General features: G+C 41.2%; 4 protein-coding genes across 7 annotated transcripts; 3 read left to right on the forward strand and 1 right to left on the reverse strand.

Moving 5' to 3' along the window:
* Window positions 1–7,188: 7,188 nt before the first annotated feature.
* On the reverse strand, window positions 7,189–13,802 carry slc25a28 (solute carrier family 25 member 28). The gene is made up of 4 exons (XM_035663182.1): window positions 13,250–13,802; window positions 10,647–10,875; window positions 9,714–9,770; window positions 7,189–9,255 (listed from the first exon to the last, which is right to left on the reverse strand). Exons 1-4 carry the CDS (start codon window positions 13,592–13,594, stop codon window positions 8,690–8,692), a joined length of 1,197 nt encoding a protein of 398 aa, XP_035519075.1. The 5' UTR covers window positions 13,595–13,802; the 3' UTR covers window positions 7,189–8,689.
* Window positions 13,803–16,649: 2,847 nt separating this feature from the next.
* Window positions 16,650–23,469, forward strand: pyroxd2 (pyridine nucleotide-disulphide oxidoreductase domain 2). Its single transcript, XM_035664060.1, has 16 exons — window positions 16,650–16,813; window positions 17,207–17,226; window positions 17,480–17,573; window positions 17,907–17,980; window positions 18,089–18,244; window positions 18,440–18,593; window positions 18,750–18,811; window positions 18,896–18,993; window positions 19,112–19,253; window positions 19,367–19,501; window positions 19,583–19,655; window positions 20,432–20,585; window positions 21,243–21,394; window positions 21,968–22,074; window positions 22,455–22,575; window positions 22,826–23,469. Exons 1-16 carry the CDS (start codon window positions 16,690–16,692, stop codon window positions 22,894–22,896), a joined length of 1,737 nt encoding a protein of 578 aa, XP_035519953.1. The 5' UTR covers window positions 16,650–16,689; the 3' UTR covers window positions 22,897–23,469.
* An 892-nt stretch (window positions 23,470–24,361) lies between these two features.
* zgc:123010 (uncharacterized protein LOC641500 homolog) lies at window positions 24,362–32,138 on the forward strand. 4 transcript variants are annotated; one of them, XM_035663755.1, is made up of 16 exons: window positions 24,362–24,559; window positions 27,372–27,454; window positions 27,550–27,630; window positions 27,771–27,827; window positions 27,909–28,124; window positions 28,318–28,431; window positions 28,941–28,986; window positions 29,185–29,278; window positions 29,380–29,521; window positions 29,642–29,746; window positions 29,930–30,023; window positions 30,179–30,212; window positions 31,040–31,117; window positions 31,267–31,369; window positions 31,479–31,600; window positions 31,744–32,138. In XM_035663755.1, the coding sequence occupies exons 1-16, from the start codon at window positions 24,502–24,504 to the stop codon at window positions 31,877–31,879; spliced, it is 1,563 nt and encodes a 520-aa protein (XP_035519648.1). In that variant the 5' UTR covers window positions 24,362–24,501; the 3' UTR covers window positions 31,880–32,138. The 4 variants fall into 4 exon arrangements, with proteins under 4 accessions (XP_035519648.1, XP_035519651.1, XP_035519650.1 ...); XM_035663758.1 differs by having other exon boundaries at window positions 31,043–31,117; XM_035663757.1 differs by having other exon boundaries at window positions 29,188–29,278.
* A 6,273-nt stretch (window positions 32,139–38,411) lies between these two features.
* Window positions 38,412–61,665, forward strand: loxl4 (lysyl oxidase-like 4). The gene is given in 15 exon segments (XM_035662959.1): window positions 38,412–38,458; window positions 38,460–38,734; window positions 39,868–40,166; window positions 40,253–40,467; window positions 47,724–47,762; window positions 48,093–48,306; window positions 48,392–48,569; window positions 53,214–53,368; window positions 53,456–53,623; window positions 54,069–54,231; window positions 54,317–54,560; window positions 55,586–55,701; window positions 56,022–56,158; window positions 58,583–58,694; window positions 58,790–61,665. Coding segments are annotated over 15 exon segments (2,433 nt in total). The 3' UTR covers window positions 58,861–61,665.
* The last annotated feature ends 9,923 nt before the right edge of the window (window positions 61,666–71,588 follow it).

The raw sequence follows: 71,588 nt of genomic DNA on the forward strand, positions 1-71,588 counted from the left end.
CTTGGATTTATCGAGAAGCTTTCTATTCATGGCAAGTCTTGCATGTTATTCTTTTATTGCACAAGAATTGAAAAGGATCCTGTTTCATTCCAACACTCACGCTATAGCCACATGCTACATTTCCATGTTGTCCTGCGTCCTCTGCAGGCTTCAGATAACATAATCAGAATCAAAACAGCTGTTTTTCTCTTCTGTTGCAGCTTTTTCCCACAGAGGGATTGCTGTGTGCATAAGCGTGTGTATGTTTTTGTGTGTTTGTTAATGATCATCTTGTATCCTTGGTGGTGGTAGGAAGAATTTCTCCTCCCCAACTTGTTCTTTTAAGTGATGACAGGAGTCATATCTCCCCCGCATCCTAATTCTCCACAGCACAGCACTATGGGAGACATTCAAGCCACAACTGGCACAGTAGGTTAATAATCTTTCTGTTATTTGGATTGACCCTCATCTGGAATTCACATTTTGCTACGCTTCATAAGTCAGAGTTAACGATGAATAAACAGACCATAAAATCGAGCCAGGAATCATTTTTCACTTGTCTATAAATTTGAAAACACACCTTTTTGAGAAGATCCATGAAGTGTGTATGAGTAGACAGTGCGTCAAAGCTGGATTACTGAATAGGCAAAATGGGCAACTGCCCCAGGACCTGGTTGCACCAGGAAGTTCAGTGCGTTAATCCCCACTCAGTAAAGTGCAAATATACACAGCCCTAAATTAAAACTGTCAGAAAATTGTGAAAATGTTGTTTCCAGGAAACACAAGGGCGATACCAAATTCTTTTTTGTCCCACAACCGAAGATATTCAGCTGTACTGGTCATAGAGGACTGTAAAAACCAGGAAATTATTTTGACATTTTTTCTTACAAAAAGACAGAAAATGATACGAATAGATTATCAAAATAGTTGCCGATAACTAATTGACTAATCGACTTATGCAGCTCTAAAATATTAACATCCAGTAACTGCCAGATATAACTGTTGGATATGTAGCTAACTGAACCAACTGACTAAGCTAAGGTTAGCTTGTTAACATGTGACCTCTTTAAAATGAAGAGTAAAAGACACAATCAAATAAGCTTTGACATAACACTTAACACTGAGTAAATAGACAATGTTTGCATAATCAGATATTTCTGAATCATGTTAAACTGCATGGCTTCTAATAACGTAAACACATAGTTTTCTATGTATGAATACACCAATAAAACAAAGTAACACCTGCATTTACAAAGGGTTGGCAGTTAAGTTTAATATAGTCTATGTTTAGCCCTGTAAAACTGCTATTTTGGGCAGTTTGAGAACTTGTCATGCAACTGAAACCTCCTGTTTAGTCGATTGCTTTTGTTGAACAGCCCTCCAGATGTTTCAGCAACAGATTTACTCACAACAAAAGTCCTATTTCCTAATATCTAATGGTAAATAGTAAATCACTGCTTTGAAACTAGCTAGTCATTACTAAGAACTTACACAAACGTAGCAATAATATAGATTTAAGAATAGATGCAGCAACCTAAGCTGTCAACCATGGGACAATTAGTTTATGATAATATGATTCATGTCTTATTAACCTTCATTTTGGGTCCCTATATTATTTAGCTTTAGTAGGCCTTCTTTGAATATTCCAGTTGATATTATGTATACACAGTGCATATTCGTAAATACATTTGTGTTTAATTAAATTATAGCCAAAATAAGTAGGGGAACCTGGGATGTCAGGCGCCTACAACCCATTTTAACCCAGAGGCCCCCTAGTGGGTTAATCCGGCCCTGAGGAAGGGCGTGGCTCCAAGATAAAATTTCAGCATCACTTCAGCTAAAGAAAAGCCCATTTTCTCAGAATGAAAATGTATATCAGATTTCATAAATCCAATTAGACACTACGCTCGTGGTCAATAATGGAAACATGAAACATGATGAAAATCAGAGATAACATCTCAATTATGTTTATCTTGTCTGCAGATTGTTGCATGGGATCAAGTTTTACAGGATGCCAGTAAAGAACTAAATCTAAACAAATTACACCAGCTAGAAATGTGTATCACATGTTCTTTTATTCGCTAAATTTATGCACCAATTTATGCTTTTTTAGCGTCTACTGGCTCTCTAGCTCACAACCTCCTTGCTTTCCTGGTCTTTTCCTCTTTGTCCTTGGTTTCTGCCTCGTGTCCCCTGCTGAAACTCGCTCCGTATCTGGCCGGAGAGGGGAGAGACTCCAGCCAAAGGAGACCAACAACAGTCCTTTTGCCAGCAGCACCGCCCAAGGAGGTGAGGATCACAACCTGGTATGTGTGTGTGGGATGCCCAGTTGATTGATGAAGAGGGCCTGCGATTCACACCTCAAGTGTAAGCTGCTTGCGCAAGGGATGAATAAATGTGGACAGTTATGGGGCGGTAGATCCTGTATTCACGTCTGTTAATTCATGTCTGAGTGCGTCCTAATTTTGGCTGGGTAGATATATGGGAGAGAGATCTGGACAAAAGAAGGCAGACAAAAGAAGCCATAAATATGTAGAGCTAAGAAAAGGGAAGGACTGGAAGGGAAGAGCTCTGTTCTTAGAGGACCTGGGAGTCCTTCAGGCGTTCACATTCCTAAGTACCCTTGGAGTTGTGTGTTTGTAGCCTGTGTGTGTTGTGTGTGTGTGTTGTGTGTGTGTGTGTGTGTGTGTGTGTTGTGGTTGTGATGTGTGTGTGAAATACACCCTTCCACAGGTGCTTGCTGTAAGGGGCTTGGACCGGAGGCTTGAGTTTCCAAAACATGGGCTTACAGCAATACACAAGGGAGTGTATGCATGTGTGTCTGCCAGCCCTTCATCAACGAGTAAGGGTCTTTTCCAACAGAAAAGATGTATGCAGTGTGTCTGTGTGTGTGTGTGTGTGTGTGTGTGTGCATGCATGTGTATGTCCAAATAAAGTCAGAGAAGATTGCCTTGAAGTAGCGATAATATTCAGTTGAGAAGAGAAAGTGTTCCAGGTTTGTTTAGAGGGCATGCAGCCACCGATCTACATGAGTGTAGATTGGTGGCTGCACCCACTGGATAAACACATGGTAATTATGACTGACAAAGTGTGTCACTCGGAGAGCAATGACGTCTCTTTCATGCATGTCAAAATGAATAAATGAAGGTTAAAGGGTGTAATTGCTGTGACAAGATCATACTCATTGTTGTAATGGTACACGATGTTATCACAATGGCAGACCTCTATTAAAAGTCATGAGGGTTTGAAGTGGTTTAATGTTTGATGTTTATCAATCATCAAACCAGTAATTTGAGTCAGAGTTATGTATTCACTGTACATACAGTAAGACTTTAAAGAGAAATTAGGAAAACAGAAGTACGTAGTGACAACATAAGTAACATAAAATAAATTATCAACACTTATTCACAAAACAACAGTGCATTCTTTATATCTTAAAGTCACCTGCCACCATGAACTTTAAAAACGCTTGCAGGAAACAACGAGCCCAAGATAGATCTTCAATGCAGACAGCTGAGTTAATTGATAGAATAGTAAAATGTACAGTAACATGGGCAAAGTATAAGAGGAATAATCGTCTGTTTACCAGGAAATATTTTGATTGTCCACCCCTCTTTCTCTCTCTTTTTCTAAAGAAAATGATCTTTTTAAAGACATATTTTGTTCTGCTATTGTTCTGTATCTGTGGATTTTAGTAATAGGATTGAATATGTTGCTTTATGGAGGTTATTTGCTTGATTGATGATTGATGATTTGTCTATGCATCCACGGAGTAGGCAGAAAATAACATGCCCTGTGAAAGAATGAATAGGGCCTATGTGTTTTGTTTTGTCTACATTTTCCAAGATCATCCTGCTATCCCAAGGTCATACCAAAAAAAAAAAAACTTTTTCCTGGCACTAACATGCCCTTGTCAGGCATAATTTTGATAAGCTCTCAGAGTAAACAAGGACAGCTGAGATTTGCACACAACAAACTACAAACTAAAAAAGGAACAAAACACACCATCAAGCAGTTTAGAATCTCACATGTGCTCCTACAAGCAGAAAGCTGAAAGGCTCAAAACGCAAAGGCAACACAACAATCTCAAGACCTGAGTGCACCTAGTATGATTAATTGCCATTCAAAGGCCATGGCAGGAATAAAAGAAGCGTTTAATCTTACCATGGGTGGTGGGGGGGTGGGGGGAATCTCAAGGTGCAGGCGAGGTGTCTTACAGTTGAATATAATTTCAGTCCAATGAATGTGCCGGCTCAGAAAGTCTCTCCACACAGGAAGATGTGATTGGAGGTCTGGCTTCCTATATTTATTTTGACATATTTATTCTATAACGTAATAGCAGCCATTTGTTTTCTTTAACGCGAACTTCATAGCTGCGACCACACAGTGCAAACAAACATTTTCACTGTCAAAGGTCAAACCCCGCCCACATTGATATTCCAGACTTTTAATTGGCTCAAACATAGCCGTGACATCTCCAGAACACAAACCATCTTCACAATCGTTAAACAAATTTAAAAATACCCTTATAGCTATAGGCCTGTGGTCAGTTTACCAACCCCTGGCTACATACCTGCAATGCTAAACTTGATAATAATAATTGTTAAAAAAACTGCATTAAAATCATTGGCAGTATGATCCAAGCAGAACACATGAGACATTTTGACTTCCATTAGCAGGACAAGCACAGGCGTTACTAATAACATCAATGATGGCTCAGTTACAATGAGTCCCAGCCCACTTATATCAGCACTCTTGAATTGGCACACTTAAATGGAAAGCGGCCTTTATTAGTGTTATTAATTATAGTGCTTTTCCTGCTATGACATGTTAAAACATCTATGGGACTCCAAGAACTAATGACAGCAGAAACAAAACATGTGTTGACATCCACAGAAACTCAGGCAACACCTGCCAAGGGGAAGTACTTCTGTCTGTGTGACAGAAAGGAGAGGCACAGTTAACTACTGGAGTTGTGCCTCGACACCTCTTATATCAATACAAAGGGAATTTTTACAAACAAACTAAGAGAACAGGTATGTTCGATTGTCCTGACAATGGCTCTACCCTACCACATACCTGGTAGATGACACTATCAACAAAGAGCACCATAGGATCGAAAGTTTGACGCAACACAGGAACAATATCAACCACAGTGTACGCCGTAACATCTCAATTTGAACGTAAAAACCAGTACGCCTCCTACACAGAGCAGAGTGTCTAATCAATGAAGACGGGGACAGAGAGAGGGCTGTGCAGCGGGTCCAGATGAGCGAGAAGCTATTATTATCTTCATTCATAGAAGAGGAGAGAAAGTCTGACCTCAAACTATGAGATGTGTCTCGACACTGCTTGCCTCTGCATATTATTCAGCCTACACACACATAATCTTACACAAACAGAGTGAGAAAGAAAGGAGCAAATGACTAGACTAAACAGTTTACTCCTTTCAGACTGCTGCTGACAGACACACACACAAACAGACACACAAATCAATAGCAGAAACATCAGGGCACAAGAAATTCACCTTTGAAAGACATCCAGTTTCTACTGGTTAATTTCCCTCTGTATTTTCACCACAGTATTTCTAAACACGTGCCAATTCAATCCATAACCTTCTTACTTGTGTAAAGTCTGTCAGTCTCTCATGAGATTCATCACAGCGGGCAAGCTCTAGCTGGCTGAGCAGCAGCAGAGGAAAGAGCAGAACAGCATGAAGTATGATAGGCCACACATATTGTATACATGTATGCAGAGATAGTGGGAGAGAGAGCGGCAGAGACGGTTCATTAACACTCCCTGTTTGAACAGGTGTCTGCCTGACAAGCATGGGTGTGTGTGTGTGTCTGTGTCTGATTCTGTGGTAGCTGTCACTCCTCACCACGACCTGTAAAAATGTTAAACCTGCTTCTCTGAAACTGATGTGTCCACAGATTCTAACTCAAGGATTTTAGTGTTTGTGTAGACTGTTTCATATTTCCCCCGGACAGAGCGATGATGTGAGCGTGCCAAATGACATGATGTCAAAAGACTGGCCACCACTATTCCAACCCACAGGAATACTTTAAGGGATGGTAACCCTTTTTTATTATTTAAAAACTCATTTTCCATGCCCAAAAATGTATCAGTTCATTGATTCACAACCTCTGCAGTTGATTTGCAGACATTATTGCAGGAGTCCTGTTAATGCAATAACATGTTGTACACAAAATATTAATTAAATCATTGATTGCTTTTGATATACTTGTATCTGTAAGATTTTCTGCCACATTATAAATTAAAATATCGTGTTGTGGACTCACTACAGTGACTGGTGATGGAAGGAAATTCAGAAAACGTAAGTAACTTACACATACATCGTCTGATCATTATATTCCTGTGTACACACATACTATGACCTATCAAACTCTCTTATAACTGTTGCCTCTGATGCTGCTCTAATCACACAGATCTCTCACACTTAATTGGGAATTTATGTTTCTGGGATCTTTTGTAGAACTGGCTCTTCTTTCTAATGGAAAAAGAGGTTCTCCTGTAATTTTGACCAAAGATATTATCACAAGTGCTACATGCATAGAGACCTGCTAGATCCAGATGTCATGGTAGAATGAGGTCTTTGTTTGAATTGTAGTTTCCAAGTTACACATAGCTCTACATTTGTGCTGATAAGTTTATGTTATTGACCTGCTATGGTTTCATCTTTTTAGGCACTAATGGTTTGTTCAACATTACAATCTAAATCTTTGTTCCACACCAACTGGCAATTTTTCTTTCTAATGTTATCAAAGTTTACTTTATCATGCATCATTTGCTGAATACCAAAAGCTTCACTCCAGCTGTTTGTACGCAGGCTACGAGTCTCCAAGTTCAAATTGTGTTTTCAGTCTTGAGGGTCAAAGTTGAAATGTGCACCTGTGTTCAAGGCTAAACAACTGTACCTGCCTCAAACTAAAAATACCTGAAAGCACACACACAAACTCTCCATGTGTTTCTGGCAGTACAGATGTGGCTTAGGGCATTGCCTCCTTTTCATTCATCCTATTGTTTGGTTTCTATTCACAGAGAAACAAAAACTTAAAATCTTTTATACACACCCAGATTAAAATGGCAACATGGACTTGTTGTTTTTACAATTACCGCTGAATAGGCAAGAACCTTCTTTTAAGTCATCTGCATTCAGAAGCCTTTTTAAAGAAATCAAAACAGGGCTCCCATCATTTATGAGCAGTGAGTAGATTCCCACCGCTCAGTCTTTATTCAACGAGTGCAATTCAGTGTCGGAAACAATCAGACATCAATCAGTAAGAATGACAGCTTCCATTTAGGTGTACTCAATGGGGGAACAGACACATATCTTGTAGGATACTGAACTCCTTGGTAAGTTAAATTCTTCTTTTGGGCACAGTATATTGTACACAACCTTTACTGTTGATCACAGATATTGAAACTAAGTTCACAAGCTGAAAACAGGCTGATGGCTACAGTTAACGCACAGAAATGGCAATCTTACACTGCCCTGGTCTGCTCTGTCAATCTACACAAGGCATTAATGGTGAGTATTTGGAGGATCTGAGGGTTGGTTTAACACATAAATGGGGGAAAAGTTCAAAAGGGAACGTTTAAAGTAATATATTTGCTGGAAATAAAATACAATTTAAGGAATCAAAATTATTAAAAATAAATTTAAACACCACTTCAGATACCTCAGAGCTCCCGTAAATTGGTATTTTTCTGTCCAATCGCCTGACTGGACAGACATTTGAAAAAGGGGGGGGAAATATTTGACCCATCATATTTATACTGTTAACAGTCAATAGCAAAACATAAAGGGATCCCCAAACCTGATTTATGGTCTTTTTTGTTGACCGGTGAAATCACCAAATACTATTGGACTACATTTCAAAAGACACAGTTCAATTAATCAAGATATAAAAGTTGGTCTCGACTAATTGAACTACCACGTTGGAAGGGTAAGGTATCAGAGTACTGATCCATGCCAGGAAATGAACGTGGGTAAGGTTAACAACAAAATGTTGTCAGAAAGGGTCATTTGCTTTTGATCATGAATGGCCAAAATACTTTTAAATTAGATCAAATTCATATATTTTATGGTTAAGGACTGAATGCCTGTGCGTACTACTACTGTGAGAATAGTCCGTTATGAGATTAAAAAAAAGTTTTATTCATAAATCCAGAAAGGGGTCCGAATCAGGAGTCAGTTAAAAGTTTTTTTTTCAAACTCAAGATCTGGATGGGTGAAAATATAAATCTGGTCCTAGGACAGCGAAGCTTATGAAACTACAAGAAAGTTAACAAAGTAACACTACTGCCCTCTGCTGACTAACTTCCCACCTCCAAACTTGTGCGTTTTTCACATTTATCCTCATCTTGGACAAACATAGTGGTCACTAGAATGGCTTTAAAAAAAAACCCAGATTTACTAGTTCTATAATACTGTGTAAATGTTTTCTCCTAGAAGAGAGAAACAACATAACTCAAACCATAACTAGTCTTGAAATAGTGTAGCTGAAATGTAACTACCGTACTTGAACTGTCTTCGAAGATGTCTTTCTTGTTTGCTATGTCTGAAAGGGATGGGACCATTAAGGGGGATTTTAAACCAGATTCTATGTGCGTATTGACTTAATCTTCTCCTCACAGGGAGGGCAGAGCAATATTAGAGGAGATTAAACCAAGGAGACATCTACATCTAAGCCTCCATGTGCTGTGCTCTCCTCTTGTTGTGCTGGTGCTTGGTGAGTCCATACTTGAAGAACTCATAGACCGACCAGCTGATGGCTGTGGAGGGCATCTGGTAGATGACCCTCGCCTGGGCTCCCTTGAAGAAGCCCTGCAGGCCGCCCAGCCTGTAAACTGTCCGGAAGGCATGGGCCAGGCCTGATATTTGTCTGTGGGCTTGACCTTGGCCCTTGCCGGGGCCTTGGCAGGAAGACAGGGAGCCGAGGGTTAGAGACTCCTGGGTGTTGAGCAGGGTCTTGCAGACGTCCAGAGGTGTGGTGGCCGCAGCCGCAATGGCTCCAGCCAAAGCTCCGGACAACATGTGGGATGATGGATTGTACTGTCTGTGGGGGTTGAGCAGCTCCTGAAGGTACTCGTAGGTCATGAAGTGCAGCGCCTGGAAGGGCACGTTCATGGTGAGCTGGGTGGTGTAGCTGCGGTAGAACGCAGCAGGGCCCTCTTTCTGCCACACGGCGCGTACACAGTCCAACACGCCGCGGTAGGGTGAATTATACATCTGCATGCGCTGCTTCACAACTAGGAAGACGTGGGTGGATGTATTGATGGAGGAGAAGGCCAAATGTGTCCAGGGTTGGCAGTGCAAAGGGGACAAAGATTGAAAAGAAGAAAAAAAGTGAGCTATTACCTGCAGTAGAGCGGACATTTATTTTTAATAAACACACATAAAGATGTAGTGCGTCATGTTAACAGCATTTGCTCAGGCAGCTGCACCCCATCTAACAGCTGCACACGAGGACTCTGACCAGTGTCCTTCTACTGACAAGTTTGGGCAGGTGGACTAGAGGCAGCTGTGAAAGCCAATATGTGAGAGTGCAGGCTTAAGGCCAACATGTGAAGATGGCTGGCCCAGGCATGGCACCTGTAAGTTTCTTCACTGAAATGTCTGTATGGCAAACCTTTGTTATGAGCGACAAAAGATCTTGACACCCAACTCTGTGGTCAAATTGCATTTTACTGTAAAATGTTGCCCTTACCTTCAGCTGGGTTCATGACTGCATCATGAAGCAGAGTGGCCACACACCCAGCCGTTCCTGAAACAAACACACCTCAGAGATCATTTACACATTGACATGAATCATGAAGATAACACAAGGAAAATAGAAGAGATGAAGAGATTGCAGCAAAGAGGGATATAATGAGAAGGTAAAAAGCCTTTTCACTTGCAGCAGTAAAGTTTTCTTAAAAGCTGCACATGTCCAATGCTCAAAACAATATATCATAGCAGAATTGGCGCATATTCAGCAAATTGCACAGGTGTAACCCAGAGAGCACACTGGCCAAATTCAGGAGGCCAAACCTGAGCAAAGACAGACACCTAGTGGACAAGGCGGTTCACTGCGCCTTTCAAAGGACATTCAAACCAAACCATTAACTTGAAAAGACAGGACCAACAGAGGAGAGAGCAGAGAAGATGGGAGAAAGAGGACTTACCTAGCCTCCCACTAAACTGGAAAAGAAGGAGGAGAGAGAGTAGGGAGAACAAGGAATAAGGAAATGGTTGACATTCAGAGCAAGGTTTTTAAAATGAATCTCTTTTCTATTCTGTCGACGAGGTGACTTTGCTGAACCCAAATAAGACAAACTGTTTAACTGTCTGACAAACCAGCAAAAGATCGACAACTGACCCTGACACTCCCTTACAGTGTGTGACTGTAGCTATGAAAATCCAATTTGATGGCCTACCATTTTAGGACTGGTCAGGGCTTGTCTACTCTATACCCGGGTGAGGCTGAGTCAGCAGCTTCATAGAAATCCCCCTGATGTAGCTCGGCATTAGGGTCGGAGTTGGACGAGTCCTACATATGAACCTATATTATGGCGATCTCAAAGTCAAGGTAGCCATAGACGATCTGCACATTTACGGTATATGTCACTGTTAATTTGTGTATATGTATGTTTTATGGTACCATTAGCCAAATGACTGTTAGCCCCTGGGTGAATGACATCACTTAGAGTCTTTTTGAGTTTCTCATAGCAGGCAAAATAGAGGGCATGGGCAGGTCCCGCCCCAACTGCTGTTGCATTCAGCCCTCTCATTGGCCGCCAGACTCCCTCTGTGGCTACGATCCGGCGAAGAGCATCCATCACGTTCCTGTAGCGGGCTGCGGGGTCGGGCTGGAGGCTCTGCATTCGCGTCTGGAAAAGAGGAAGAAGTGCAAAGTTCAAAGTCAACAGTGTTCCTTTCTCACCCACCAGGGCTAGGTATTAAGTTTACAAATGTATTCAATGTATTTGGCCTGAATTTGATATAAACACAGAATGTAATGCATAATTTAAATCTCACCATATGTCTGCCTAATACAGTAAAGAATAGCACAGCAGCGAAGAGAGCCCTGAATAGACTGGAGTGTGAATAAGGGGTCAAATAGGGGAAATGAGGTGTTTGACATTGTATGTGGGGTGTGTTGGTCTACATGCATAGTTGAATAGAAGGAAGTATGGAGTTACAAGCACCAAGGTCACAAGGGGACATAAGCTGACTTCCTGTAAGCCTCTTTTCCCAGTGACCCTGAAGCACACCTTTCTCTTCCTCTCAACACACACACACACGCACACTGAGATAAATGATAGATTATATAAACAATATCTAAAAAGGACAAGTGCAGAGAATGGAGCCTTCAGTCCCCTGCTATTGGGTATTAGAGAGGGTTGCCTGGGGACGGACTGCGTGAGCGGGTCTGCCGCTGAGGAACTAACATCCACATAATCCCTGAATACCAAACTTCCAGCTGAATGGACAAACTTACACCCCACTGTGTGTATGTGCATGCAGTGCTCCAGCAAAGCCTAAACATGGCCGGATGTCAGTCTATACTGCAGCTGTGGAACCCAGGGCTCCGAAAAAGCCAGCTAACATACGAGTATATGTGTCAAATTACTTCACACCTGGCACGCACACCAACTGCACAGCTCTTGGCATGAAAGTGAAAGAGAGCGTAATCTGAATACTGGTTTCCTCGTTCATTGATGCCCCCGTACGGACGCATGCATGGACGTGTTGCATGTAACAGCTATGTGTCTGGTGCGTTTATCTATCGTTTGTTTGCACACCTCAAAAGGCAGTGACCTTTGTACTTAATGCAATCACTAAACAGACCACAGCACTAACATGGTTTCTTTCTTCTATGACAAATTCCGTTCGTGTGGGCCGTGCAGCATCTGACAGACTTCCAAATGCAACACGCTTTTTTTAAATCCACAACCAATTACTGGGATTTGGGATACATTACGGGCGAACGGCAGCCTCCTACACTATAATTACTCTACAATCTCTTAAGTGAGGAGCTTATCGTACAGGAGGAAAAGTCTTTATTTAGCGAGAGAGGGAAACCTCTCAACAAAAAAAGGACACATGTTGGACGCGTCTCTTTTTTCTGTTTATGAATATCCATTTATCTGCATGAACGTGTGGCTTTTTCTCTGTAGCAGACACTTGTAGACATTATGCTGAGTCACGATGACCCAAATCTCCTGCGGCTTGTTCAGAAAGACGTTGACATCCAATAGCGGTGTGGTGGTGTCACACACGAGGAGGCTCTGTAAACACTGGTCCTGTCGAGGTTCAGGGATGGACAGGCTGCACCAGAGTTAGACTACAGGTGGAGGAGACATGGATGAAGCACGGGCCTATGAACAGTTTTTCTGACACGGACAGCTGACTATACTAAGCTCATTGTCCCTCGCCCCATCTCTCTAACCCTGCGCCTGTGTTACACAATGATCACAACTGCAGGACCACAACTAGCTGACCTCCTGGAGCAATAGGTCGTGCAGCTATGATCGAGTTAAAGAAACACAATAAAACCTACGCAACAAAAGAAGACATGAGAAGAGCTGGCCCTGTGAAGTTGCATGACTCAACATGTGATCAAAAGACCTTTGCAAACAGTCACTTAACGGTGTGTGAAGCTGCAGGCCTGCTGTCAGATTGTATGAAGCTGTGTGCTGCAAAAGTAACAGATGCCCTACCGTGGCCCGGAAGGGACAAATTACCTCAAAACAACAGTGCAGTGAATTGATATGTGCCTCATGTGCTACTAGAAACAACACCACTCAACCAACCCGTTGTTGGCTTTGCAGCTTTGACACCACTAACTCGTCCCCTACCTAACACACATAAACCGTACACATTACCTAACATCACACCCCCCCCAGGCTCTGACAGCACACTGGATTTAATGATGTTTGAACAAATGTTTGAGCAAATGGACTCCCTGTGTGTGTCCCTGCCTAAAGGTTGTCATAACAACTAGCCAGCAGCCAACGTTAGCCGCGCTTAACTCCTACTAGCAGGCTGCAGCTAGCGGCGGTGTGAAGCCGCAGCAGCTCGCCGAGCCGACTGACCTTGTCCTCTCCCAGCCCCGCAGCGTGCGGAGCTAACAGGGCTAGGCTAACAAACACGTTGACTACCGTGATAATAAATGCCCGCTGTGTAAAAAGCAAGAGGCGCCAAAACGTTCAGGGGATAAAGGTGGCGGCGTTCAGCTGGTTAGCCGCTGAGCTACGCTACCTTGACACAGTCGATGGGGAACATGAGGCAGTGCTCCATGATCCCGGCCACGGCTCCAGCCAACATGTGGGTGCTGGTGGAGGCTCCCTGTGGCAAACCCTCATAGTCTGGTTCAGAGTCCTCTGTCTGCGCATCCTGTGCACTGCGGATGCATTCAACAGTCTGTAGCTCCGTTTCCCCTCCGATCCGGGGCGTCAGGCTCCCCACGATAGTTTCCGAAACTCCCCAGAATCTGCCCCCCAGCCATCGAACTTCTGCCCCGGCAGATGCGCCAGCAACTCCGGGATCATTGCCTGTAGTCTCCGCTGTCATCCGACGCCTCCTTACAAATCCATCTGCTTCCATGAGAAACCAGGTAGCGTTGGGAAACGCGGACACGGCGTCTTGTAGGTGTCTTCAGTCTGTTTAAGTTCTCACATTCCCCTGGGGTACTTCCACAGCCTCTTGCCTGCTACACCATCCCCTCCCCGCCGCTATGCTTCCCAGGCAGAGCCAAGCACGGGAGGCCATGGCGGACAAATAACACAGCGAGCCCCCACCACAGGGCCGCGACCAGGAAGTGGTCTCTGATTGGTCACCGGAGCCAAGTCCTTCTCACGCCATTGGTCCATGGACGTGTCACTCATTGTTGCATTTTGGTGAAGACCTCAAACCCTGTCATGTGGCACTTGACATGGAGTATCGCTACACGTTAAGTGCAGCTGTAAAAGCTAAAAGATAGATCACTGTAGGTCTTAAAGACACTGCTTAAGAGCGTATTGATCTTGTCTGCATACTGTATGTGTTCAGTTTAATTTGTTGAGCTACAAGCTAATAAATTAATCCATCAGCTAATTAATGTGTAGTCAGCTATGGGTGAAATCAGGCTTATGTATGTTCAGTGTTGAATAACAACAACTGTGTTGCTGAAGTTTATGGAAATGTCCACCTGTGATTCAGCCCACTGATTTTCCTACCAATGGTCTCTTTAAGTGGTTGGCTTATTTGCTTATCTTGGCACCACAGAACTTAAAATGTGCTGTAGTATTCTATGTGCATTTGATTTAAAAAGAAGTCTTGCAGATCCCATAAACTTGGTACAATTGACCATTTCAAACCAGAATTTTAAATTATAACTAGTGACGTGCCAAAGCAGGTTAAAATAAATTAGATTAAACATTTGATATTAATAGGCAAACAGCACATCATGTTTGCACTATCAATTACACTTTAAAGAGTTTAGTCTATGAAATCTAAGAAGGAAGAAGAAAGAAAATGTTCCAAAATTTCCCTTCACAATATCCAGAAAACATGTTTTTTATGTCGATCAAGTAAAAGGTTTAGTTGTTTGAGTACTAGATTGCTCTTCACACTCCTTAAACAGACATTTCTCCACACAGTGTTTAGGCTCTTTCTTGTGCTGCAGGCATTCAAATACATTCATCTGTCCATTCATTAATCCACACAGGCTACAAGTATAACACATTACACCTCAAATTTTTTCTATTTCTCTTTTTTTTTCACTGAACTTTTTATTCAAGAAACTTGACTCAGTCATTTCAATTCTTCAAAGTCTGTACGTGTCTCTCTATTCATTTTGTTTCCCCGTTCAGCCAAATGACACCTCCCTTTGAATAACAATGTACTTACTCATCATGGGTAAACGTTCAGTAGAAAGTAAAGTAAACCTCTTAAGACGCTCACAAATGTTTTTTCTTTTCTTCACTGTGACACCTTTTTTGATCTGCTAAGACAGTAGCTTATATTTCATAATTATGAATGCTTGGAGCTGTCAGAAACGTCTCCAGGCCTATCATCTACACCAGTGAACCTCTCTGCCTTAGAGGAAAAGGAGCACATTTTTTCCTCCAGAAAATGAGGTAATCGTGTTTTGGTGCGGCACTGTTATAACATAATTGAATTTGATCCTTTATTGCCTGGGAGAGCCTTCAAGGGCCGCAGTGTTGAATTTCTGCCGACAAAGGGGAATGAAGTGTTAATTTCTGCTTACAAGAACAAAATCTCCTATTCTGATCTAGTTATGGTTGATTGGCTGTTGTCCGCAGACGTTCCTTAAAGGAAAACCAAGCAGACAGCAAATAAGGATCATTTCTCTTCCCTGAAACTAATGCTACTCTAATACACCGAGGGAGAGGCATGTTAGGTCTAACGGGAAACTCTAGATCGCCATAGCACCTCATTTCATTCCCTCTGCCCAGAGAGTGCACAATCTATATAAGCCTCAGGAATTATTTTACACTGTCTAAGCAAAACATAGTCAAAAATCCGCATTATACAGACAAGATGAGAAGATAACTTGGTTATTTTCTGCTGTGTTTGGTTGTTTTTATACCAATTAACACCCTTCCTTCCTTAGATCCCAATAGACAATCTCCTTCTCTGGCTTTGTCTACTCTCTGGACTGCTGCTTAGGACCACATATGATCTATGGCCTCTTATCTTATTAATGCATGGTAAGTGAACCACTAGGCCAATATGACATCTTCAACAGCAGCACTAAGAAACAATTCTGTGTTAAGAGCTCATCTTAAAACTCTTAAGGTGGGCCCTTACTGCGAAATGACGTAAGCACAAACCCCCAAACCAACTAAGAGAGGATGCCTTGAACTGCCTTTTTTTGATAATTATATTTTTTCATAGATTTTGTGTGAAAACGCCCTTACAAACAAGCCATATGTGCCCTGTGGGGTGAATGTATTTCAAACACAAACATTTTGGTCACATTGTATTGTGACATCTCAAGATCTGGTCAGAGTCTGTGTCAGAAACTCTGTAATTAATACAGTCAGTGAAGGAATTTATTTATAAACTGGTTGGCGCCATCTCTGAGCCTGCAATATCAAAAACATTTGACACTACACACCCACACACACACACACTGCTGCCACATACTGATGCGTGAAATGGGCTAAAATCAGTTTTGACTGACCTCACTGTTTATGATGCAACTTTGAAGTTGTTATGAACAGTTTGTGGAAAACCATGCCAGTGATTGCAACTAGATTAAATGGAACAACTGCGCCACCCAGTGGACATCTGGAAAACGACAGACTGATAGATAGATAGATAGACTAACTAGATAGATAGACTAGATCAGATAGATAGATAGATGATAGTAAAAAGTTGATAGACTAGGCTATTTTTTCCTACCATTAAAGAATGCCATGAGCTAGGTTGTAAAGTTTTTCATTCCACCAAAGGAAGCATTCAGACTAAAGGAAGAAACAATAGAATTAGCAGCAATAAAAAAGAATTTTTGCTTGATACAAGTTGTCTGTACTAACAAAAAGCAGAAAACATTGGCACTACAACAATAGCAGAATTGTATTATAATGGTGTTATTGCAGTCCTTGATCTCACGGGAAGCCCGGATCTACCTTAGGCGGTTCTAGGGGAGAGAGGGGAGGGACTGATGTGGGCTCCTGCCTCAAACTCCTGCCATGGCTGCAGCGACGTGGACTGATCGAGGACGGAGGGCTGTGACTATTCTGGGGACAGTGACTAGATCCACATCCAGTCACTCCGCGTTAAAATCCCAGTATGACGCACTGGTCATCGGTGGAGGTGAGATCTGTGGAGTGTCGGCGCAAAAAAGTGCAGAAAAACACAGGAGCTGTGTACAGCAACCCGCGCCATTCTTGCAACATTGAAACAATGTTTTAAAAAAAAAAAGTATGCATAAGTCATTAGTGAGAATTTCTTGCACTCACTCACTTTGTTAAGACTCCTGGGAGAAATGATTCGAGTCTTTCTCTTTGCTGTGTGTGCAGTTGTTTTGCAGGAGAGAGTTTACACTTTAATCCTAACTGTTTAACTTTGGACTCAAACTTTGGCTGCGAAAATACTAGAGAGCAGGACTTGTTACCGTGAAGCTGAATTTTAGAATTTAAGGCCCTTTCTATGAGGAATTTACATTTTTAGGGCAACTATCTGACATTGTTTTATTTGTCATTGCAGGACACAATGGACTGGTGGCAGTAAGTTCATGCATTTGTTTCCCAACACCTACATACAGTGTATACATTATATGGTTCAGCAGGGCCTTCTATGCAACATATTGGACTCATGAACTGATAACACTTTAACATCATTGAACTATGCATTTTATGGGTGTTTTTGCACTTTGGCACTGGTCACGCTATTTGCTTGACTTATTGTTTTTGCAATTTTGTATTGTGACACTCAACAGGGTGAAGGTGATGTAAGGTGTTGTGTGTTTGGTGTGTGTAGGCTGCCTATCTTCAGAAGGGAGGACTTAAGACAGCAGTGCTGGAGCGCAGACATGTGCTGGGAGGAGCAGCTGTTTCAGAGGAAATCTTTCCAGGTAGGGTGGCCTCTGGCTGGGGATACAATCCTGGCTCAACCCAGGTCATAAAGGATTGGACCACCAAAGTTTCACTGCAAAAAAACAAACAGAATCTTGCTTACCCCTTGCAGTATCTCAGTGTACGGACACTGGTAAACTTCAATCATTGTCTAACTAACAAATAGAAAACTATTAAAACTGCAGAACACAACAGAAAAATCTGAATGACTTGATAAATTTTTTCTGCAATCTGGGTAATAAATGAATGCTTAATTAACACAATCAGAAAGAAATGTACTTCACATGTTGTCCCTGTTGGAGTAACAATACCCAATACAATACTGTGTGCAGGTTTCCACTTCTCCAGGTGTTCCTACTTGCTCAGTTTATTAAGACCCCACATATGTGCAGACTTGGAGCTCAAGGTAAACATAGCAAAGTAGTAAAATAAATGAATTCAGCTCATTTTGATAAGCCTTAAGGCGACTGCTCCTGTTTGCCGCTTGTCTTTTTTATTGTGCATATATCTTCAGAAACATGGGCTGAAGGTGTACATGAGGGACCCCCATGCTTTCACCCCCATGTTGGAGGAGGGGGTAAAAGGTGCCCCACCGAGGTCTCTCACCCTGGGCTCAGATCTGGCCATGAACCTGAAGGAGATCGGCAAGTTCTCACAGAAGGATGCTAAGGTGATTTTAGCATTATGATAGACACAGTAAATTGTGCATTTACACTCGAGTACAAGTATGAAATGAAAAAACTCTTCACCAACTCTTTAGACCTTTATTTCTCCACCTATGTTAAGTTATTCTGTCCTCTTTCTTATACAGTCCCACATCTCTACACTCATCCTCACACTCACCCATTTTTTGACATGTACCCAGGCTTTTCCGGATTTTGTTGCACACCTTGAGAAGCTAGCAGGAGCTATCCACCCTCTCCTGGATGCTCCTCCTGTAGACATTCCAGGTGTTACAACTGGATCACTGAGGAAGAGGCTGGCTGCAGCTAAAACCCTGATGCCTATTGTCAAATGTGGTCCGTTTGGTATTTGGCTGCATGCTTGAATAATAAACTTTTTATACTTTCGATGTCTGAATAACAAATATTCTATATAATTCTATATTAAAAATGCAATTTCCATTTTGTTTTCAGCAATAACTTGAGTGATGAGTTATGTTTTTGAATTCCAAGGTCTGAAACTGGGCAAAAACATTCCAGACTTTTACGAGATCATAACTGCACCAATAATGAAGGTTTGTCATAGCTAACACAAAGTTTGGCATTAATTGCTGTTTTCTGTTGACTGCGTCGTGACCAACTCGCGTTTTATGTCGTAGATCCTCAATCGGTGGTTTGAGTCGGAGCCACTGAGAGCAACACTGGCTACTGATGCTGTGATAGGAGCCATGACCAGTCCAAGTAACCCTGGTAGTGGGTGAGAGACATATTTTAGAGCACCCTATGGCACACAGACACTCATAACTACAGGTTTAATTGCAATGAATGATACACTGACCTCTCAAAAACACTGATTTTATGGTCTTCCCTTGAAGGTATGTGCTCTTGCATCATGTGATGGGAGAGTTGGAGAAGGAGAAGGGAGCATGGGGTTATGTAGAGGGAGGCATGGGAGGCGTGTCTAAGGCTATTGCTAGTTCTGCGCGATCGTATGGTGTAGACATTTTCACTGAGAAGGTAATGTGGTTTTGATTCATTATGTTGATGCAGTTTATTTGGAAGTTTGATAGCAACTCTATTCTAGGATCTGTGTTTTGCTCTTTTGCAAACACAATGTGTATCCTTGGCAGGATGTGGAACAGGTCTTGGTTGGTTCAGATGGGGCTGCCAAGGGAGTGGTGCTAAAGGATGGCACAGAGATCCACAGTAAAGTTGTTTTATCAAACGCCACCCCATATGTTACCTTCAAGAAACTCACGCCACAGGTAATAAAGAAAAAATGAACACCACATGTAACCATGTCACTATACAATATGATTTATTCTGGCTTCCTGTTTTCATTGAAGGCTGCGCTTTCTCCAGAGTTCATCAAGGCCGTAGATCAGATTGACTACACCTCACCTGTTACCAAGATCAATGGTAAATCTGTTGTGTTTCTGTCATGATAAACCACAAATCATGATCTTTCATTAGCTGTTTTTTTTGTTGTGTTTTGACTGCTAAAGATAAGGGATGCTTTTATTAATTGTATTAAGAACTAAAAAATAATATAAAATGTTTCCACTCCTCAGATACAGTGGAGACCCTTTTCTCCTAAAAAGCTGCCTTGGAGAATAATAATTTTGTAGTAGTGTCACAGTAAGCCTCACATATTACTAGTCACAGGACTTGTTTCAGTGTGAGCCTTGTTTCTCCAACCGTATATTTAAGATGTTTAGAAACCCTGCATTCTGTTGTTATACTTAGACTATTGGTCATACTTAGACGGTCTAATTATGACTAAACAATTACTTACACACTTTGCACACACTGCAAAGAAGTGGGAAGATGACAACAGAGACTTGGCATTAAGACATAAACAGATGTAGCGTATCAGGAGGGATCAGCTCTTACAGTGTAAGATTATGTCACTGCCTAAGTTGTTTGTACTCTAAACACAAGTTTCAATGTTTGGGGTATTATAAAACTATGTAATGCAACTAAAAAGATGTTTAGAGTTATTCAGCTTCCTGTGCGGTGCAGCTTGTAGCTCCTGCTTGTTAATTACAGTAGAGTCTGAGCTGTAGTGCTTTATTACTCAGGAATGGTTCCTCCCAAATGATCCTTTAAAGTGCATTGCTTCTTAGATTGAATTTACTCTGTTTTGTGTCCTAATTGAAATATTCAGTAAACTGAAACTGACATTGTTTTTACAGTGGCTGTGGACAAGCTACCAAACTTCCTAGCATCTCCCACACCAGACGATAAACCTGGACCCCACCACCAGTGCTCCATTCACCTCAACTGTGAAAGCGTGGAGGTACTGGAGACTGCATACAAAGAGGCCATGAATGGACGTCCCTCAGCAAAGTACATACATTTTCACACTCCTGAGACACGCATAACGCTTTCTCTTAATTCCTCATATACAGTAAGATTCAACAATTTGCACTAAGCAACTAATATTAAAAGTATATAAGAGCTAGTCATACAGTGCATTCCTCACTGTAGAGAATACAGGACAACGTGGACAGTATGCCAGATTAAGATAAACCTTGCAGCTGCAAAAAGTAGTATTTAGTATATGGGGGTTCCTCATATACACCTTCAACCCACTTGTATGCGTATTATTATAACGTATATGTTTTAAAACTATAATACAATGTGCCTTTTAGTAAATGTTTTCTCCACACATTTATGTCAATATAATGCTCAAACAGACTGGGTTAGGATGTCCACATATTCTTATCTTGTAGATAACACTTGGCCTTGAATGAATGGAATTCTAAATATCAGTTAAAGTTTATTTGCTTGACCACTGTCCATGTAACCTTTAACCAAATTAAATATCAGAAATCACTTGTATACAATTACGAATATTCAACGGTTGTTTCCTCAACCCCCCAAAATGTCTCCTTAAAAGAAAAAGGTTTATTCTTACATACTTTTATCTCCAGTTTTCCTCAACAACTCACCCACCCTTCACTCTCCACCATTTTGTCTCATCATGCCTGTGCATTCCTGTAGACCCATGTTGGAGATGACCATCCCATCTGTGTTGGATCCTACTCTAGCTCCCCCTGGCTGTCATGTGGTGTCACTGTTCACTCAATTCACCCCCTACCACATAGAAGGCAGGGAGTGGACTGACCAGGACAGAGAGGCCTTCGCAGACAATGGTAACACACAATGATCCAGGACTTCTTATAGTTAAATGTGCATGGCTGCTACATTTATTACTCAAGCACAAAAGTTCCAGCAAAATGTTACTAACAGGAATTTTAATTTGTCCTTTTTAATATATGATATATCTATTCTGGAACTCAACTAGATCTTTGTGTGATTTACTGTTCAAAAACATCCTTATGTGTAGCCCGTCAGTTCATGTCTCCTGTCTTTTTAAGGCCCCCCTCCAACTTTCTTCTGATTGGCCAACTTTTGCACACATTTACCTCATTATTTGAAACTTGGGCCACATTTAATATAAACATCCAACATTGTAATGTTACATAGATGACGTAAAATAAGGAAAATAGTTAACAATTTTTTTTATTTTTTATTTAATGTTTATTTTCTTATCTATTGTGCTGTGCTGTATCTTGAGCTAACAAGTGAATTTGGGATCAATAAAGTCTATCTTATCTTTTAAATGTCCATAAATGGATAAACAGTGTTTGAAGAAATGCCACCCTTTAAATGTATGCTGATAAACCTTTTTCAGTGATAAAGCATGCATTTCTGTGTCTTTTTAGCATTTGACTGGGTGGAACAATACGCCCCTGGTTTCAAAAAGTCGGTGGTGGGCAGAGACATCCTGACACCGCCTGACTTGGAGAGGATCTTTGGGCTCACTGGAGGGGTATATACTGCACACTGTAGGCACTGTAGAGCTGAGCAGCAATTTGACTATTGATACACATCTGATTTGCTTGACACAATCAACTTTTCACTGAATGAGGAAGTAATTTGCGTCTGCTTCAGTGTTCTGTTGTTCACTTTTCACAGGGACATACTTGTTATACAAGCAGTTAATGGTTACAGACAGTTTTACCACAACCCATAAGTCAGAATCAAAGTTCACATTAACTGTGTAAAGTGACACCAACTCATACTGTACTACTCATATGTTTCTGCATAGGACTTTAAAAAGGAGTCCCTAAACAGGCAGGCAACTTTTCACATAATAACACAATTCTATCAAGAAACAAAAAGTAAACATTTTGTTCTCGTTTTTTACAGAATATCTTCCACGGATCAATGTCACTGGACCAGCTCTACCTGGCACGACCTTTGCCCTCGCTCTCAGACTACCGCTCACCAATTAAAGGGCTATATCTGTGTGGCAGTGGCTGTCATCCAGGTTTGCTTTTACTGCTGAACATTCAGCTGAATATTGAATTGCTCAGCTGGATATTGAATTACAAATGTGGCGTGGCGGCTTGTTGTGTAAAGTGTGTAAAGTAGAATCATTATGTTACGTTGTCTAGTTTTAGAAAAGCACAGTCAATAAAACTTTGGACCTTTGAATGAATTATTATCCTCGCTGCTGATGATAAGAACAAACTGACACATTATCTACCGTTTTTATATTTTTAATGTTTGTTTTTTAGGTGGTGGGGTGATGGGTTCTCCTGGCTGGAACGCAGCGCTCACTGTCAAGGCTGACCTGAAACGTCACTGAAACTTCTGACAGCAACAGCGTGTGGTCTCTTTTGTCTGATTTATGTGAATTTAACTGATTTGAGCCATAACACTAAACTCACTCCAACTATATGTTTGATCAGCTGTCTCTCCTCTATATTATGTTGGGCATTCTGTTTGTTCTGAAAAAGATCTGAAAAGGAAAAAAAGGGGGCTTCATTTTAATAATACAGTTGACATTTGATGTAAGAGACAAGGAGAGACTCAATAAAAGAGGTCTGCCGTTCAGCGTCCATGTCAAAAGCCCACCAGTGGAAAAACTGGATATCACTCCGGATTTTAAACACTAGTGCAATACGGCCACAAAAAAACCTGTTGTGACCCCACTTTTAAAGTCACAACACGACATTAACATTGTAAACAAATGCATTTTTATAATAACTGAAAATCACCAAGTATATGAAATTAGGTTTCAAAAATTTGAAAAAAATGAACATTGTTCTCTGCTCTGAAACATTGGGTCTGCTGGAGGCAGAAATGAACTCAAACTGTAATGATGGAAATGACGCAGAGTGGTACTTTTTACAACTTTGTATGAATAAATTCAAATGAATTTAAATGGTTGTGTTTTATTTTGTTCAAACTGATTATTGATGTGTTTTATGTTGGTGTGGGATTGATGTGACATTTTAGGGACAGGCTCTGTTTGATTCAAGTGTCCCAGTTAGTATCAGGACCCTGAAACAAAAGCACCTACATAGAATCCAGTCATTCATTTTATTATTTACACCTGTCCTTTTCTTACTGTGACATATTACTGTGACCTATTTATCCACAGGACACTTTTGACTATTCAGTGTAAATTACTGTTAGAATGAAGTTAATGTTAAATGACTGTAGCTTAATGGGTTTTCTACAAGATCAGTACTTTGATAGACAACCATTACTTTAATATCTATTTTATTGGGAAGGCCAGTTCAAAGACTAATATAATTGTGCATCTATCTAGCATGACAGAAAATACCTTACAAACCAAAAAGACTCAAAAAATTAGCTTTATTGGTGACCTTGTTTATAATATTTTTTAAATTTAGATTTGACTGAATGCTCCAGAAGAAATCTAGTTAGTGGATCTTGATGCACAAATTGTAGAAAGTGTACCTTGTCATGTTCAAGTGTGTGGAATTCCTATATTCTTGTGTTTTGTATTAATTGTAATAAATACTTAAACATCATAAAGGGTGTATTAAGTATAGGCTAGTAAATGGAATTTCCCCATTGGATTAAAAATGATCTATCTTACATTATACATATAATATGACAATAAAATCTATATAAACAGAATTAATCGTGTTAAATAATGAATTACCAGCTATAAGACGCATACACAGAGGTCACTCTTTGATTGGTACTCCCTCGATGTGATAAGATCTGAACCCAATAATCGATCATAACGGTGTCCTGTGCCTTTAAGACGACGCTCAGGGAGGACCCTGCGTCGGCGTTTGACGCTCAGGAAGTGGACTAACCACCAAAAGATTCCCGCAGATTCGATATCGATTGTCCCAATGTTACAAACGTGTTCACACTGACCTAAACCTTTGATTCAATATTTTTGGTGGGATATCCGAGACGATAATGCTGGATGGTTGCGCTCATGAAATTCACCAGAGATATATGCAGGCTGTTGGGACTCGGGAGCGGTAAGAAACACTCCCGGTTTTCAAAACTTTCTTAAAAAAAAAAAAAAAAAAAAAAAAAAAATAAAAAAAAAAACCTCCAACCACAACTTCAACAGATCCCGTAAACGACAACGAAACGCGTGTGACAGCGAAATCGTGGATTATATGTCGACACGTGGTTTGTTAGTTTGTTTCGTACGCTGTGTTTTGTGTCCTATTTCGCTCGTTGTCTTCGTCGTGAAGTTGTTGCTGAGTTCTTGGCTGAACAATGAAAGTTCCCCTCTCTGCCAGTTCCACCCTTGCTTGCACCACTTCCAAGTGTTCTGCTCTTTCGTTGCCAAGGCGGTTGTTATAACGATAAATATCTACAACACACTTTAACAGACTTGTATTTTACATCCGCGAAAAGCCCGCAATAACACAATTTTACACGCCTTGGTTTGCCTTTTTTTTTTTTTTTATATATATAGCAGGAGATGTAGATAAAAAAGGCTCAAAGTAACACGGGTTAGGAGTTCATTTCCTGCTGCGTGTTGGTATGGTAACAATGCCTTCAAATGGGCTGGTAAAGAGCCGTGTAGTGCAGTAACATGCTGTGTGGTACAAGGCATGTGTGTTTAAAACATGTCATGTGCCCTCACTTTGTTCCTCTTCTCGCTTCTCCATGTGTGTTTGGCGTGTTTGTAGAGCAGGTTGGTTTACTTGCTGTTCAAAACCTACATCAGAGGCGGATGAGAAGCATCCAGGAATGCCTCATTTAATCCCCTCTGATCAGAAAGTAGATAATAATAATAATGATCTCCTGTTGTGCTTTTGTTTTTATATATATATGTCCCACTTTGAGACACATTAATGTGGCAGGGCTAACTCAGAGCTGCGCATGTTTCTTCTGTTTTGTGGCTCTTTGATTAAGAGCTGTCATGTCACAAATTGTCCATGTTAACGTTGTAAGGACTCAAGGACTGTTGTACCTTGCAACCATGCACTTTGTGGAAGAAAGACTGATGATTCACTGTGAGTGTGTTACTATTTTTATTGCTGTGTACACACCCCTGTCCTAGTCAGGTTCCAAAATCACCTCACGCCACTGGTGCTTAATAACTAGATTGTTTATCATTATTATTATTAATAATAAATTCTCTCTGTAATGCCATGTTGAAGATCAGTAAAGAAAAAGAGTGGATTTCCTGGTTAAAGCTCCGGTCCACGATGATACAGTTATTTTGCATTCCTGTGGAAAGAGCTCACCTTTCAACTCGACACAAATTTAGACAGTCTCCTTGACGGGGAGAAACAGAGAGTCTTTTGTTGCTTTTGTCTGCGGATCTTGGATCATTTATTTGTTGGGAGGGCATTCCATTATAGTTAAGATTTAACAAAAAGCCTGATTCAGCTAATGGGATGGAGCTGTGCTTTGGCAGTGGTTGTTTCTTGACATTTGAGTAGCGAGCCAGACACGGACAGCTGAAATTCCTTCCACTTTCTTAACTCCTTGCGATGGTATAATTGTAGAGTCTTTACTGTACCAAAGCCAATGAGGCAAAAAAATCCTGCTTGAATGTACACGGATGGATGGGTTAGGCAACTAAATTAGATAGTGACTTATGTTCCACTTTCTAATCATATATTTCTCAGCACTGCCCAAAATGTTGCTCAGAGCCCCTGTGCCCTGTAGCATATACATACAGAGAGAATGAGGAAGCCCAGTGGCAGCTTGTCTTCCTTTTTTTTCTCCCCCACAAGTAATGTAGTATGCAACACATAGATTGCACTAATGGAGCAAAGCAAGTTACGCTCGCATCTATTCCTCACAAGTCACAGCATGAGTCACAGGCCGAGTATGAATTTGTCACTACTCTGGAGATCTTTGCTGAACAAATGGAAATCTAAAACCGCACAGATTCCTGCATGGGTCTGGTGTTTAGCTTCCTTTTGTCTTTCCATTTGTCTGCTGCCCAAATCAGTGGCAGGGTTCGGTTTTGATCCGATCTGCGCCCCCTGGTACACACACATCAGCACACACACACACACACATCAACACACACACACACGTTCGCATTCAGGGCCTGTAAATTGTTTTTCTCTATGTCATGATTTTTACCCTAGTTACTGAAGAAAAGGATGCCGTGTTCTCAAACAGCAGTGCCCGATGCAGCTGTGTGTTCCATGTTGGGCGCATGGCAGTGGAAAAGTCGGAGTAAACACATTTCTCATAAAACCGTAAAGCAACAACGTGAATCAATTTCACTGAGCAGTTTTCTGTTATGTGTACATGTTGGCTTTTTTTAAAACAACAATGCTCATCTTTCCTGTCCCCACCCAATGTTACTGAGATTTTTTTGTTATCTAAGGTCATAGCGGTTAGACTTGAATGTGAATGAGGAAGGAGGAGTGTTTTTAATTGCAATGCAGTCAACCAATGTTGTTGTTCGGTGTCATTGTTTATTATAGAGCCAAACTGGAAAACATTTTGTGCCTTCACCTTTCTTTCCAATGGATGCTTACTCCTTATGTGTAGTCTGTATAGCTGATGGCATGTGAAACATTCTGACATAGCTATACATTATCATCTGATAGAACATAATGCGCATAAATAATTCACAAGCTTTGTTGGGATTGTTGTGGGAGAAATTGCCTGATGTCACATGTGTTTTCACATATGTTGCTATATGGGTTTTTTTTTTAATGAAATTGCAAGAGAAAGGGAACATGTTCTCATTTAGAGCTGTTTCAACTGACAACATATCTGGTTCCCAAACAATGACAAGAATGAAGACAGCAGAACAGTGTGTTAACAAGACCTAGAGCTGATGTGCTGTGTGTTTCCCAACAGGCCCCGCTGTCCAGCAGCAGGAGGAGCAGATGGACTGTGGTGCCGCAAACTCTGACCCAAGCAATGATGCCACTTTGTCACAGGTAAACAAATGGTGTCAGGCTGACAGGGCATTGTCGGGATGGCAAAGAGGTGAAGATACAATGGGTAATGTTCAACTCTGTGTGTGTGTGTTTAGGATGCATTAAATGGAGAAGAGGATTTGAGTGAGGAGGAGAAGGTCAGACGGAGGGCAGAGCGACGTAAAGCCAAGAGAAAGGTGAGCACGCCAACCCTTAAACCCTTAAAGATCCTTCTTGATGCAGTTCAAATAAATATAATATAATATAGTCTGTTAGACTATGAATGATGGGTAAAGTCATGCATTTTCTGATGTGCCAAGTACTGAATCTGTTTCAGCGCCGTCGAAAACGTAAGAAGCAGGAGCAGGTTAAGCAAAATGAGAGTGCTGAACGGGTAATGATCACATTATTCCCTCTAGGAATGCACTCTACATTTGCCTTTTACTGTGAATAACTGTGTGGTCCTGCACATTAGGATGATGAAGACGAGGATGGAGGTGCAGAGTCTGACCTGGACGACAGCGAGTCAGAAGCAGAAGTTGATGCTGAAGAGGAGAAACCGAGAGTGCAAAAAGAGGAGGAGGAGGAGGAGGAGGATGCAGCTGCTTCACACAATCGCACCACCACTCCAGTCATGGCTCCTTCAGGAATCAAAGGACATCAGAAGAACCCAGCGAGATCCACGGAAGAGGTACTATACTAGAGTATAATGCATGTGTGAAACTGTAGCCACAACTTCAATAGAAAATATCACCATTAATCATCATCACCATCTCTAGACTAAGTCAATGAATCACTCGGTGTAGTACTTAAAATAAAGACCTGCATGCTTGTAGAACTGGATGACACATGATTGAACACCAGTGTCTTTATGTGTCCCGCAGGAGCCAGAGTGGGATGTGAGCAGTGCCTTCTTTGCTAATGCTGCTAGCCATATCAAACCCAAAGGAACAAGTCGCAAGTCCAAAGAAAACAAGGAGAATGAAGCCAGGAGAGAGGTGAATGAATGCCCATAGATAATGTGAGATGAGTACGTGTAGCAAGAGCTCTCGTCATTACTGCTATTTTTCTTGTGGCAGCAGTTCCAAAGTCTGATATGTGGAGTCCTGGACTCTGGACCATGAATTCCTTTACAACAGTTGTTGAAATGTGTGTGTGTTGACTATAACTCAGCTGTAGGATGAAGCTTACCGTGGTCATTTGTGTCTTGAATTAGGCTAATGCATTGCTTTAGTTGTTGAAATACATATGTCTGACTACCATATTTTGGCATTTGTCAATGAAAATAGACAAACAGTAGATGCATAAAACTAAAACACTCAACCAGCTGCGGGATACTTCTAAAAGCTGTTTTTATTTCTGTAGTTACAAAAATGACATTGTCATGTACATATTTATGGTTTTGATATTTTATGTAAATCAGCATTTCCTGTTGAGAATGTTTTGAACTTCATTATCAAGTACATTTTCACAGCTGTGAATATGAACAGATTTGTTTTTCGCACAGACAAATGGAACTGACACCATGACTAAGAAAAGCGCATCACTGACAGGTGAGGAATGATTTCTGCACATCCGAATACATAATCACCCTTTTCATTAGTTTATTCATTGAAAAAGAAACCAAACCTTAGAGGAAATTATTGATTACACATAACTTTGTACAAGCGTATCAGCATGCAGCCCTGTCAGTTCAGTCCTCAGGCTACTGGCTCACCAGAGGATTATTTACAAGCATGTTTTCTTTCTAGCAGAAAAAGGGATAAAGCTGGTGCAAGAGGGGCAGTACGCACAAGCAGTCAGTATGTTTACAGAAGCCATTAAATGTGATCCAAAGGATAACAGGTACATCATCTGTGGTCATTACTAGTTTACTATAATGGACTACATACATTTTAGACACGTGTAACATATTCCTTTTTCCTTTTTTAAATTGCGTCCTGTAGGTTCTTTGGGAATCGTTCCTATTGCTATTACTGCTTGGAGCAGTACCCTCAAGCCCTGGCAGATGCTGAACGCTCCATTCAGCTGGCTCCAGACTGGCCCAAAGGACACTTCCGCCAGGGCAGTGCTCTCATGGGCATGAAGGTGGGTACAGGATACTGTGGTAATTGGATACAGCATGTAATTAAAGAAATATTTGCTGAAGAGCCTTTGTGTTAAGATTAGTCTTTGCTAACTCATTATGTGGGTCTTTGTGTGTGGTAGCGGTACAGTGAGGCAGAGAAGGCTATGGAGCAGGTGCTGAAACTGGACAAAGACTGTGAGGAGGCTGTCATTGACCTTTTTAACTGCAGAGTGCTGCAGTTAATGGTAAATACAGTGCACTCACAAACACAGTGTAAAGCTTGGTAGCTGTGAATGAAAATAACCACAGTTTCCTCTGAACAGTCCATTTTAGAAACAACACTTTATCAAGCTAGACATCTTGTCTTAAAACTTAATTCCTCTTGATTTTCAGGACTGATTATTCTTTTTTCTCTATTCTTTCCTCAGGATCTCGGTTTTGAAGAAGGGCAAAGCGTCATGCTGCTGGAGAGATTTTCAACTGTGCAGGCTGTTCTTGCATCTTGTTCTGATGCTGCCAGGGGTAAGATCACATGTACATATTTTCATATTTTATATAAAAAAAGGGCCTGCATTTTCTCTTTGTAAGATTGGAAAGCAGTAATGTATAGAATAGGCTGTATGAAATGAGCCTTTATCCTCTTACGTTCTATTGATCAAGCTCTTTTTGTTTTGCAGCTGGGAGCCAAGATCCATCAGTTATGCAACCAGGGTAGGTTACCATTTTGTTTGTTCAATCAAAGCGAGGGGTCAGAGGGGTACGTAGCCTCTCCTGAGGCTAAAATTGATTTTGTTCACTTTAGTTTACACCAAGTGTAAATCTTGACGTCACCAGTTGCTGTGTGGAGTACTATTTTAAAGCCTTGAGTTCGACATTGTGGCTATCGCCAAAGTTGGTGTTTTGTAACCAGCAGCAGTGACGTACTGCGAGTTGAGCTGCGCTTGGTTTCAACTTGTCCATAGCACGAGAAAATGGTGGCTTGCCTGGTCACACACATGCTTGTATTCCAGATAAGCTGTATACTAAAAAATGTATCTTAAAAACATTTGGAGCATTAAACATGCAGTGCAGTAACATAATCTTGATTTATGCTTTACCTGCACTGCCTAGTTTGATCTGAGTTTCGTGCGTTGCAGTGGACGGACTCAATAAGAATGACTTGTCAATCACAAGATAGCCACGCCCATAATTTACTAAATGAACATCATACTGTATGGAAGAAGACATGAAACTAGTGATTGTGACCAGAAACTCATTGGGAAGCTTGAGAAGTAGGGTCCTTTCCCCACAAGACTCAATACCACCGGATTTCTTTTTTTCTGCCCATGGAGCTGCCCCCTCCTGGCCATTACATAGAATACAGGTTTAAGACACTTCCGCATTGGCTTCACTTCATAAACCTGAAAGCTTTTTATATATTGTCAGGGGTTTACACATTTGTCTTTATAGGTTGTGACATCTTTGGTGAAGTTCCAACAAATGATTGATCTCAACTGTGATATTATTGCTTTCAATCACATTCTTTCTCTTTCCTTCAGAAGCCCTTGTCCATCTCTGTGGGTGGGAAATGTGACGACTGAGCTAACTGAGAAACAACTATGGGACCTTTTTAAAATGTATGACACTAGCCTAATATATGACTTAAATGTTCCTATACCTAATTAAAATAATTGGCAAGACATTTGTGTTTGTACCTCTTGGAACAGAAACATGAAAGTCTAATATTTAACCAAGACAGTTACTTGTTGTTTGCTTTGCGTTGTAGGTATGGGGAGATAGAGAGTATCCGTGTGCTGCATGAGAGATTCTGTGCCTTTGTCAACTTCAAGAATGCAAACATGGCCGCCCGTGCCATGGAGAAACTAAATGCGAGTACTTGCTTGTTCCCCTCTCTCAAAAATGTTCTTTAAAAACAGACACAAGGTCTGTTTTCACATTTTTATGGACTAACTGTTGGATGTATGCTTCCCCTCTCAGGGTTTTTGTATTGAGAACACACGTCTAGTAGTGCGTTATCCTGACCGCCGCACTCAGAGGGTCCTTCCTATTCCACTTAAGACCTGTCTCCCTGTCACACAGCAGGCAGGGGCAGCTGCTGGGTAAGAAGCACTTCAGCCTCACTTTAGAAACTCTCTAGATCATCGAAATCATACAGTAGGACTGCAGTTTTAATTGCTTCTGTCCTTAATATGCCTTCCCTGTGTCTTTTGTCTCCCTTTATGTCATCTTCCTCTCTGCCCAGACCGCGACGACGTGGCCCAGTAAACGGAGACGAGTGTTACTTCTGGAGAACCACCGGTTGCCACTTTGGGGACAAATGTCGCTACAAACACATTCCTGATCAGAAAGGCAAGGACAGGAAGCCCTGGCAGCCTTGAACTTAGCCTACTCTCTGCCCCAGTAGTATGCAGGAAACCGGGACGCACAGACTGAGCCAAAGGAGCTGGCACTTACTGGACCAGGTTCTAAGGGCTAAAAATATTTACTGTAGCAGAATGGACCAGAATAGTCAATGGATCTTAGCCAACACTCAGGCTTTAAGGCCGGGATCGTCACACATGTGCCACAAAAGACTGGGAGTACGAAGGTTTTTTTTTCCTTTTTTTCCTTTTTTTTTCTTTTCTTTTTCTATTAAGACTAAACTGAACAATATTACTCAGTAGTACAACATTAACCAGAGGTGAGCAACACATTCAGCTGGTGTAGTCTTTGTTTTGAGTGAAAACCCTCATAATTGCAGTGCTTCATGGCACATGGTGACCTATTCTCGCTTTAAGGGATACAACCTAACCTCATTGGCCTAAAACATAACGAGGAAGTGAAACTGCTTTGGTACACAATTGGGGAAAAAAAAGAAGTAATGGCTGCGTAATGTACAGCAGTGATGAAAGGACACAGAAGGTTCCTCGTGGACGATCCTGGTGACCTTTCTTCTTCAGAAATTCTATCACAAAGAAGTGTTTCTCCCCATTTTTAAAGTCACTTGACCAATACTTTAACATGCAGTTTGTGAAGCTGATTTCTAACAGCTTCTCAGACCACTTTTTAATTGCTCACACCAGTGTGCGGATCATACTGGGGCTCCATTCCCACTCTGCCAGTATCAGCATATTGTCCACCAGACCAAAGACTTACCAACAGACGTACTTGACATTTCAGTACCTCCCCTATGCAGATGAGGGTTTTCTTTTAGCCAATAAGCTACAGAGACCCAGATAGGTGCCTTTATACTGTGCTATGTAGCCTTAGTTAAGATGATCCTACATGGGTAAATAGACTTGCGACATTGCAGAATTGTATGTATTAATGCGGATTAGGTGTGCCTATTGGCTGCGAGTGAATCTGCACATTGCATGCCCGTTCTGTTATCTTGGAGGCTCATTGTGCTTCATAATCATACTTGTAGGGTTGGAAGAAGTAACAGAAACACCTGTCGATCTCATGCAATTCAGTAGAATAAATACTACCTTTTCTCTATGGCAATTTTGAGGTTGAGATAGTTTTTGGTTTTGTTGTATTGGATTGCATGAAAAGACTTCTTGTTCTCGCAGACTATAGGAGAACTAGTTGCGGCACTGATCTGCATACCCAATGCAAATCAATAGCCTTCATAAGTTTTTATCTCCGCATTGGAATATGAAATATGCTTTCCAGGTACATTTGCATAGTCAACATGACAGTGCTTTATGTCTATGCAAAAGAAGTGGCGACTTAATTGTCACTTCTGTGTCAGACATACACACCTGCCACCTCCGGCACAAGTAGTCTGTTAATCTCTATGACAGACATGGTGAAGTTCATTTATAAACTAGTTCATACTACAGGACAGTGCCTTATAAAAATTCATTCTCAGTCATGTGCGCACACACATTCATGGCTACGTGTGTAACACAACAAAGAACTTGTGAACCTTGAATAGCAGTGTTTCTGACCTTAGGGGTGTCTCCATTTCAGTATTTCCGTGAACCAAAGAATGCTTCATCTAACGGCTCTGCACTGAAAGCAGCTTTGTTTTGAGTTTCAACACTAGACAGTGCATTAAAACCCATTGGCATGTGTCTGTATCATCCACTAGATAACAATGACAGCTACAACACCTGGATTAAGTCCACACTACGTTCACTAGTTAACTATGCACAGCATAGTCAGAGTATTTATTTTCCTATTTATACCTACGTTTTTTTTCCCATTTCTTTTTTACAACATACCTTAGGAGCTGAATACGGTTTTCAATTCTTTTGTCTTTTTACTTTATGGTAGGTTAAATAAATGTCCTCTCTTCTGTTTATTTCTGACTTTAGGCGAAAAACATTAAGAATCCTTTGGTGCAAACACTGTCACATGCTGCACTTCTACTTTTCTTATTAGTTTCTGTATAATGGTTAAGACTTATGAAAAAGGAATTGGACACCAAACCTCAAGACTGCACTTGTCGTTTAGAAAAAAAGTGCTTGTTCCTTATTTGACTGGTGCTGTTAGCGACAGTTCATTTTGCAGACTAATACTATAGTATGTTTTCGTTTCATCTGATAGATATTTCAAAATTTGATATTTCCCTGAGTTCAATTTTATGCATTTGGTCTGTTTTTAGTCTTTTTACCTTGTTTCAAACTATTTCAGGAACATGCATTTTTAATTATAATGTACACATTGATAACCAGAGCACTGCAATCCTGTTAATCTTCCAAATATTTTGTATTATCGTTACTGCACTGCAAAAGAGTCTTTTATATTTAATAAATGTATTTCAACCACATATACCACATGTCTCTCTACATGAGTAATGGGGGAACAAATATCTGAGGTATGTTGTAATTTTCCTGCACTAGGGTGTGATATTCCTTTCGGCCACAAGGTGGCAGGGTTGTACATGAAAGGTTTGCATTGAAATATATCACCAACTTAACCAGCCTATGCAACGCATATACAATCATCTTTTTTGATCTCCAGGAACCAAGACGTTGCTCTGAGTAAATCCTGATGCTCAAAACCCTGAACAAGTAAATCAAAGCAGACCAGACTGGTGTGGGGGGAATATGGTAACCCTATCATCACTAGTAGAAGACACTTGTGTGGCCAGCATGAAAGATGCATTAGGGCCTCTGTAACCACCCAGACCAGTGGGAGATGGAGACATGACTAACGGTACTGAGAACGTGTGGGAAAAGCAACCATTATGCCACAGATGACATTTTGAATAGAGAGGAACTGAAGCCTGATGCCACCTGCACATGCATGTGTACTCCATAAAAGTGTGAGAGTATATCATGCTGCAAAATGAAAGGGGCCACTGATTTACACATAAAATTCAATTCGCTCATCAAAACGAGTGTGAACACTGTTGTATAAGGCCTTCCAAAGTTTAAACCATAAGCCAGTAACAGAACACCTGACTCATATTAGGGATTAGAATCAGGATATCTTGACCTCTGCTGCTTTGATTTTGAATGTTATATTCCCACTATGTTAAAGTTCATTATTCAATTGATGGAGTGAAGTTGATGACTTTAGGCTCTATGAATATTAAGGATTTTCAATGATTATATTTCAGATATAAGTGGGTGTGTTAAGACATACACTGCTAAGACTCTTTAATTTTTACCCTATTTTAAATATTCTTGACCTCATAATCAAACTTTTGCCCACCTTGTGCTCAAGGCAACGATGGCCTTTGACGCTAGATCTAATGATGTCACCTGCTATGTACAGCTCGCTCCACTCTCAGCCCTTTAACTTGTACAGCACATCCTCTGTACAGTAGGTGCCTACATGCTCCTATAGCCAGTTTGAAAGTAAATGCGCTATGAAAGCCTGGAGAGACAGCAGTGGGGGTGAGTGAGAGGAGGTGCTGTCGTTTGAAAAGGCACTTGTTTATTGTTGGAGAGCATGTATTTATTTCATGCCTCCACAGATTGTGGGTAAGGGCAGAGCCGGCTCGGTCGGCGTAATTAGAGAGGTGGAGAGAGAGAGGGAGCTCTGCCACAGAGAGCTGCTTCGCTCAGATACTCTTAGCCTTGTGAGCCCTCTGAGACCTTGTAACGCACTCTCACTAGCACACACACCCACTGAGCTGTTAAGTATTGGCACACGGGCAGGGACACCTGTCTAGTCTAGTTTAATTAGTCTGATATGCAACAGCGCATCACAAGTTATAATGGAAGTCACACACAGCAATTGTGGTTATATTTTTATTTTATTTTTTTTTTGCTTTTTACATCTCTTATTCCTCTCTCTGTCGGCCTTGGTGATCCCTCTGATTTGGCCCCGCTAATAGGGGGTCTGCTCTTCCTGTTCGGGTTTAGCAGTCAGGGAGGGACCACCATCCTGCCACCCAGTCGCACCATCACTGGCTCACACAAACATCTCAATTACAGCTTCAAAGTTTACACGTGTGCACACAAATACACACGCATGTAACATAGGATTTTTTTCACTCTGCATACGAGTAAGTGTTTTTACGGTTGTGGTCGATGTTTCGGTTCCTACCTCCCCTGTCATGATTGTAATTTTTCGTGCCTATGAATAAACCTCGCTGCCTCAAAAAGGTGCCCACTGAGGTTTACTTGAAAACTCAAATACAGTTTATCAACACAACACCCCGAGCCCAAAAATGTCCATGTTGCTAAATTTGTACCAAAATCCTCCCGAAATGCCTCAAAAAATAAATAAACAAGTTTTAAACATGTAGAAAGGCCTCAGCAGACAGCTGGAGGAAACCTACGTCGCATCAGGACTGAGCACTGGAGTGACCCCGGATAGGAGGCCATGAACAGGACTTTGTGCTGGTTTTTTAATCTGGATCCACACTGATTTGTTAAATCTTCAAACTTCCTATACCATGATGACAGGTTACAACATACTCCTGGGCAGGGTGGTACGGCATATTCTCATCAGTCACGTTCACCATGGCTACGGTGAGGCTGGGCCTATTTTAGAGTTGGTGGTTTGCGGCCATCTCAACAAGGAAATATCTACCCTGTGGTATAGAGAGCTTCTTTAAGACACTTGGAACTTGAAACTATTCTGGAAGCAGAGTCCTTCCTGTTGGTTACATCTACACACGTTCACCCGGAGGTTGTGCAACGCTCTGAGTTGTGAAAAGCATCCTTAGCCTATCACAGAAGAAAGGTGCAAAGAGGCCCAATCAGAATATAATAATGAAAATGGGTTTCACAATGAATGACGTCCATTTCGGCTGAAACTGATGAGTCCTGTGCTTTCTGAAGACTCATTTCTCAAACAGATTCATTTATCTGTGAGGGCCCCTGTGTTTCATCTCGGAGCTCGTTCAGCAGCGCTTAAAGGTATTCATCCACATTTATACAAATGTCAGCAAATAAAGAAACACAGAATAAGTTAAAATGACAAATCTTTCATCAGTGGAGGGAACCCTATACTTGGGTATTTTTTAGATTTTATAGCAACGGCATTATACCTGCATTTAGTTTGCAATCTAATAAACAAGGCTTCAGATTTTAGCATTTGAATTAAGTCAACACTTATGTATGAAAGAAAGATACCTAAAGGGAAAGAGAGCACAGGAGGAGGGAGGGAGGGAGGGAGGGAGGCAGGGAGGGATATAGGGAGAAGGAGGGAAGAAGGGAGGATTGACTAAGGAGAGCATTTAGTTGACACACTCCTTCACTCAGGCACTCTCCCCTAACCAGTGACGTCCACCACTGTAAACATCTGCTGCCTGCCAGGTGAGTGAACTTTCACCTTCCCTTCTACTCTTACATTTTTCTTGGAAAATAATATTCTTATTTTCACTCATTTTCACTTGGTTTTACAGTTATTTTTTTTTTATTTTTTTATTTATACAGCATCTGAGTGCATGTGTAACAGGTGTATTAAGGGTTCAGATGCTTTTCTCCACTCTGGATTCTTTCGTTTTATTTAACTAGATTAATATAAAAAAAAAAACAACTGTTAGCTGTAAAGCTGCTTTAGGTCAGCCATTTAGATGAAATACTAGATGTTTTAAAGTTTGTTCTTACATTGAGTGAAGCTCTAACAACACATACACAGAATAAGGCTTCATGAAACACAGGCTACATTTTTCTCACTGTGATTTACTGAAGCCAGTCTCTATTTGCTTGTTGCTGGTTTGTTCCCTTTGTAATTTTATCATCACAGTAAACAAACGTAAACAAAGTGTTGTCCTGTGGCCTGCAGTGATTTAGTGTTTCAGCGTCTGTCTCCACTACTGCGTTCTTGTTTGTCACTTGTTAACCTCCAGTTAAAACCTGCCTTGTGTTCCTGTCTGGTTAGTTAGCCTTGAGGAATGTTAATTCACGTGAATTGCATTACAGAAGTGCGTTGGTGTATCTTTAATTATATGCCTATGTTTTGCCATGAGTGAGAAGCATTCATTTTATGCGTTTTGGCTTCCAATGCATCAATGCCAGATTGATGTTGCAGCAGTGACTCACATCAAATATGGGACTATAAATCAAGTTTTAACCCTCTGGTTGTGGACAGATAAGCTCCCGCTGCAATGGTAACTGTCTCAGTACGCCATTCATTTATTGATAATGGATTCCTTCCTGGTGTCTGTACTCTGCCATGACCTGAACTATTTTGTCCAGAGGATGTCACCGTTGTTCCGTTTAATAACCAAACACCCCGGTGGCTGTCTGTTTAACACCTACTCATTTTTAATGCACTGCAGTTTAAGTCTGAGCACGAATCTAAAAGTGATGATACATATTTCTCATTACAGAGGAATTAGCCTCTAGCTCTAAACTGGCTGCTTAATTGACAGTGTCAAAGTTAAATAACTCCACTGGTCAATTTAACAAAAAATGAATGAAACAACCTGCAAAGCCATACAATTCAACAAAAGTGGAACCAACTTGATTCATGAGTGTTTCAACGTTTACCTGCAGACCCCCCCTCCTCTCAGTCACGATGACCCGCACCCTCCGCTTGAGCTTCCTCCTCCTCCTCCTCCTCCTGCTGTCTCTCCTCCTCCTGTCCCGCTCGCGCCGAACCACGGAGGAGCGCGACCTCTCAGCGCAGGGCGGCTCGCGCACCCGCCGCCAAGGTGCGTTTGGCGGGCAACTATGCGCGAGGACCGAACGAAGGGCGCGTGGAGGTGCTGCACAACAACACCTGGGGGACCGTCTGCGATGATGAAGTGGACATCAAAATGGCCAACGTGGTGTGCCGAGAGCTGGGCTTCCAGGGTGGTATAACGTGGGCACACAGCGCCAAGTATGGAGAGGGAGAGGGTGAGAGCGCTTCCTGTACCTAATTACACTGGAGCCACTTTTAGTAGTCTGAATGTTACTGAAGAAAGGTCAAATATCTTATCTTATCTTATATGTTTGCAGACTAAGACAGACAAACTGACTGGGTGTGATAGGCCTACACATTTTTCATATGCCGTAGCAGGAAAACCACAACGTAATTCATATCAATAAGGGCTGCAGTCCATTTAGCTTTAGGCCTAACTGTTTCAGAGCCCTGCCAGTGTGCATGCTGGCTCCCTGGTGGCTTACTGATGCACTTAAAGCAACATTATGCAATTACTTTACCTCAAAATAACATCTTCAAAATCATGTTGATGATGTACTGACTTGTAATAGGGAGAATATTACCTCTGTAATTCCTTCTCAGCACCCAGAACGCCTGTTCTTGTACTATGTACTGCACTCTGAAATTGGGGCGCCAAGTTACCAATTCTTACGTAATGTTGCTTTGACTGGAACAAAGCTATTATTAATTATATGAATTTCACCTGAGGTTTTCCTATTATTCTCTTACATTTATTAGATTATAGATGTCTCAGATTTAATGGCAGGCAGCCATTTTGGACCAGTTTATCCCAACCTGTCTTTACTAAAACATCCATACTATAGTGATCTTGTGTGTGGCTTCATATAAGGTCCACCAATTAAGACATCCAAAATAACTAACATCATAAAAAAAGTGACAAAGATAACTTGTTGTGGGATTGGAGTCTACATCTCGTTAAGGTCTCCTGGCAGGCTACAGGAGGAAATATATGGGCCAAAAAGGGCATTTGTTTCAGAATAATGACAGCATTCGCTTGCCAGAGTTGTGCAACACTTGCTGTGGTTTATGTACATTCTTTACTGCTGCTTTTAAATCCAAATTAAAGAGAAGGTTGAGTGGATTCAAGGAGCAGGATCTACAGCACGCTGCCTTGTAAAATACTGTGTATCTACTGCTTAACACGCCGCTAAGGTGCAACCCTAAATCAGCGTGCCAGTAAAAGTCAAGTGTAAGGTGTTTAGGGACTGATTCAGGCCCTTGTGTAGATGCATTGCCCAGTCTGTCCATTGAGCAATCAATGAAAATCACAATGAATGAAGTAATTGATTGTTTATCCTTTCACAAGGTCCAATATGGATGGATAATGTACGTTGTGACGGCTCAGAGAAGTCCTTGAAGGACTGCAAACACAACGGTTGGGGGGTGAATGACTGTAAACACTCTGAAGACTTGGGGGTGGTGTGCACTTCTGAGCGCAGGCTGGATCTGACAGCCAGCAGAGGCTACACCACCGCCGCCAGACCCAATGGCAGCCCCGCACCTCAGTGGCAGGGTCTCGTGGCCTCCCGCGGGCATCAGGGGTACGGGTATTATGGAAACGGACACCCACAAGAGATCCCAAGGTTCCAAAGACACCACTACCAGGTACGTTAGTTCACTTCTGATACATTTCTCTGTTTTCCTTCAAAATACATCCTACTGTAGATGTGATATATATCTTCAACCTCAAGGGGCGGACTAAGGTGCAAATCGAAGAGGTCCGTCTTCGTCCCATCCTCATGGCTACCAAGAGGAAGAGCCTGATCACAGAGGGTGTGGTGGAAGTGAAGCACGCTGGTAGATGGAGGCAGGTTTGTGACCTGGGTTGGAGTCTCAACAGCAGCCGGGTTGTGTGTGGGATGCTCGGCTTTCCAGAGGCTACTAAGCACAATGTCAAAACATACAAGTGAGTATGATTTTTTTTTCTCCTAGCTGCACTGAGAGAATCCCAATCCACCTTTATGAACTCACATTATTGGATTACCTAACAGTGGGCTGCTGACGGTAGTTCAGAAGGCCAACATGCTATGCCATTCATCCCATTGTTAAGCAAATAAAAACACATCCTGAAGAATAAAAAAACAACAGTGGCATCCCGTTTAAAGCCGCTTTGAGTAAAGGCCTTTTTTTTTGGGCTTATCTTTCTCCCCCAGCTACTTCTCCCCCCATGTCCCCCTTTTTTCCCCCTCCCTCCCTCAGCCTCACGATGATGATAAAGGGATCCCTGTCCCCTCTCTTCTGCCCTTTCTCTACACCCCTCGCTAGGCAAATCACCTCTGCTCACCTCATTACCTCTCTCTCACTCTCTCTCTCCCTGTCTCTCTCTGATGCTATCTTCAGCTTGCAGCTCTCAGACAAACAGCCCCACTTTAACTTTTAGATTCTCATGCCGAGGTGTAATTTCACTGCTGATTGTGCTTTAACTCTCCCATTGATACCATGTGTGAGACAGGGGTAGCTATTGGGGGATGAGGGTCTTTGTGAAGCGACTCGTCTTATTGGCAGTGCAGCATCTGCAGGCTTGAGTCAGCCATGCATCTCTTCTTCACTATTACATCCCACTTTAACTGTGTGTGTGTGTGTGTGTGTGTGTGTATACTAGCACTTGGCATCATTTGAAGTTTTTCTGATACAGTTGCCAATACAATACTTTGTCTTGGTACCAATAACCGAACAACACAGCTTTCAATATATGACTTCAGGAAACAGAATTGTGTTCAATAAGGATTTAACAAAAGAAACCAAACTTCACAAATTCATCAGTGTTTCATTTTGTCTTGAGACAGAGTTACCGAAACAGAACTTTCCTAAATAAAACACCCACACAAATTAGGAAAAATATGACTAAATCAAACACTCAATAACTCAATAACTTATTAAAGGATAAGTAAAACAGCATTCAATCCTTGGTTTTGGTACTTTTGGCCCCCTGATATCTGTATGGTAAAAATGTATAGCTCGAGCCAGCGGCGGTTAGCTTAGCTTAGCATAAAGACTGGAAACAAGGGTTAGCATTGCTCTGTCCAAATCAAACAAAAGAATTACATTTGCCATTTTACAAGGGGTTTTGGTTGGTGGATTTTGTTACCTTTGGACAGAGCCAGGATAGCCATTTCCCCCTATTTCCAATCTTTATGCTAAGCTAACCAGCTGCTGCTTAAAGCTACACATCAACTGACAGACATAAGAGTATCAATCTTCTCATTTAAATGCTGACAAGAAAGCGAATAAGCATATTTTCCAAAATGTCAAGCTGTTCCTTTTTAAAAGTGTTGAGGTTCGAATACCATGTCCAAGCATGTACACGTACATACTCTCATGCAAGCACTGTCCCAATGAGACCAATGCTTAAATGCATTATATTTAGGTGTTCTGCCCCTTTGACACAGATTTACACTCCCTCTCCTCCCACTGAAAGAAAAAACATTGACAGTGGTTTTTGGGAAGGTTCTGCTCTTAAACCGCTGTGGGACCACACATTAGCAGAGAATTACTCCATTGCTATTATAAGAATGAATAGTGTCTGACCATTCGCTGTCCTCAGTAGAAGGTGGACCCAGTTGGATCTTGCTTCTGGAGAGCTGCCGGCTCTAGGTGATTCACATTTTAGCTATTCCTTCCCTCTCTTGGCTGGCGTTATTCTGACTCAACTGGCGACAGACCGCAACATCTGCTCTGTACTGTAGGTGCTAGATTCCTCTTGCTTCTGAAAGGCTGTAACTGTTGAGGGGGTAACTTATTTGTTTTATAGACTTTTCTAACTTTTTATTGACTTTACAAACTGCCCCTATTGGTGCACTGGCTCACTCGCTGAAAGATTTTCTGCATCGCCCTTGAATTTAGCTATCTCCCCTGAACTCTGTGTTATTGGGAACACAGTGACGCTATAACTGGATTCTATTGTTGGAGGAGGGCATCATCAGGCATCATATCTTCAGTAATAAAAGGTCCTCAGAATGAGGTGTCGTTGTACAGCCCCGGCCTGACTTTGTACACCATCTGTACAGGATCATTTATTAGAGCACAACTTCCCCGCATTGCAGGTCTGATGCTTTTCATGCCTCTCTTCCATTTTCTATCGCACCGCAGATTCGACGCTTGATGCAAAGAATGGGAGATGAGAATTACAAGTAATAGTTGAGTGAGGAATTAGATGGGTAGATTTGCGTGACTGCAACATAAGAGACTTGGCTGCTCACCAAGAAGAGAGATATGACAGAGGAGGACAGGGCTGCTGTAGCTTGAAGGGCTTGGAGTGAAACCTGCAGGGAATCTGCTCACTGGCTGTTTCAGGATTTTGTTTTTAAGTCTCCCTCTAAGGTCAAGGAAAAGAAACTTGAACAATAGCATATGTATAAGTGTGTTTATCCAACATATCCGCTTCTAAATGAAGGTTGGATAAATATGTTGATTTTTTTTTTATTGTGTGTGTAAATTATAAGGCTCTGGTCGTGACATGATACATCTTGGTCTGCCTGTCCGGGGTATGACCTGGTGTTTTGCTGTAGCCTCAGAAGCTATACTGGTCCGAACCACGATGATGTGTTTGTTTCCAAATCTGTACCTGTTTTCTATCTCCACAAATTCATATTTGTTCCCTCTCCCTCACATATGTTTCTGACTTCAAAGTGGTTCTAGGTGTACACATGCCTCAGTGCCTTAGCTGCCAGTGTTATACTCGAGTTCTTTTACCGTATTTGGTTTCTAAAATCAGGATGAAACCCTATATTTGTTATTGTATTGGGATGTTTATATATAACTGGCAGTTATAAACAGAGGAATACTTGAAATAAAGGTAATGCTGTTTCAGGCCTTGACTTAGGCGTAATTGTAAGGATTTCACTCTGACTGAAATTGCCACTGTCATTATAATTACAAAACAAAATAAAAATCGGGTTTGTGACAATATGATGTTCAGTTTCCATGTAACATCTTCCACTTTAATGGACGCCAGAAAAGCTTAGGATTGTATTGCATGGTTTGTCCATATTTAGCCAGTGACACTCCCCCCTGTTTCTCCACCTTGCTCCAAGTCTCTCAGTCCATTCTTAGAAATCCCAGATCATGCCATGTCTCTCGGCTCCCTGTGTCTCTTGGATGAGACTCTGAAGATGCTGTAATTACAGGTTGGTCAGGACCGAGGCTCTCCGGGGTTTCTGCTGAGAGTGAAAAAAACACCCCCAATTATAGCTGTGTGTGTGAGAGAGAGTAAGACGGAGATGGCAAAGGAGCAGGAAGAGAGTAACAGGAGAAAGAGGAGATGGAGAGAACGAACAAGAGCTGCAGGCAGACGAGCCAGATTTTTGCTTGCTCGTGTGAAATATGTCCAATTACAGCTGCAGTTTGCAGCGCGGCCCGCTGTGTCAGCAGCTGTCTGTCTTCCTCTGTCACCATAGTGATTTGGGGACTTAACTGGTATTTTATGTTTAATTATGTTTTAGCCAGAATTTTCTTACGATAAGGGTATCATTTTTAGGCTTTTGGGTGACATTTTGAGTGACCAAGTCTGGTTTTCCTGTCTGATGTCTGTGTGATCTTCCTCAATGACCTTCTCTCTAATTTATTTCACCATCTTTTAATTTCTGTATGCTTACCGGTGGCTATTTCTGTGGCCCGGAACAGACTGTGGAAGCCGGATTTTAAAAACTGAGTTGAAGCGTGGTGATTTTTTCAGCTCGCTCTGGTTGGCATGGAACTATTTGACATGCAAGATCTTTTTCATAGATACTCAAAGTAGGGTAATTAAATCTCTTTAAAAAATTTAATGTTGGCTTTGAGAAATAATGTTTCATTTTGGCCTTTTTTTGTTTTTTCATTTTTCTTCAGCTGAGCGTGTGGTGTACCATTATGGTAACTTAAGATAAGAAAAAATTGTTTCAAGCACTCTAATGCCACCTAATGAGCAGAATAAGCATTTCGTGAACCAGGTGGTAATGGTAATATATTATAGCATCCTTGGTACCCCTAGCATAGGTTAAAAAAGGTTCAACATTTTTAAAGGAGCATAAAGTTTAAACCCTGTTAAAATGTTCCCAAGTATCCAAATTGTGTTGTGTTTTCTGCTGAAGATACCATTTTTGTTCAAACAAGGCCTGCTTGTGGCAAGAATAGCTCAGAATATGCATTTGGTAGTACAAATAGAAAAAGTTTACATCGCAATGCGCATGGTATTATTTAAATCTGATAGGGACCCTGACTTTTGTATTACTGATTTTTTAAAGATAAATCTTGAGCATTTTTAAATGAACAAAAGACACATTGGAGCAGTGTGAGTGTGATGAAACCTAAACGGTGGTGTGAGGCTTGTCTTTTAACAGGCGGGTGGGACTCCCTATCATTAGCCTCTGTTCTCTTGGCTCCACAACAAGTGCTGGATACACTGTTGGGTTAAGCAAAGCTGATGAATGCTATGGAGGTGGAAAACAAACTAATTCTGAAGCTGTCTGTTCAGCACATAGCTTGCGGAGAAGTACTCACATACAGGCCATACTACCTATTACAGTCACATGCCTTTATATAGAATTAATTAAAGCTTTCATAACTGAGAGAAAGACCTAATTGTTAATTATTTGATGATATATATTCAAAAAGTGACATGTATGCATATTATTTTCCTTGAATGAAGTTCAGCATTAACAGACAGTGCTGTAGTTCAGTCAAATGAAAGACCTGAAGGGATCATTTATAGTCTGTATAGTAGTCCTGTTGGTTTCTGAAGAGGGAAAATGGTTAGCTGATTGGTCTGTGGTGAGGTCACAAACAAGTCACAGACATGTTTGCCTCATGAGAAAATGTGTGTGTATGTGTATGCTCCTCACTGTCTATCCCCGATGACATGCAGAGCCACATGGTAGACACATTTAAGATATTTTACAAGTGTACTTCAAGACACTGTAAAGAATAAGTGGTAGATTCCATACAATATGTCAGTCGCCATTTACAGCAGGTCTCGTGACATCACAAACGGCTTTATTTAGAGCCATGCACGTGAAATTATGGGTTTTTTCTGCCTCAAGTCAAATGTTTGATATAACTTGAAAGGTAGCAAGAAGTCTGTTTTAGCTTTTAAGAACTTCATTGAGCTCTTCAGAACTGCATTTGTGCTTCAAATGGGCCTGAGAAACAACCTGAAGTCCATTTGAAGTGTTTCAGTTAAAAATAGGAGTTTCAATTGCATGCTGAAATGAAAGTATGCTTGTTTTCCTTACCAAATACTTTTAAAATATTTTTGATGAGAGGTCTCTTCTGGCTTATTGACTTACAGAATCAGGAAACAAGTTGTTATGTGATTTTGGAAAGTGTTCTCTCAGCAGTCCATGACTTCACACAGCCATCTACATAACATCATGTTGATGACAATGCTTCTATTGATTCCAACATCCTCAGTTTGTTTTGCAAAGAGTTTTTTTTTTTTTTTTAAACTTTACCTTAAGAGGAATGTCTAGAGTTCATGACAGAAATTCAAATATTGACCTGCCTGTACTTATCCTTAGACATGTTTGTTTCTTTAAAGAAGTCAGCATAAGAGTATTTTTAATGTTGCAAAGAAACATTTAAGCCTGTAATGCCATGCTGATGTGCAATGCACAAGGTGGTGTCAAAGGTATTTTAATGGAAACTACACCTCACCATTTCATTTTGAGGAATGCCAGCTGTACATTTTAGAGCTCAATAAACATATTCTGGACAACAGTGAAAGACACTGAACCCCAAATAGCTTCTGATGGTCAGTTCACCTTGCATCAGGGTGTGAATGGACATTGAATATTGTAAAGAACTTTTTCAACAAGCTTATATAGCACCACCAGAATATCTGTTATATACCAACATTGGCTAACAATGAGCTCTGTAGTAGGCAACTTCACCTACTTCCAGTGTACATGGAGAAGGGTAAAAGACTGAAGAGGTCAAAATTCCAGCAGCACTTGTTGTATAAAGAACAGCTGTGCTGAGGGACCTTTCAAACATCAGTCAGGCTGTAGCGTGTGTATCTCTGAGTGTTTTGGTGTAATTGATGTGAATGTCGGTGATGGTGGATGCACTTTGCAGTGGTTTGAGGATGTCCTGGCATGGTCTGTGTGGCATGTCTGCTTTGCGTGTCTGCCAAGAGAACAGAAGGCTTTCCTCTCCACCGCTCTCCCGAGTCAGCCAGCCTACTTGATGCATAAATCTTTTTTTTATTCTGGCATTTCTCGGACGTGCACCGCGGCGCGGTGCCAGAGTTTTTGTTTGTATATCGTGCTTGGTCAAACCCTGTTTTCCCAGAAATGTTGTACATCATTGATGTTGAATGTCATGATTTTTTGGGATGGCATGTGGCTTTGAGGTTAAAAATAAAGTTCAAAATATGTTGTTTGTTTTTTTTAGCCTTTTATAGTGCTTACATCCTGTAGTTATGTACAAAGCTCTGTTACATTGCAACAAGCAATGCTAAAGTCTTATATCCAAAGGGTATGTTAAACTATGTTAGTTTAAAGGGCAAGTACATCAGAATTAATGCAGGAAGGTGGGTGATTTGGATAAAAATTACCCAGCAGCACATTCCTGTTGGTGACAGGAAGTACTGTTGCCTTATAGCTCAGGAACATATGATACACTGGCCACTCTAAACATAAACATGGTAAATAGCAAGCAGCCCACATTCCAGATGGAAATATATGCTACTGGACTTACAAAGCAAAAAAGAGAGAAGGAAAGTGAAGTTGCTGAAAGAGAACAAGAACAGTGCATTTTCTTGAAACTATACCAGTCATTGCCATCAGTATACCTAACTTTTACGCTCACCACAAAGCCGCATGCATGCAAGTCATTCTGGTTTTATATACAGAAGTTCTATTTGGAGCTGTATGATCCATTTTTTTCGATAAAGTCAGCGTCTGAGCTGTAACTATTTTAAGTCATCACCAAGTACCCCTGTTAGACTACTTTTCTTTTCATGTGTTTCTGCCGCTACTCGCTGTGGCAGAAATCCCTCCTGTGTGGCCAGGTCACATATAAAACAAACAGCAGATGCTACAGTATATCCTACAGTCACTACCTCTTTGCATGACAAACCAGTGACCCAGGTCACCCCACTGGGTGATATGTGTGTGTTGGTAACCTCAACAGATATACGGATCTGATAAAACTAACATCCATCTCTGCTCTTCGCTTCTTTCACAGGAAAATATGGGATACCAAGGTTGCAGATCCTTCAACAAGGTATTAAAAGTCAACTATCTGCATATATCACATATTTCCATGCACCCATCAGAGTTTAGCAAAATGTGATCAAACGTGGGGTTGTTTGCTTATGTTTCCAGCATGGTTAGTCAAATCTGATCAAACCAAACCCACGCAGTCTTAAAGTAACAGATTAGTTGAGTTTTTGAGTGTTGAACTCAATATAATATAGAGTAACTAAGGAGGTTTTTCTTGATTGTTGATCAATTCAGTTGACATATTTAATGTTACTGAGAAATACTAAAGATTTAAAACCAACTTTTTAGGGGCTTTAAGAATATACTAACAAAAACGTTCTCTTCTTTCTAGATTGAGTGTCATGTCAAAGAAGAAGGGATTCTGGGTAGAAAAAGTTCACTGTCTGGGCAATGAGAATACCCTGTCTGAGTGCCTTGCTCAGCTGTCAATCCCCCGTAGTCCCACCCCATGTAAGAATGGGAGACATGCAGTAGTCAAATGTGTACCAGGACCACAGTTTGCTCGAATCTCCTCAGGAAGACCCCAGGCTCCTTATCCAGTTGTGGTAAGATTAACACAGTTAGGCACAGTTATACAGTGTGTGCATGTAAGTGTAAGCTGAGTTATATTCCCTTTGCTGCCCTGTACAGCCTGTGCGTCTGAAGGCTGGCCCCAGGCTGGGTGAGGGTCGTGTGGAGGTGCTCCGAGACGGAAAATGGGGGACCATCGTAGACCACATGTGGGAAAGAACTGCAGCCACCGTGGTGTGCAGAGAACTGGGCTTCGGTACTGCCAAGGATGCCCTGCACGGAGCCTTTATGGGTCAAGGTAAGAGATAGAAGTGCTGTTGATCAGAGCAAAGACTTTCACAACCTCGACTGGAAATTCTGGAGAACTCCACATTTGATCTGGTTGTTTTGAGTCTGCAATTTGGATGTTTGAATGTGTTTATCATGCGTCATGGTCTTTCAGAGAAGACTGGGAGATTGTTCAAATGTTTCGCTTATCTTTTGCTTATCTTAGATGCCGCACCCGTCTGCCCTGACTGATCAGATAATGTATGGGCTCGTGTGTTTGTCTGTCTGTGTATGTCACCTTGTGAAGCTGCAAATGTGTTGATTGCAGTATTTCCAGCTGTGATTACATGAGTCCTGTGCCAGGGCTTCCAGCTGCCTAAACATCATGCACATGTGCACACACACACTCACACACACACACTCAAAATGTAATACCATAAGCCACGGTGGTTAACATTGGCATTTGGTAACTAAATCCACAGACATAATCTTGCAATCTTCAAGCAAGCTTTTGATTCACTCACTGTGTGAGTGCTGTGGTCTTTTTCCTTCGATTTTAAATTTCCAGCTTTGGTGATACACAGATTCAGTGAGTATCCAGCTGCGCCAGTGGTGTCCCCACCCTTACGAGATGTGAGAACGGCTTCCCCATGCCTCAGGCTAGGGTGTAGTCTCTAATCATGCTGATGGAGATGAAATGTGGGATGACAGTCTCCAGGTTTAGTTGATCATAGAAAGGATATTTTTGTATGTGTTGGATAAGTCCCTTTTACTTTTTAACCTCATAAATTGGGTTTTCTGTAGATGATGTCATTTATACTACCTTTCTTTTTGATGAGTCTAGCAGATCTTAAGTTCAGTTGGCTGCTCTAAGGGGACTTACATTGCACCAGGCTTCACAGCCCTTGTCGTCTGGTTTCAATCACCACCTTTAGTCGTTGTGTCAGTGTTCAGGTTCATCAAGGTTCCAGCAGTCTGAAGCAGAGGTGTTTAATTGTCAGGAGGGGCCGAAAAGCTTTTAATTTTCTACCAAAAATAGGTTTTCCTTGATCTAACCACAAGCCACATTTGTGTATGTGCAAGTGTGCAATTGTGTGTGTGTGTGTGTGTGTAATAATTGGTTTGACAAATGGCAGGTTCACCCTCCACTTTTACCTCATATTACTGCTGTCTCACTCCTAGAAATGCAGGTTTCCTATAGCTTGTTTCCTGAGCTGGTGATTCACTCACTCACTCACACACTTAGAGTTTTGTTCTTGTGGCGGCGCAGGCGACACTCCAACCAATTGATATTTGTCTGACCTTGAAATTGGCTTTGCCCATCTATTTGGTATATTGGTGCACAGGTGGGAGGAGAGGCGCAAACAGATGGGATATTCATTCAAATGAGGCAGCGCAAAGTAATGTGTTAGTATTTTGGTTGAAATGTGTCTTAGACCTTGCACTGAGGGTAGACGTCTCAGAACCACGTCTGTTTTTGGCTCTCTGTTTGACTCAGCTGCCACTTTGATGATTTTATTAAAAGTAGTACAGTAAATACTTGGAGAAAATGTGCAGACATAAGGCAATAATGCTCTTTGAACAAATAAATGAAAATGATACCAGGCTGCTCCAGAAAAAGCACACACCACTACAAACATCAAACTGGTCAGCTACAACTCGGTATTCTACCTGTTTATGCAACAGACATCGGATTACTGGAGCTCATTAATCCTGTGTGTCACTGCCTTTCCAAGTTATTAAAAGAAAATCAGCCATTTGTCTTTCATTCTTCAAATGCATTACAAAGCAAACACTGCATTTTAAGTTGATGATGTAACCATTTACAATGTGAAAAACTGTAGAAATATGACTTATGAAGTTGTGTTAGATTGATGCGATCATATAAACTGCTTCACCAAACATGTTTTCGCTTCTATCATCATTGTACTAAATAACTGTTAAAAAATCTGGCCTTCTGGAGAAGCAGTTATTCTGTTCATGCGTCACTTGGATTGGCACAGCTGTTTTAGAACAACCAGTGATGTGACTGGCTGAGTCTATTTATTAATCGCCACAACCTCCAGATCTTTATTCAACTTCACCCACAGTGCACAAGACTTTGGGTTTGTCTTTGCACTTGCACACAATTAAAAAAGGGGGCTATAGACTAACTTAAACACACATAAATATACATACTGTCTGTACAGTACTCTCACTTTTTGTCTGTCTCTGTCTTACCCTTACATATACGCTGCCATTGCAGGATGATTGGACTACAAAGTCCTCTCACAGCTTCTTTTCTATAGCATGCAGCCTGTTAGACATTTTACTGACATATAATTTTCCACGTGCTCGAAGGCCACATAAACACAGGGGTATATGTTGTTAGAAAAGGCCTAAATTAGATTCTTAGATCCATCACTGAGAAAGAAGAAATCCTGAACATGAGTTTTTTTTAAATGTAGTACAAATGTTTGAGTTGTGCATACAGTTCATTTCTTTTTAAAATCATTATATCATAAACATTTTGAGATAGATGGTAATACACTATTCACATCACAATGTATTACACATGGCACTTCTCATGATTACTTTCAAATCTTTCAGTCAGCAGTCTAGCATCAGGACCCCACAGTGAGTGTTGAATTATTTATGATGATTAAATGTGATAATGTGATACAGGTTGTGGTCGACTGGCAGGTTGGCTCGAGAGGGTGGTAGACAGTCTGCCAATCAGAGGTTCTGGCTTCGAGTGTGGTCTCACTCATCAGATTTGTTGAAACACTTGCTTGCACATATAAAGTTATCTGCGAGGGAGGTATACAGAGACACTCGACACACACACACTCAAGCGCACAGAATCCCCCACTGAGATAAGTGAAGTGTCACCTCATAACTTGTTAGACAGCTTTGAAATATATTTGTCAAAGGAAACATTACTTTGATGGTGGTTGGCTTCTGCCATCTAAAGCCCACAGGCAGACAGACCTATTTACAAATTTAAATGATTTTAGCACTTGGCTAAGAAACAGATCTGTCTGATGACAGAAGGTTTTTGTTAGAAAGAGGCATAGAAAGAGACGTTCCATGGAAAGAAAAACACTACACACACTACATTAATGTGCCTAAAATGGAGTGTAATTTCAGAGAGGAAAAGAACAGGGTTTCCCTTGTAACCACTAACCAACTATTTGTACTATTCTCAACAAGAATGTGACCGATGTTACCCTATTTCCATCCCCTAAAGTCAATTTTCTAATCTGTCCAAATGATCTGTGGCATCTGCCAATTCTAATTATATGGCAATCAAGCTCAACCTTTTTCTTGTAAATTCTGAATTTAAGCTACCACATTTATATTATGCCTCAGTGTTGCTTGCATAGCTGTATCTGCTGTCAATCTTTGACATTCTATGTTGAAGTTTATGGAAGCTAATGTCAGGAGGAATGAAAGTGAAGAAAATGTTCTAAGATCAGTTCAAACTCCATCTGCCAACACCCATCATCATTTCATTTATCATCACCATCATTGATTTAAATTACAGGGACGATGTTTCTATTTCCTTTCTTGGCCAACATTGTTATTTTACTGTGTAATTTGGCCTGTGAAGTACATATACATTTAGTGTACTATACGTACATAAGGGAGTAAAACACCCTGATTGCTCGTGTTGTGTGCCTGTTAAGTGTGTGTGGCCAGTTCTTGGATTTTATTTCGGGTTTTCGTGGATTTCCCGAACTAAGGTTTAAATACATGTCACTGTTCATTTTGAGGATCCCTCAAGTGGGCCTCGTGTTTGTCTTGATAACTTAAACAGTGGGAGTTTAGATCTAGTTTATGGCCTTTACCATACAGATAGAGGCGGAAGTGGTTTAGATGTGTCTTTTTCTTACGTGTGAACCCACGCATGGTGACCAGTATGGAAGCAAGCCTGCAATCTACCAAACCAACACAGAGACAGATTGGGTTTGCCTGCAATCTGGTCCCTACCATTTCAGTCATCTTCTTTTTCACCCTTCTTTCTTGGTTTTTCTCTCTTTCCCCCAGTTTATGTGGTTTTGGTTGTGTTTATTTCAACCTCATCTCCAAGTTTGCATTTTGTGCCTTTTGTTTTAAGAAAATACAGAAGCCATAGTTTGTTCTGTTTTCATATGCTACAATCATTATGGCAGGAGCTGTTTGCTTTCACACCATTTTAAGTTTTTTTTTCCACCATCTTGTATGTTTGGAAATTATCTGGTTTTAAACGTCAAACGAATACTAGTGAAAGTCTTTTATTTTGTTGACACAGACTTGGTCTTGTTTGCTCACCCAGGGTGGTGGACTACACACAATTTTGTTGTTGTTGTGCCTAAAGCAACAGAATGGTGGTAATGAGGCATGACAGATCCTCAAAGTTGATGTTGCTGGCTCTTCTGCTTGGCTTGCAGGAGCCTTTTGTCGTGGCAAGTTTTCATTCTTGGTTTGACGATAAAGTAAAGAAAGCACACTTAAAAAGAAATACAGAGTGTGCCTTTGTGCTCCATTGCGTGATAAAGCCTGTTAATCTCATTATGTTGGGTCTATGTTGGGTGGCCCTAAGCAGTGCACAAGAAATGTTGTCCTGCAGTTATCTCCAAGCTCTTTTGATTTCTGTATTGTCCCTGTTTTCTATTTGTCAGGGTAGTCTTTAAACCTCATCTTCCCGCTACAGGTACAGGACCTATTCATATGAACAGTGTCCAGTGTATGGGGTCAGAGCGCTCCATCCTAGACTGCTACTTCCAGGAAGTTCAACCGTGGACATTCAAACACAGCCAGGATGCCTCAGTACGCTGTAACGTCCCTAAGACCGGCATAGAGAACGCGGTATGAAAACTACACAAAACATACACTTATCAGCTTTCACTGATAGCTCATCACCCATTTAATCCCTTTGATCTAATGGATTTCCAGGTGCGGCTTGCTGGTGGTAGAGTCCCGTCAGAAGGCCGTGTGGAGGTGTTGATTGAGGTTGGGGGTCGTAAGCGCTGGGGCTCTGTCTGTAGTGAGAACTGGGGCATCAACGAGGCCATGGTGGTGTGCAGACAGCTCGGCCTGGGCTTCGCTGCCAGTGCTCATCAGGTAACAGTCCCCCTGACCAACAGAGCATCTATAACTGAGGAAGCATTGATCTCTGATTGTAGTGCCACCCCCTAACCTGGGTCATTTTGACAATGCCACAACGTACAACCGCCAACTTTTCAGATCATCAGTGTCTACAATTGTGGGCATGATGTCCTGGAGCAATGTGGCACTCCCACCTCTAAACCAATAAGTGCAAATTTGAAAACATCAGACTAGAGTAGTTTGAGGCATCATTCCTCTAAGATTTGTCAAAATCCTATCAGCAGTGTCTGAGTAATTGATGACAGAACAAACAAACAGATGTTTAAACAAATGAACACATGGAGGCCAATCCATAGTCGCAGCCCCTATATCCACTTTGGTGGACAATGAGCTATGATACTGCTCATTGATAGAATACCTGATGTCCTGTCACCCCACCCCCATGCCCTCCCTTTCACAGGAGACCTGGTACTGGTCGGGTGACCCAAATGCAGCTGATGTGATTCTCAGTGGCACTCATTGTGTGGGCACAGAGTTTTCAATTCAACAGTGTCGTCGCAACAACCATGTCCATTGTCCTCGGGGAGGTGGAAATAAGGCTGCGGGGGTCAGCTGTTCAGACAGTAAGTGGAGCCATCTTCCTGTAGCTCCTCTGATTTTAAATTTCTTTGAATCCTCACATAACCTCTCACATCTGACCTACTTCAGCGGCACCTGACCTCGTTCTGGATGCCCAGCTGGTCCAGGAAACAGCCTACCTGGAAGACCGACCCCTCCACTTGCTGACCTGTGCCAATGAGGAGAACTGTCTGTCCTCGTCTGCTGCCAGGATGAACTGGCCTTATGGCCACCGACGCCTGCTGCGCTTCTCCTCCCGCATCATGAACCTGGGTCGGTCAGATTTCAGACCCAAAGCAACAAGAGAGAGCTGGACATGGCACCAGTGTCACAGGTAGAGCATCCCTGAGGAGTTTATGAAGGTGTTACATCGCTGTGTGGTGTGTAGGTTGTTGCAATGGAAAGAACTGTTTAAATACTTACTATTTGTGGGATGTTGTGGTTGCCCTTATGATTATTCTAAGTGACTGTGGTTTAGAGTGTCCTGAAAACGGGTGAGCTGTGGTTTTTAGAGGCTGTGAAAAATACTCTGACAAACACCTGTTTCTCGCACAAGATTGCTTGTACGTGCATTAATGACATAGCTCCCTCCATGCTGAGTTATTTGAGTTATATTTAATTTAATTGCGTTCAATTGCTACCTGGAAAGAAAACACGCTGAAGTGTGATCTCTGGTTTGACGAGGGGTCTGCAGGTAGCGTGCAACATAGGCATTAAACATAAGAGCCTTTGTCTGCCACCAGGCCGCAGCAGCATTTTGTCCATTAGTTGTAAATAGATGAAATATTGTCCTCAGGTCTACTCTTAACACATTCCACTCTACCTCTTAGTTTGCTCACCTCAGTCAGTTGGTTTCTTGTCACATGACGAGAGCACTTTCCGGCCTGTCGTCATGAGAGAAGAAGGAGCCACTTGAAGGCCACAGTATTGGCTGTGTATGATGTGTCCCAGTAAATTACGGGTGGCCTGAAACATTGTTGTCATCTCTCCAAATTCATTAGCCGCCCTGCAGCACGTGTCTGTGGAAATGACGGTTGAACCAATCCAGTTACCACAGTTCGGGTGTTATACAAAGGACAGGGTAGCTCACGCATGGTCAGGTCCGCCTCAGTTTGTTACAACAACACATCAGAGCTATGGATGTGAGTTTCAAAGCCCTCCATTCACTCAGAGTGAGTAAACATCTCAACCAAGCCGGCCCTAAAACAAGCTTCTATGAGAGGTGTTACGGTGACACCCACGCTCATGTTCAAGCAGTGAGGTCATTAGGCTACAGGCCATAGGGAGCCAGTGTTCACTTAGTGTAAATGCACACAGACGTACACACTCTCACCTGGACTTTTCCTTCTGTCGTCCTAGGCACTATCACAGCATCGAGGTGTTCACACATTACGACCTGCTGACTCTGAATGGCACGAGGATTGCAGAGGGACACAAGGCTAGTTTCTGTCTGGAGGACACTTACTGCCCCGATGGTAATGTTCACCACTATTCATGAGTCCCGGTAAATAGTCTTTCCCATTAGTGACAGGAAATTAATATCAATATTTCAGCTAAAGCTATTTAGATTTTTACTTTGTGGTTAATGTATTAGATCACTGCTGTTGTTGTTTGTTCACTCTCCATTTATTTATTATATCATGGATGAAATAACTCATGAAGAAGCAGAGTTCATATGTGGTCTAACACAATTCAGGAAGCTAAAGGCTCTTAAAAATAACAGGGAGTGCCAAGCATCAAATGAGCTTTGATGCTGTGATTGATAATGTTGTTGGTGTGTTTGTATGTGTGTTAGGACTCCAGAAGCGGTTCTCCTGCTATAACATGGGTGATCAGGGCATCTCTGTGGGCTGTTGGGATACATATCGCCATGATATCGACTGCCAGTGGATTGACGTGACAGATGTACGGCCAGGAGACTACATCTTCCAGGTCAGAAGTCATTTTGTGTTTTTCACATCTCCCCCTTTTGCAACATATAGTCAGCTTTAGAGGAGCTGATATGTGGATTGTGTTACCCTTGGACAGAGCCAGGCGTACCGTTTCCCCATTTCCAGTCTTTCTGCTAAGCTAAGCTAACAGATAACATTTAGTGTACAGGTATGAGAGCAGTAGAAATCTAACTCTTGGCAAGAAATCAAATAAAAAAAATTCCCCAAATGTTTAACTATTCCTATGAAGGCAAAGATTTAGATAATAAGAAAGAGGTTCACAGGCTCTTAAGGTGGACTTCTTCACGATTTGTTGGGGTTTTCCATCTATTTCAGTAAAACCTCCTGACCTACCTCATCACAGTCATCACCTCAACCATTCCTCTGTCTGTTATTACTTTGACCAGGGTCAATCAGTCGAGTCATTGTGGCTACTACACTAAAACACATCAAGGGCTCTATATCCCATTATCCTCCATTTCCAGTTTAGACTACTGATCTGACCATGGTATGCAGTAGTCTTCAGATCTCATGCTGCCAATTACCTTCCAGCTGTTGAAGACTGGTTACAGTGTGCCTGACTGACTGATAATTACTGCTGTTAACCCAGTTTGTCTGAGAGGTCACACTCAATCTTTGTAATTACACTTCTCTTCTCTTCTATTGAAAATAGATTTATTTAATTTACTCATAATAGACTTGACACAAACATATATGTGCCGACTGGATGTATTTTAAGCATGTATAATTATAAAGTAGTACATTGCTACAGCACAATGTGGAGGCGGAAAGAAGGAATGAATGATAGAGGCCAGAAATGGAGAATTGGAAAAACTACTTAAAGGGAAAAGGTCAGGGTCACTTGAGGAGACCGGCACTAAGGGGACGTAGCCAAATTCAACTGAGAAGAATAAGAGAGGGGGAAAAAAGAGAAACTGCAAAGTAAGCCAAGCCGGGAGTTAGTTTTTCACCAAGGCTGCAGAATTGGAAAAATACAAACATCTTTTACAACAGCTCTGCTTCTCTGCTCTGTGTTCTCTCATTTATCTAGTAAAGTGCAGATGATGCCTGACTTTTCTGATCCTGGGCTTTACAGAAAGGTTGAGCAGGCCTCCCCTTGAACCACCCACTGCTAATGAAACACACCAATTACCCAATTTAACTATTGCCTCCCTGTAGCCAACAGCAGCTAGTCCCCCCTTCCATTAGGAACGGCTAATTTGCCACCAAGGAATTCCTCTTGCCCTGTTTTTATTTTTATTGCCACTTTCTCACTGAGTAACACATTCTGCCACTGAGCCAGCCCTCTGCAAAAACCCTCGTACACACCGGTCCAACACTGTAATTTACCCTGAGAAATTAAGAGAGAAGAGTTTTTGTGCATTCACTAAGTTTTTTAAGTTTTTGTGTAGTTTGCCTTCTTTCTCCCTGTAGCTGTTTGTAACATGTACTTAAAGTGGGTGTAGCAGTTTACAGAGCAGCTATTAGAGTAAATGGCTTCTCAGTATTATCACCAGACCGGATTAAGAGAATTGGTTGTATCAGCAGTTATAGAGCTGCTCTGCAAATGACAGACTATTAGTACAGCGTATGGCAGCACTCAGAATAAGACAGATTTCAGACACATAAACATGCCTATGCATAACTACTGTATTGCAACAGACGTCAATTTTAGGCTAATTCAGTCTTTATCATTGCATACCTATGTTGGTATGAGGAGCAGAGCCTCTGCAGGAGCTGGGGGCTACACTGCGGTATGAACTCGATCTGTAAAGTTGCGTAATCTCTTATGCAGCCAGTTGTCATGTTTTGTGTGGGCAGGACTCTCTTTGTTACATGTTTTCATACAAGTTATAAAGTATTTTACGATAGGCTTTCCTTAGAAAGATCTACCAGTGTGTTTCGTGCTTTGCAGAACATGTTAAAAGCAAGTGTTTTACTGCCACATGTTGTTCAGTCCATATGCCTAGCTGTACACTACCAAGTGAACATCATTCCATGAGAACCTTGTGTCTATAGTGTATTTATCTTTCCAAATAGGAATACTGTATGGAAAAGTCATCCAGCTTTTTATAGATGAGAAAGGGATAGACTATAAAAACAATACCAGCCACGAGTGCTGTTTAATAACAGGCCCTCTAACAATTTTACATCCAACTGCTCTTTATTGAAATGGCTTTCTCAGTGTGTAGAGAGAGGAGACTTGTTCCTTGTTTGACCATGTGCCTGACCCGCTGGAGATACAGTATTAGATGAAAGTGAGAACAACAAAGTGATAAACTCTCGCTGTTTCCTAATAAATGTTTGTTGTGATGATGAAATACGCCGCTGTAAGTCATAAGGTCAGAAACAACAGCTGTTGTGATATTGGATCTATGCTTGTTGTCAACAGTCAACAGTCAACAATCATACGTGTCTTTTGCAGGTGGAAGTCAACCCCTCAATGGACATGGCTGAGTCTGACTTTATGAACAATGTCATGAGATGTCGGTGCAAATATGATGGCCACAGAGCTTATATGTATGGATGCCACGCAGGTGAGCGCAGAAAACCCTTTTCCTCTTTCTCATCCTCATCATCAGTTCCTTCCCTCTTCTGTCACTGATAGCTATGGTCTTTTTTTCCCTTCTAGGTGATGCATACAGTGCAGAGATTGAAGACCTGTTTGAGCACCAGAGGCAAATCACAAACAACTTTGTGTAGCCCATCCCAGGGCCCAGTACGAAGGCCTTCCAGTGGGGCCCAGAGACAACTCAGGATGGGCTGAGGTCGATGGCCCCAGGCCCTTGGGACCTTAGGACCCGCAATAACAGAGAACACACAGAACGGCGCCTGTTCATCTCCTTGGCAGATGTGGATAAAATATTCATAAGATCATCATAAACACCGCAGCGACCATTGCAGAGACTCCATTGACAGCAAGAGTGGAACAGGTGCCAGACAGCTCAACATGTTTTTTACTAGTTAAGTAAGAAGATATTGGATATTGATTCAAACTATACAGATTTTTGTGAATGTGGACGACTAGTAACTTAAGTTAGTTATTCAAAATGTACACGCATGAAAGACCTTAATGTCGCGATAACTAATCTGTCACAAAGACAACGGGGAAGTCGGTGCTGTTGGGAAATATCATTCCCAAGCTAGAAGATATGAAAATCTTTGAAGAAAAAAAAAATATATATTGTGAGTTTGTTTAATTTGTCACAAAAGGCTGATTTAATGCACATGTAGCAAAGGTATGGTAATTGGCTCTGTTGACATTATTTCAAACAAATTCTTTACTTATTGGATCCTTTGTAATTGTTGCGCTTTTACATTACTTCAATATTGGTGCTCTTTAACAATACTGTATGTCGTTATATTAACCTCACTACATTTCAGGTGAAGAGTGTTGTACAATGCATTTTGGGTAGTTTTCTTTTACAGTTATTTAGGTATTTTATCTTTGCTTTGGTTTTTAACAAAATCATTGTTTTATAAAAGTGTAGTCGTGCTACAAAGTTTTGCTTCTCATCTAGAGTAGGTAAGAAATGGTCAGATGATTTTTATGGAACAAAGCACTTTATCTTTTAAACATCAGTATTCTAGTTTTGCCCCCATACTTTTTTAATTAGCCACCAAATTGACTTTTTAAGGTGGTATCTGAAAAAATACTCTGTTGTGTTTTAATTTTCAGAAAGTGAAATATAAGATTTGTGTTTAGTTTTCATATACAATGTACTATTTATGCTGTTACTTTATTTATTCCTGGACTTCACACATATACAGCATGCTCAGTAAAGAGTTTGTTAGCAAGCTTTTATTTAACAGTACTGAATATATTTTTTATTTTTCTGACATAATTAACCAGGGTGGAAAAACTGATTTCATACAGTAGTTGCAGGATAGTATTAGTAAGTTCCCATGATGCAGATAAATAATAGTTGATTTATTTTATTTTAGTTATTAAAACAACTGTAACTGTACAGTTTTCTCTTCCAGCCTCTCTGATGGGCGGGAGAACCGGCCTGACAAAACCACAGTATTGTGGTAGGCAGGCAGGCTGGGTTTTGAGAGCATATAAAAAGCCTTTTAATTATGTCTGTTTGGGTTAGACTTAAGGTTACGGTTAAGGTTAGGGATATAGCATGTGCTTTATAAAGAAACACTATGGAATTGTTTCTTATGGAATCAGGGAAAGAGCAAGAATCTGGAGTTCCATCTTTACACAGATTCTGACTTTCTGAGAGATTTAGTGAGGGAGACGATGATTTAAAGAAAGAACGAGAAAGTAAGACAGAAAGAGAGAAAGGGATTAAGTTTGGAGAAGGACTTACGCAGACATACAGTTTTTACTACCAGCCTTTTTGTAGGCAGCCATACAGAGACCACAAGTTGGCATTTTCAGCTCCCCAATGAGAAAAACATGTTTGTCTGGGAGAAAAATAAACTCCTCAATTCATGCATCAACACAGTAAACAGTGGCCTTATTTTACTTAAGCTGGGCCCGCTAAAATATACTGTGTCTTTCTACACTTTCTTTGCTAACCTTGTAGCTCCACACCAAACAATGATGCAACTCCATTTTCTTTACAACATGGAACTTGTGTTATTCGTGTTTGACTCCATTAATGTGTTTGATGTGTTTGGCTTATTGTCTGAGTGGTTGAACTTGTTAAGGTGGTTTTTCTAATGGACAGTTTCCAGGACACGTTGTGGAAAGGACACGTCACTCATAAAGACAACTGTAGACTTCATTAATCCCTTTAACAGATTATCTTCCTACTCACTGGGCCTTTATGACTCCACGAATAAGGCTCAGGAAGAATTTGTAGCTTTTTAGAATAACCTTTTATAGTCAGGCACACCTTGCCAAACACAGTCAGCCCTATTACTAAAAACTGTTGGAGATCCAAATGTTATGATAAAATGAGTGATTGCTTTTCTGTTGTTTTGTGCTTGTGTACAGTTGCTATTGACATATTACTATGGTCTGTTCTGTGTGTTATTTAAAATTATATATCATTCCATAGCTTAAGTTGGTTCACATTTACCACTCTCATTATATTACTGTATTTGTACCCATGCTGTAGACATAGCACTGGGACATTTTTTTCCCATGGCCAGTTATGCTTTTATTTTGTCTTTAAAGCTGAGAGTGTGAGCTACGTGGTGCTTATCTACAATCACATTCATAGAACGCTGTGCTCTCAGGGACTTTGACCTCATCTAAAGGAGTAAAAATAACATGCCATTTTGATGTGATTTAGGTTGCTTTTAGCTGTGATGCATACATGATAACACCAAATGAACTGGAAATGTTTTCTTTTGTCAGCACTCTTACAAAAAGTAATCTGTACCCACATGTTTATTTTGCAGGTAAAAAATTAAGGTATAAAGGTGATACGTTTTGTTATGTTTTTCCTTGAGGAAAGTTAGGATAACTATGGATAGACACTGGCTGAGTCAGAAGCAAATTTCAGTTGCAGAACAATCCATTCATTCATCATTACTGTGAATCAATAAAACTTCATCACATACAAAGCTGTCCTCTGCTTCCTGCCTCCTTCTTGCTGTTAATTCATGATCCTGCAGAATATTTGTTGATGACAAAGTGGCTCCAATTGTATGTTTCCTCTGCGTCAAGAAGCAGCATTTTTCTTCCACCTGCTCTGATACATGTGAGTTATTTTGTGGCGAGATATGATCTGTCCAAACTGGTTACTCAAGCACTGTGGGTTCTTGGTTTTTAGATACTTAAAGGCCGGTGTAATACTGGAACTTTATTTTACAAAGTTTCCCCTAAAATGACTTGGCTGCCCAAAGACAACCCTTTCAAGCTGTTAGATTTTCTGTGACTTAATCCTTTGCAAACACTGCCCCTCATGAGAACCGAGAAATCGCCTTACCATTTCAGTAACAAAAATACACAAAAGTTGCCAGGAATTAATGACTAAATTCAAGCATATCAAATCTGGTAGAAGTGGGTGGAGTAATCAGCTATGTCTGGAAAGGAAATTTACTCTTAACAAAAGTCTGATTTGATCAGAGCTGACAAGTCCACCCAGAAAGAAAACAGCGGAGCTGTGAAGTGGTCTCTCGCTGGGATGAAACAGCTGCTGGGCAAACAGGAAAGCAATACTTGAAAGCAGAGCACCTGGGTTCATGGAGTGTACTCACACATTCAGCATCCTTTCATGCACTTTAAGCAAACTTCATTCCTATAAACACATAGGCAATGCACATATACTGTAAACAAGTATAGTGGACTTCACAGATTATCTTATATTAGGTCTTAAAATGTTTTATTTTTATTCTGTTCAACTTTTTAAATATGAAAGTGCAGGTTAAAAATAAATCCACTTGCTATCTGTGCAGTTTCACTTGTTCAGAAACATGTCACTACCATTGAAAGAACTCAAATTATCTCATCAACAGACGTTAGATACTAGTGTCTGGAACTTGCTTTAAAAGAACTTGATTACATCTCCAGGAAGGCCCAGTCTTGTCCAGTGAGGACATGTGTGGACGTACTTCCAAAGTTAAACCCAAGCAAACTGAATCACTCCATCAAGAAAGAGAAACAAAGAGTTGAGGAAATATTACCAAACTCTATTCATAAACACTCGGCCACGCAGTTCTTGTTTTATCCTTACAGGCCCACTTCCTGTTTGCAGCAAGTGTTTTTATTCGGGAGGCCCCCTTGCCACCCCACCCTGACCTGATGGGGACCACAGGCGGCTCTACAATGGAGACTGTGTGCACTCTCTGAATGACAGACCTGTCCATACAAGCTACAAGGAAACCCCCACCCTGTCACACACACATACACACACACATACAAACAACTGGACTGCATAACAGGTTTTCTCTTTTGGAAGCAGTGTTCCATGGTTTATACGGCAGACAGACATGATTAAGGATTTTAGTGATCAAACTTTAGATTATTGTTCAGGAATGTCTTTACTGAAAGCCACGTGGCAGCTTTGATAATGGGAAGTGTCTGGTTTTGTGCGGCCCTCATGATGACTTGCTTTTTATCACGTTCACGGGTGACGAGCTGCTTCTGTATTATCTATGAAGCTGATGAGAAGGCTCATTAGTGTTTTCTTCCACTTGTAATTGATTTACCTGTTTTCATTATTTTGTATGTATACACAGTGTTATGTGAGTGTGTTTCCATGTGCTCATGAATCATAAGCAGACCACCTGACACACAAGGCCCAACTCATCACCTGGGGTTGTTAATATTTACAAATAAGGATTATGCGTTCCTGAATAATGAATGCATTTGCATAATTGTCCCATCCTGTTGAGTGAAAAACACATTATGAGAGACATTCAATTTCCATGTCTGGCCCATTGAGAGAGTAAATGAATAGTCAGTGAGATATAATGACTTACAGATGCAAAGAGAGCGCTTGCAAATTAGTACAATGTCTTTTCTTAGGTGCTTGGAAAATGTTATCTACTTCTCTATGTGCTCATTGTATTGTTTGAGCATTGTGTATAAGTGAATGTATCTTTATGTGTGCGCAAGTGCTTGCATGCTCTCCCCCCCCCACCTCCCCATCCCAATCCTCTCCTCTCCACTACCAGATTTATTGCAAAACAGCCCTGTGAGAGAGTACACATGCTCTGCCCAGTCTCCGTACTGCACCCTGACAATTACTGCTATATATACCACTCCAAATGAGAGCCATGAACCGGCGTGATTATAGGGTGGAGCAGAAGCAAAGAGGGAGAGGGGGGAAACGTAAGAGTGAGGCGAGATGTGAGAGAAAGGGGAGAGAGAGGGAAAAAGAAAAGGGAGAAGAAGGGCGACAGGCAATACAAGTGGAAGTGACTGAGGTCTACTGTGTAAATTGTATTGTGCATTTTCATAAATCACAGTGTATGTGACAAGATGTGTTTTAGTCTGAAAAGCTTCCTTTTCAAAATAGCGAAGATGAAATTAAAGGGGTGAGAAGCATGCAGGGAATGAGCAGCATCTTCTGGACTTTTTTGTGTCGAAAAAGTCAAGATGATGGCCTCTGTCTGCACACTTCTCAATAAATTACACAGCAGAGCTTGAAGCGAAGGAATACTGTATATGGCAGAGGTTACAATAACATTTGGTAAAGAAGTGCTGCCCTCTTCTGGAAGTGAGGGAAACCCAATAAATGGAATACGAATGAGAACTTGTAAAGTGAGAAGAAGAGCATTTCATCACTGAATGAGTTAAGACTTAAATCACTGTGCAGATACTTTCCTTGTATAAATTGTCCACAGTGCAAATAGAGAGAGATTTCTGGAAGCCTGACAATGAAATAGACATAATAGAAGAGAATGATGTTTGACACAACCATCCTGGTAGGTGAAGAAGCTTCCACTGGCTATAAACAGTCAGTCTCCATACTTCTTCTCCACCCATCTCTCACTTTCCCGGTGGCTGTCTAACACAGAGCTTGTCACTTCAGATGAGTGACAGCCTGTTGTCAGTCACAGGGCTGCCCTGACTGTGGCGTCACCTCTGCCAGGCAACATCAGGCTGCCTAAAAAGAGGCATCTAAAGAAAGATTCATAACACAGGAACTGATGTCACAGCGAAAATCCCCACACATGATGTATTGAACTGCTGGATGTAATAGATGCACGTTGCATGCAGAGCTCAGGCCCCGGTGATTAACCATTTACTGAATGGATCAGTCTACCTTATGGGGTCATGAGACGATGTGGGGAAAGTAGTGAACTGGGAAGTGTTGAGTAGAGAGATGGCTGTTCTTTGACTCCTCCTTCCATAAGTGGAAACCATCCCTGTGGGGGGAAAAGCAGCAGGATCACATTACCCATGGACCAGTTTTCATCGTACAGAAACCCACGCTCTGCCTCACTCCAGCGGCTCGCATAATTGGAAGCATCTTGGCATGAAGATAGAGTCAAGGTGGCATATCAATGGGCGCGTACTCCAAGGGCATGCAGATAAGAAAAGGCTGCTTCTCTTAACAGGCCGTGTCCATGATAGGGTCACTGCCCCTCCCTAAAAAGACAGAAGGCTTGGTGTTGACTCACATACAAATAGCTATAGGTGAGCAGTGATGTGGAGCCTTGTTGTACAGTTTTGCTCCCACTGGTGCTCATCCCTAACACCAACAAGGAACTGTTTTGTTACCGAGCCTTGTCTCATTATGTATTCATGTAGAGCAGTAGAGAATCCTTGCAGCTCAGGATTAAGAAACCAAGTGATGAGATTTTTACAGAGACTACATGCAACATGACTGAAAATCAATTCTTATGAACAGTAATTTGCTTTGTAATATCATCGCATTACACCATTTCATACACTTCCACTGCAAGAACCACAGCCTAAATTTAGTTCCGGCTTGATAAGTCACAAGAAAGTGTAAACTTATCATGACGTCACCCATTGGTTTGTGCATTTTCGAATTATCCGTATAAGGAAACAATGACTGCTTGCCGGGTCACACACTTTCAAACATAAAACTTCAATAACCCAGTTTGTTAGCTTTTAATGACAATTTATTGTGTGTGAAAGTCCAGTAAATAATATAACATTGTAATTTTGACCAGCTTTAAGTCGTACATCAATTCAGTTCTGCATTATACTTCTCATTTGGTCATCAGTTCCTCTTTCTCCCGCCTACACGTTCTATCTCAACTAAGCATCCCCCATCGCACCACTGCTTCTCGTCCTGCAACAGTATCCACTCTGCTTGACTCCAGAAGGGGTAGAAGAGCAGGACTTCGCTGCCTCCGCACAAATAAAACTGTGTGCCAAGCCGCATTAACCCTGCATCCTTATCGCCTTTCTGACTTGAGACATTTTATGAGCAGGAGTTGTCAGCCCCCCTAAGACTCCAACAACAAGAAGAGGCATGCTTTATGCACTGCTGCATCACCGTCACCACTGTTTACTAGACACCATTATCATTTAACTGCATGTACACAACGAGAGGTCACATTTTAGACTTCAATTTATCACATCTCATTTTGATATATATAATGTAGCTTGAAGCTGCTCCTGAGCTTGGGGCAGGTAAAACTGAGCAAAGTTGTGGTGAAGTTCATCAACACAGCTATGTGTACACACCCAGTTGAGGCAAAAGACCTCCTGTGGCCTCTGCTGCCGGCTTAAACCAGCTCTCTGGACTGTCTCAAAGTTCCTGTCCACACAAACAGTGACCGCACTGGCCCTCGCTGTTTTAGAAATAGGCGTTTATGCTTACTGAGGAGAAAATGACTCAACAGTGTGCCGGGAATGTGAGTATATTCCACAAATATCTAAATAAAAGTGTAAAATAATGTGAAAGTATCTAATTTAAAAATAAATAGAGAGTGGTATGTTGTATATCGGTCAACATGCTCCACCAGGACAAATTCATTTCATGCTCCTAAGTTTACAATTTAAATGTTTGGTCTGATACTTTTTGCTTTTCAGTATGCATCCACTGTTGCCTGAATCAACTTGTATTCATTTCAGCAACATCGCTCCGGCATGCACTTGACTACAGTATTAGTATATGCAAAACCTCATAATCATGCTGTGGCTTTGGTCCCTTGTGGTTTCTATAGCAGTGACTTAATTCTGCTCCACTAATCATAATAATTATAGATATTACAGTGGCCTTGGTAATTACTGTAGAGCACTGGCTCCTATCCTTTAATGGATGCTTAAACAAACAGATTTCAGATAAGTTTGGGAAGAAAACTAATTTATGGCCTCTGTGGGGAGATCAATCAGGTGATGGGGTTGGGGTTGGGAGGGTGTAATAGGGTGGGGTTCAGTAATTAATACAGAATGCAGTAAGAGATGGAACCTGGCTCTTCCTTTTTTTCAATTCTGTGTCCCTTTTATCCCTACATCCCTCCTTCTCTCCGTGCCTTTGCCACATTATTTATCTCTGCTGTCATACCATTGTTGTGATTATGGATGTCATGCAGCCGTAAAGCGCTCCACGATCAATAGGCCTGAAATTAAACCAAAAAATGAATTTCCGCAGTGTCGGCCACATGCACTCCTGAGCAGGAATTACCTTGCAGGAGAACGGCTGATTATCCCACTGAGGAGACAGCAGCGGAAACACAGGAGGAGAGTTAGTGCTTGACTGAGACTGGCAGCAGTGACACTGAGTGCAAAAACAGTTTTACTGTTTTTTTTTGTTTTTTTTTACAGCTACAGATCACAGAACAGTTGGCATATATGTTAAAATTTTTGTTTAACAAAGCCCCAAAACACCAAATTTTATTCAACTAAACATCAGTATTCATTGGGATAAGTTGACCTATGAGGACCTAATAGGTAGAAATTGAAGTGTCTTGTAGAATACTTGATATCCTGCCAAGAGATTCTGTGTAGCATTTAATAATAAGTGGAATATAACCAGTCGAGGTTGTTCATGATGACACAAGCCAACTAAGGAGATGATGTAGTCATTTCTTCCAGGCTGAGATCAATACACTATTAGGCATGATGAGATGAAAAAAATGCTCATTACTCCCATCATAAGGTAATTTGGAGAAGCCTGTAGACCGGGAGACTTTGGTCAAACGGCACCTCACATACAATAATTAAATAAAAATGTGAGGTTTAGGAGAGAACTCAAAAGAACCCTAGAAGGAAGAGTGCAAGTTTGTTAGAAAGGTGCAGTAAAGATGTGTATTCTGTGAAGTTATGTTATGGTCAGTTTATATACCAAATGGTTTGACAGTTGCAGTCACTACACCCACCTTCACTTTGCTATCTTGCACTGTCCACAGTAGCAAATGCTATTTATCCTTAATAACTGACATGGAGCCAGAAAAAGAAGACAGGGTTGTCAGGGAGAATGTTTTCTCGCTTTTAAAATACCTTGTGCCACTCTCCTAAACCAGCCTGCCTTCCAGCATCTTCGCCTCTGCACATCCTTCCACCGGAGATGGATGCATCCTTTTGTTTCTCACTTGTTTCCCTTGTCCCTCATTTAGAATCGATTTGCTATTAATGCCAGAGCATCAAAGAGGGAGGGTGACAAGGGGTCGAGGTGGCTGCAGCTGCTTGACAGGCTTCTTCATCTCCGAACAGGAAGTTTGGTTTACATCAGCCATGGGGCGGGAACTGTCATCAGGAGACCTCAGGGCTAATGGGCTGGATTTATGCGCTCCTCTCCTCCTCTCAGTGTGGACCAAGTTGGAAGAAGCTGAAGTCACTAATCTGAAGTCTTTTTAGTGTTTTCTTCCATAGGTTAGGACTTAGGTTGCTGCTATGATAAGTGAATGTGAAATCTGAGCTTAAATTCAAGCAGTTATGACTTTAATGCATTTTTATAATGTGTTCAAGTACTTAACCTAAAGTCATTTATTTCCTTTCCTCTAACTTGACATGTCAAGACACATTTCATTCATCACTTCAAGAAGCCTAGTGCTGGGCAGAATCAAATCGATTTGACAAATCCTCTGAGAATTGTAAAACAGTCTTAGAGCAAATAATGGCCTGACACTCTACATTAGCAGAAATGACTGACGTCTAACCAGCTTCTGGGTTTACAAAAAAACATCATGTTCTGTCACTTATGGCATTGTGGTAAGATGTCAATAAAGGTTAGCATTTTGAATGCACAAAGTACAGCGATTCCTGGAAGCAATGTGTATTATAGTTCAATGCAGCCACCAAGCTTCATTTAAAAGTGATGGAAATATTATGTGACTTGTGCCCTGATTTCAGAGTATAAAAAGAATATAAAAGTGAAAGTAATTTCTAATTAATTCACATTAACTGAATTAACAGTCTGTATCACCTCAGATTTGACAATATGCATATGACCAGTCAGCTGCTGTATCATTCTTTTTCTACTACTTGCTATTCCTGTTCTTTCCTCCTCACGCTGTCTCTCTCCCGTTAGCTTGTGAGCATCGCAGTGACTGAACTCATTCTCAACTATTTATTTGCTTTATTTCCTGAGATCAGCTATAAAGAACAAACACTATTAAGCCAGCCAATCAATAAGGGAACATCAGCGCTGTTATCCCCCCTCTCACTCTCTCAGCAAAATAGATTTATATCTTCTGCCTAAGCAACATAAATCACATATTCATACATTAAATTAAAAAATGTGATTGATAACGCGGAGAGTGTGTACAAAACCTCATGATGTAAAAAAACAAATATTAGCTGGGAACTGCGGAGGGTGAAGAAAAAACAAACATTGTTTTTCAAGCATAATTCTTCACAGTCTTGTGAAAATGTCCTAGTTCAGGAGATGAGATGCTGCGTTAGGAAAAGAAACACTGACACTTGGTAAAACTGTAGCTACAGAAGCAGATCATGTAAATAATCATCAGCATCTGAACTCAGAATAAACTCAGTGTTACAGTTCTCACAATAGAAACACTAGTTATAAGGATGTCTACCTCAGGGTTCAGGATACATTTATCTTGGCTTTAAAGGAGCTGGTCAGCCTGCAGCCTCCAGCCTACTATCTCTGCATGTCATTCTGCGAGGCGAACTGTATGTGGAGAAACAGGTTCATTCACAAAGTGACACTTAATGGGATATATACAGATTGTGTCATGCATTACGGGGCCCAGTGGTTATGGGAGCATTCCAAAGGATAGAGGCAGAGAAATATGGCAGCATCCATCAGCAGCACGGCCAGAGAGAAAAAGGTGCAGGAACAGAGAGGGAACGAGAGCTGTGGATTGGGGGGCTGCCAAGGACATTTAAGAGAGCTGTCAAGGGAGGCTGATCTATGAAGGACCCTGTTGGCTAAACCTATATCCCAGCATGTGTGTGTGTGTGTGTGTGTGTGTGTGTGTGTCAAAGACATAAGTGCACACCAACGCACACAGTAACACATGCACTCACACCCTGGAGGCTGAAGTACAGTAGAGTAGTCCCGGTGCACAGGTTCAAAGATCAGAGCTGGAGCTCACCCACACAGAAAATCAAATGTTTTCATTCTGCGCATGAAATGAAATGGAGAATAAAACACAATAGAAAGGTGAAGAGCAAGAGAGAAACCATTCAACTGCAAAAAAAAAAAAGTTATTATTATCATTATGTGCCGTACAGCAAAGGCAAGTAGGCATGAGATAATATTAAACTAAATAATAATAAACCAGACACAGAATACAGCACATACATTTCCAAATGACTCCACAAGAAGTTCAAGGGTTATCAGTTCAAGCATATCAATTACATACCATGCTGTATATTACCGAAATTTACAGAAAAAGACATTTGTGTCTACAAAAAAAAAATACTAATAAACCAATAAATGGTTGAGACAGAAACTGCAGTTCACTTTCAACCTATCCCACAGCAAACAGCTCACACAATTTATTCTCCTCTAGAATATTTTTTTCCATCTGCCAGCCTCAATAGCTAGAAAGAGGAATACCACTTTTTGAAAGTGTTTCAAGCGTTTTTCACATTTCACACAGATACAGGGGTCTAAAATGAAAGACAGCCCAGCAGGAGTTTTGTCCCTTTTACAGAAGAGCCCAAAATAAGATAAATAAATGTGAAGATATACCACTGCAAATGTGAGTACGTGTGTGTGTACATACTGTAAGTATATGCGGGATATATGTGCAACACTAAAATGCTTGAATACACTTTTAGTATGTCATTAACTACTGTATCTACAAAAGGATCATATCTGTACAAAGTACATCATGTCCAAATGTTTGAGCTACTAATTATAATAGTAAAATGTTTTTTATTTTTGAGAGGATAATGTAGAAGTATGTATTCTCAAAATAACAAAAACTTAAAAACTGCATTTTGTGTGGGGAATTAAAGATTCATATATAATATAAAATTGATGAGAATACATTTTGGATCTTGTAGCTTCACTAAACATTGCTCAGCAGCAGCAGCAGCAGCAGCAGCAGCAGTGGGACTCTGTAGGTAGCCAGCAGGCCTGTTAGCCGGAGGAGTGAATGCCAGGCAACCCTGCCAGAGGGGACGCGGCATTGGGACCATTACTAAAGCTTAATGATATGAGAAGTGTTCTCCTATCTACCACGGAGGGGATTCATCATGATGCTGTAGCACTATACATCTTTCAACAGCTCTTAAAGAGGAACAGGGACATTTCTTCATGCTGTAGTAAAAGCCCCTCCCTTCTCCAATCTTCCCCTGAGCTTTCTACACTCCTCATCTTCTCTTAAAGAAGCTCTATTTTAAGATCATTGCGTCTAAGGAGGGAAGGGGGGGAGGGCCCTGACCTTGGCGACAAGTGAGGGTGAAGTAAAGTGGTGGGAAGCGCTGGATGAGTGTGTGTAGCCAATGGAAAGAGTCACAAACCACAACATCTTGTCTGGGATTTGTCCCAGTGTGCCCCAGGGGAAGGAATACAATTCACTCTCTGCCTCAAAGTCACATTATACACTGTCACTGGCTTCAGCTGAGTGCTGATAGATGTCTCTTTGTCCCCCTCATAAATAAAAACACTCTGGTCTCTGCTGTG

The sequence above is a fragment of the Morone saxatilis genome, unplaced genomic scaffold (genome assembly GCF_004916995.1).
Source record: "Morone saxatilis isolate NCDOM2014 unplaced genomic scaffold, NCSU_SB_2.0 Contig19, whole genome shotgun sequence".
In the NCBI taxonomy this organism is placed as follows: Eukaryota; Metazoa; Chordata; class Actinopteri; family Moronidae; genus Morone; species Morone saxatilis.

What these genes read in the sequence shown, in the direction of transcription:
- zgc:123010 (XM_035663755.1), top strand. Translation starts at nt 24,502, where the DNA reads ATGGTTGCGCTCATGAAATTCACCAGAGATATATGCAGGCTGTTGGGA. An exon ending in ATGATGCCACTTTGTCACAG is followed by an intron (nt 27,455 to 27,549) that starts GTAAACAAATGG and finishes GTGTGTGTTTAG; the next exon opens with GATGCATTAAATGGAGAAGA. An exon ending in GCAGAGTGCTGCAGTTAATG is followed by an intron (nt 29,747 to 29,929) that starts GTAAATACAGTG and finishes TTCTTTCCTCAG; the next exon opens with GATCTCGGTTTTGAAGAAGG.
- slc25a28 (XM_035663182.1), bottom strand. Translation starts at nt 13,594, where the DNA reads ATGGAAGCAGATGGATTTGTAAGGAGGCGTCGGATGACAGCGGAGACT. An exon ending in TCCCCATCGACTGTGTCAAG is followed by an intron (nt 10,876 to 13,249) that starts GTAGCGTAGCTC and finishes CCTCTTTTCCAG; the next exon opens with ACGCGAATGCAGAGCCTCCA. An exon ending in TAACAGTCATTTGGCTAATG is followed by an intron (nt 9,771 to 10,646) that starts GTACCATAAAAC and finishes TGTTTGTTTCAG; the next exon opens with GAACGGCTGGGTGTGTGGCC.
- pyroxd2 (XM_035664060.1), top strand. Translation starts at nt 16,690, where the DNA reads ATGGCTGCAGCGACGTGGACTGATCGAGGACGGAGGGCTGTGACTATT. An exon ending in GTGCAGACTTGGAGCTCAAG is followed by an intron (nt 17,981 to 18,088) that starts GTAAACATAGCA and finishes ATATATCTTCAG; the next exon opens with AAACATGGGCTGAAGGTGTA. An exon ending in TCAAGAAACTCACGCCACAG is followed by an intron (nt 19,502 to 19,582) that starts GTAATAAAGAAA and finishes TTTTCATTGAAG; the next exon opens with GCTGCGCTTTCTCCAGAGTT.